General features: G+C 40.3%; 1 long non-coding RNA gene across 1 annotated transcript; it reads right to left on the bottom strand.

The window, feature by feature from the left end:
* Window positions 1–13,357: 13,357 nt before the first annotated feature.
* Window positions 13,358–36,229, bottom strand: LOC135178267 (uncharacterized). The gene is made up of 2 exons (XR_010303445.1): window positions 36,061–36,229; window positions 13,358–14,175 (listed from the first exon to the last, which is right to left on the bottom strand). It is a non-coding gene; the product is annotated as an uncharacterized LOC135178267 (long non-coding RNA).
* Window positions 36,230–72,089: the final 35,860 nt, after the last annotated feature.

A 72,089-nucleotide genomic window follows, 5' to 3' on the forward strand; every position in this document is an offset into this window, starting at 1 on the left:
TTTTCCATCAGAGAGAAAACAAATTAATTACAAGACATTTGAAACACACATGTCTCCAGAAATCAGGCATCTCAAAGAGAGGGCTGTTGTTTTAGCTGAAGGTAAGGATCAAAATTAACTATGACCTCAAATTTCTTTAGTGTCTCTGGTGAAACCTCAAGCAGTATGTTGAAATCCCTTCAATGTCAATGGGTATTACTTGTTCTCTCCTCAAGGCTGAAGGAGATGCTTACACCTCACATTTCTGTGTTGGAGGAAAGGGAGCATCAAAATAATCATGTGAGGAAGGGAACAAAAGGACAAGGAAGTCACATTAGGCACAATGATACATGGCTTTCTGCCTCAAATATTTAAAGAGATGCCATGCAAGAATGAGAACAGAAAAAAGGAGTTTAGCAATACTGTGGTCAATGTTCACATATGTTACCAATCAGCAGAAAAGCTTTTTGAAGTGAAAGAGAAATGATGCCAAAACTTCAGAGTCAGTTAATTAAGACCTTATCATCTAGTCAAGTTATTGTATGGGCAATGCACAACACTAAAACTCTCCCAACAGTTAACTGTATTACTTTCAGTAGACTTGCTACGGGGATGGAGTTGGACTGTGTTGTTCTCACATCCCCAGTTTACAGTAACAGATGACACATTCAATTACTCCACATGGAGAACAAAAAGTCGTGCCACAGGATTCACATTCTGCATGCAGAGCCCTATATATTCTATAACCATTAAAGGAATAAAAGAGCTAAACACACTTGCATTATTTTAGGTCATATAACCATCAAGATTGCTACGAGTAGCAGAATGTTCTTCCTGTTATTATTTTTCTTTACATTTTGAAATCAAAATAAGCTGACTTGTTGTATTTCTGTAAATAAAACATCCATGAAGTTCTCTCAGGGCACTAAGGAAGATTTATTCAATTTGCTCCTAAGAAGCTTGTTTCTTTTCCCAAGACAGAAACACAATTTCTCTTCCAGGCATTTCCACACATTTTTGTTGTGGCCTTCATTCTTGGCCAGCTACTGCATCTCTTACAAATCCTTATGAGTGCCTTCCCTGACAAGGATTAGATAGTACTATTAACCCACAGTCAAGGGCGCTGTGTCACTTACTAGACTTTTTTTTTTTTAATCAAACACCTTTGATCTCAAGCAATACTTATCAACTGACATGTCACCAAGAGTGTAATGCATATTTAAAAAGCTCCAGAGTGGATAGTCTCCTCCAGTAAACACTGTCCAGAAAACTAGCTTACTCTGAGCAGTAATGGGTATGCAATCGAAAGGGGAGAAAGGGACAAAAAGGGAGGAAGTCAATAGAATGACAATACAGTGCCAATATCAAAGCATAAAATTAGACAGTTTACAAAAGGAAATGTACAAATGAAATATCTAAAAGATAACAGTTTAGGTCAGATGAAAAGAAAATGAGGTTTTCACTCTTTCTAGAAGAATTTCTTTTTCCAAGAAGCATAGGTTCCTTTCACAGCTTTGAAAATATTCATCCTCAGTTATAAGGCATATTCCATTACCATTCTTAAATGCAAACTGACCTAAGATCTTTAGCTTGTTTTAAAATATTTAAAATACAATACATAATTATTTGCTTAATTCCTGTGATTAAAAATGGGACTGGCAGTGCACATCAAAAATATATGTTACCTGCTATTCTACTTCTTGAATACAGACTATGAAAAAGTGCACATTTTTTGGGAGGAAGAGACCTCCTAGGGTTTTAGAAAATGCCTGTTCTTTTCTCCAATGATATTCCTGTAGCCAGGTGGGGGTTGATCTCTTCTCCCAGGCAATCAGCAACAGAAGAAGGGGACACAGTCTCAAGTTGTGCAGGGGGAGGTCTAGGCTGGATGTTAGGAGGAAGTTCTTCATAGAGAGTGATTTGGCATTGGAATGGGCTGCCTAGGGAGGTGGTGGAGTCACTGTCCCTGGAGATGTTCAAGAAAACACTGAATGAGGCACTTAGTGTCATAGTCTAGTTGACTGGACAGGGCTGGGTGATGGGCTGGACTGGATGACCTTGGAGGTCACTTCCAACCTGGTTGATTCTATGATTCCTAGCAGGTATGTCTTGCCCTAGTACTTCAGGTGTGACCTCACTATGTTCAATTCTGAGCTCTCCAGTTCAAGAGAGACAAGGACCTACTGGAAATGGTCCAGTGGCAGGATAAAAGATGATTAGGTGACCGAAGTATCACTCTTAAAAGAAAAGGATGAGAAATCTGGAGCTATTTAGCCTTAAGACAAGACCACCAAAAGCAGATCTTATTCTTATTTAAGAATACCTAAAGGTTAAGTAACAAGAAGATGGGGCTAACCTTTTTCAGTGGTGCCCAGTGCTAGGACAAAAGACAATGGGCACAAGTTAGAACACAAACATAAGATGAAAATTCTTTATTTTGGAAACAGATCTCCCACACATGTTGGAAAGTCTCCTTTTCTGGAGACTTTCAAAACTTGCTGGGACATGTTCCTGTGCAACCTGATTGAGACAAAACTGCTTTAGCCAGGGAGTTAGACTACATGATTCCCAAAGGTCCCCTCCAACCCCTTCCATTCTGTGATTCTGTGAATACAGTAAGCTGTTTTGAAGTTCTGTCTTATCAAGAATGACTTTGATCTACCACTCTGATTGAAAAACTTGACATTTTCAGAAATAATATGTATTAATATCCACGAATAATGTAGTTGTTCCAGTGCCAACACTATCACTTATATAAAAGTTTTTCTTCAGCTTTCTTGCTTCTCAAATCCTATGTATTATATGCCTGTGTGTGGATAGAAAAATCACTTCTCATCACCTGCCTTTATTTTAGTTTAATGCAGCTCTTCAGTGTCTTTCTTTATGGTGTGCTCTCCATTTTGTCCCAGTAGTCTTTTTCTCACCCATGCCAGTTTTAATCCATCTTTAACACAAATGTGTTCCTCTTATTCTCCCTTCCTGAATATAGTATTTGTGTATATACAAACAACCAAGAGAAGCTACTATATTGTCATCCCCTATAATACTAAGCACTGATTTCTGAACAGTGAATGAGCTTCCTTCCAAATCTCAAAAGAAGCTGTTTGCCTTCCCTGCTACACTCTACATCGCACACAGTGAAATAATCTCAGAAATTTTTCCAATCCCATGGCCACCAGTACTCACTTGTCACTAGAGCAGCCCTATTTCCTGCATATCCTGCATTATGTGAGTCTCTTTTTATGCAAATTATCAAACCCTTCAAACAGTCAAACAATTTTACAGAGGCTTTAACATCAAATGTGCAAAAGTATGGACCCTGTCCATTTCACCTTAATGAAGTGTCAATGAAAACACAACATGCAACTGTAGTCAAAGAATTTTATCCAGCTGCTGGGGACCTCTTAAAGCAAATTTCTTTGGCATCAGTTTTCAGCAGCATAACCTTTAATGAATTTTTACTATCTACCTTTCAAGCTCCATATGATAGGTGTTGTTCAGGCAAACCTGGTATGCTGGTAGATCAGAAATGGGGATGGTGAGGGAACGAGGGACTTTACGCTGCTCATTCTGAGAGGTTGGACTGGAATGCATTATAATGGAGGCAGAAGAAGCAACAAGTAAATATTATTGCCTATGTTATGCACAGAATCTAAATAAGAACAAGGAAATAACAAAATGCATGAGATGCTGAAATACTTAGAGATCTGTTGTCACACATCCACACAGAAGCTTCTCAGCTGGCTGAGAAGAGCAAGGTACCTTGCTGCTGGAGGATCACGGTTTCATATCAGGATCATCTGCTGAAACTTTCTATCATCCATTTTATGACAGTGTGTCATGCTTAGAGGAGCTTGGCTTGCTAGAAAGCATTAAGGTGGAATAAACTGAGCTAAGAAAAGAGTTGTCACAGCCCACTACTGCTCTGGTAAAGCGAACTGCATGAAGGTTCAGAGAGATCTAACTAGATCCTCAGCAGCTGAGCTGTAATACCTTCGCTTTGCAAGAGAATACTTTAAACTGTCATCATCATTTCCAGGTATTTCTCTGTGTAATGGAGCATATGCATTGAACAGGCAGCTTTGCAAAACCACAACCACATCACAGGATTAGAAGCTTGCATGCCTCTGGTACTACTTTATGTGCTGTTCATGGCTGGCACTGGTAAATCTCTGTGGTCTTTCACTCCAGTATCAACAATGTTATGGGATTTACTTAGCGTTTCTTCTAGGGAATCAAGTAAACCTTTTGCTAAGTCTCCACATTCCAGAAGAATGGTGTTTTCTACAAGCCCAAGCCTGTACAACTCTCTGGACCTTTTCTTTTGACTGAAAGAGTAATTAACAACAGACTATGGAAGCTGCATATTTGATTTGGGCAGAACCATCAAACCAGTGATTGCACTGCATTTTGTAGGTGAAAAATTACAGCAAGACACCAGCAGAGCATATCCGGTATGACTGTAGCTATGCCAGGAAAGCCATGATTTCTACCACAAAACAAACCCCACATATCTGTGGAATTAACTCATTTCCTTTGTTGTAACAGTTCCAGATGACCTCAGGGATTACATGATTTCAGGCTCCTAGTTGACATGCTTGTGTCATGTTTACTGTAAACACATTTTGAGATACACAGACTCTTATCTAGCATAAAAAGATAAATGAGAGTACAATATGGAATAACCCAGACAAGAAGAAACAACAAACGTAGAGAATACATTGCCTAACACAACAATGCTAGCTGAGGTTCTAGTTTCGCAAGGTTCTGGACCCTACTTTGGAGAGCTGAGTCTTAAATGTCTCAAATTATCTAAGTCAAGGAATCCAACATCTTGAAATATTATACCTGTAAATTTAGAAATCTTACCTCAGAAGAAAATATGTCATTATCATTACAATAATTTCCTTGTCTAACATGGATTTCTCATCAATAACTACTTAAGCGTTCTGGAGAAGGAAATCATGAATGCTGACTGAACTGTCTGACTGTAAAAACTGTTCTAAAAGTGTGAATGCCAACTGTTCGTTTACTGGTTTTGACATAAAAAATAATCAGGCTGAGCACTGAAGCACATGAGGGATCAAAGCAATATAATGACAGGCTATCAAAACAGTCACAGCCTTCCAAAGCTGTCTCCTAGACTGGAATACAGAAGCCAAAAGAATGGATAAAAGTAAGTGGGTTTAATCATTGTTCAGTGCTTTAATCCAAACAGAAGCTCCTTGCTTACAAGGGAATTGGCCGTGGTGATGAAGATTTACAGTAGCTAAGAAGGTTTTTGTGTATGAGGAGCAATCACCACAGGTGAATCCAATTAGTTTATGTGCAGATAATAATGGTGCAGAAGTCAAAAGTAAATGACATGAAAAAGGAAAGGCCAAAACTAAGGAACGTCATCCTTACTAAAATGTTACTTAGAAAATGTACCTCAAGAAGATGCCCTTAGGGCTGACATGATTCACAGATACTTAGGCAGATGTCTCTTAAAATAAATTATAGAGGAGAAAAACATGATGACTACACCACCTTGATGAACAAAATATACGAAGATTGTTATCTGAGTGGACTCTACTCTGCCAGACCGAAACAACAGTGCTAGAAATGAGGTGAAAAAGTCACGTTTGCATTCCTAAATATTTTGAGGAGTCTTTTTACTTCACCATTGCTCCTTTCTTGCCTGTAACCTGACAACCCTGCATTGAAATGATCTGAAGGATTTGTCTTCAATAGCAATTAGATGAAGAGAAAGTAGCAAGTATTTACTGATATCAGATCACATCATCCTCAGTTTAAAACTTCATTTGATAAATTAACTCATATCCCATCAGAGATTGTGTATATCTACCAAATAATTAATGATTCATAATTAAGCAAGAAGTCAAATGCCTGCCAAATCTAGAAAATATGATTATTAGATTAGATAATTGCTAATTTATCAGGAAAACAGACTGATTAATATAGTAACTAAGGAAGACAGAAACAGAAATTATTTAAATTGAGGTAGGAAGTAGTGGTGAAATAAGATATATCGAGAGGTAGAATATTACCAATAGAATTCTCAAGAGTATCACTCCTATTTTTATATTTTCACTAACAAACTTCATACAAAAACAGGTAAGAGAGATATGTGCCAGTGAAATTTGGTGACATGTTAGCAAAAACCTTTCTTATGCAAAAAGATATCAGAATGGGGTAAAAGAGGAACTGGATGATATTGAACTTTGCAGCAGAACTATGCAATGAAGTGTGATAGGAAAATGGGCAAACTCACCTATTTCAAGGCCAATAAGAATTATTTCTCATTAGAAGTTGGCACATCTTATGTTTGAAGCTACATAAGAAGAAAAATATCTGAGTATATTATGTAATCACTGGAGAGCTGTTAGTCAATATCATTAATTGGATATAACAGCAGAAAAACATGAAATGTGTAAAGAAAGGCATTTCCAAAACAGTACAGGGTAAAAAAATTAAGATGCGCACTGCTGTGGCAGGACCAACCCATGGTGAAACTGCAGATTAAGCTCAGGGAAGGGGCAGCAGAACGATCAGGGAAAGGCAGCATCCTTTTACCTTTAAGGAGTGAGCTGACAGTTCAAGTTCCTAATGCAGAAAGTGAGATTAAGCAAAATCACTTTAATTCAGGTACAGTTAGATTCTATTACTGTTGAAGTGGCAGAGGATTAGATTTAATGACTTGAAGATGCATACAATTCCTGTGTTTCTAATCAGGTTGGTGACAGCATTACATATGGTTAAAGTTCAAGTATAAAAATCCACTGAAATAGTTCTGTGGACCTGCAGCAAAATATTCCAGAGTTTGCCACCATATGGGAGCTGCTCCACTGAGGAAAGATACCAAACAATATTTTGTATTTCTGTATAACTATCAAGATACACAGAATCATATTTTACTAATTATCCAACTACAGGTTGTCAAACCTATCTCCTGTGCTATTCTCACGATCTCCTGATAAACTGCTTCACGTGAAGGGAACCACCTTTTTGTATTTTCTAGCCTAACAAATCATTTATATGTGATTGCAACTACAAATAAAACTATGGTAATACAATTACAGCATAATTGCAGCCAAATTTCAGGTTGGGAAAACTATTTTCTTCACTAGGCACTACAGCAGTAGATTTCAGGGTCAGTTGGGGGGAGTTTAAGAGGGGCAGGGATCTGCTGGAGAGGGTCCAGTGGAGGGCTACAAGGATGATTAGGGGACTGGAGGGCATGGCTTATGAGGAGAAGCTGAGGGACCTGAAGCTTTTTAGTCTGGAGAAGAGAAGACTTAGAAGGGATTTGATAAATGTTTCTAAGTATCTGAAGGCTGGCTAGGAGCAGGGGGCAGGCTCTGCTCACTTGCTCCCTGTGATAGGACAAGGAGCAATGGGCATAAGTTGCAGCTAAAGAGGTTCTGCCTCAACACAAGGGGGAACTTCTTTACTGTGAGGGTCACAGAGCACTAGAATAGGCTTCCCAGAGAGGTTGTGGAGTCTCCTTCTGTGGAGACTTTCAAGGCCTGTCTGGATACGTTAGATAGTATTGTCCTGCCCTGGCAGGGGGGTTGGACTCAGTGATCTCCTTGGGTCCCTTCCAACCTGTAATGTCCTGTAGTTACACTACTGCCTCAAAACTAAAGTTACTTTTATTACAAACACAAAACGTTCCAATGCATGCTTTGAGTATTCTCATTTTCTTGTCCCATTCTGATAACTGCTCTTATATTTATTAGACAGCAAATGAAGAGTAAATATGAAAGTAGCCTGCAACCCATGAGGAAGCAAAGAGACAACAGCCTTTCACTCTTCAGCATAAGAGAAGTGACAGAGGACTGAATGACAAACAAATAAACAGAAACACATCTTTCTCAACCAACATCCACATCTAATACTGAACTTCACTGACACAGAACTTTGTGGAAGATTGATGTTGATATATAGCCCATAAAGACAGAACATCTTCATGAATATTAGGTCTGCTGGTGACTATTCAAAGGAATGGTGTAGCTGACATCTCTACTTGCCAGAGACACAGGCCCGAGGAAGTGACAATTCACAGTTGTCTTGCTTCTCATAGTTTTCCCCTAAGCATCCACTACTCACTACACCCACTGACAAGATACTGGGCTTTTAGAGTTATTAGAGATGTAAGTACAAAAATTGCTGCTTTTCCTTTTATAAAAGAGATACATGTTTAAGATAACAGTGTCAGAATTTGTTTTTGATATCTCAGAGTAACTGTTTTGTAGGAATTGAAAGCTAATTCAATAAAAATTCAGAAAATACTTTTACTGGCAGGAAATCACCTGTTGTGCTGGTTTGAGGATAACTGGAATATTTTAGTGAGAGAAATTAAATCCTTAGCTGTGGGAAAGAAGGAAAAAAAAAATAACAACAGCACCCTATATCATCCATTCTTCTGCTGAGAAATGCAGCTAGTCAAAACATAGACACTCACTTCTCACACACTGCTCAGTCAGCTCTCACTTCTATTCCTTCCTTCTGGTGGCCTGGTCTCTGTGGCTGTATCTGCCTTAATCCCGCCTAACTTTTTTTCCCCCTCTAACCTCCTTGTCATCTTTTTGATATCTCACCAGATTTATCATGTGAGACATACAGGGATTGATCTGTTTATTTCTCAAGGGAGGGGAAAGTGGGAGGGGGGAGGTTCAGGTCAGGGGCCCTCCTGGGGACTCTGATGTTTCTGTGTTTCTGTATTACTTTTAACTCGTATGTAAATATAAATATGTGTGTATATATGCTTGTATATTGTGATAAGATGTAAATATAGCTTCATTCTTTAACTTCCAGCTCAGCTGAGTCTAGTCTGGGTTATTTTCCTAAGTATCAGGGGGCAGGTAACTCCCAAAACCATCACACCTGTCCAAGAAGTACATTAGGAGGCAATATTCATGTCCACCTACTTTTATACTAAAAATGCACAATCCATGCTATTGAAATCATTTCACCACACAGCTTATACACCTTATCTAGAGCTGATTTCTAACAGATTCCCACTTGCTCTATGAATCTAAGTTTCCAGGCTCTCACTTGCTTACTCAAAGAGGAATTTCTTAACTGAACTAAAATCGGTTTAGCCTTGAGCTCTGTGGTAAAGGGTTGGACTTGATGATCTGTGAGGTCTCTTCCAATCCTAATAATACTGTGATAAAATTGATACAGACCAACCATGAGGTCTAATGCAGGTTGTTTACAACGTGTTGCACTTCTTTGCACATCTATGCAGAATATATCACCACTTCCTTCTTAAGGAGAAAAATATAGTTTAAGATCCAAAGTTTGTAAACTATTTCTTTCCTCAACAAGGCACAAGTGAAAAAATCTCGGAACTGTAACGCACTGGCATTTAGTACGCAGCTTTGGTATTTCTAAAACCAAGCAAGCTACTTCAACAGCCACACACATGTCATCTCCAAAAATAATTATGTATCATCTACTATCAAGAACTGCAAAGTGCTGAAGAAGAAATTGTGCCTGCCCTGCTGCAGTATTGCCATGATTAGAAAAGCCTGTGAAATTGAGTCCCAGAGCTTCCTGGGTTTCTCCAGCACAGAGAACTTTGGCCAAGCATACTGAAAAGATGGCAAGCCTGGCCTAACCTCTCTTCACACAAAAGTAGTAGAGAGATGGAGAACTGCAAACAGCATGAACTACTGTTTTTCAGTTGTTTTACCACCACAAAATGCTTCTGCTGCAGGATCCAGTATATTTTTTTACACAAGGAAATAACTTCCTATCTATTGCTAACTCAAAAATGAGATCCACTGGGCTTGAAAAGCTCACTAGGTCACAGGATGTCAGGGAGTGGGAGGGACCCAAACAGATCACTGAGTCCAAACCCTCTGCCTGAGCAGGACCACACAATCTAGCTCAGGTCAGAGAATGCATCCAGACAGGCCTTGAAAGTCTTCAGAGAAGGAGGTTCCACAGCCTCTCTGGGGAGCCTGTTCCAGTGTTCTGTGACCCTTACAGTAAAGTTGCCCCTTTGTCTTGAGGTGGAACCTCCTGTGCTGCAACTGGCTCCTTGACCTACCATAGGGAGCAAGTGAGCAGAGCCTGTCCCGCCTCTCCTGACACCCTGCCTTCAGATATCTGTAGCCATTTATTAAATCCCCTCTCAGTCTTCTCTTGAAGGTCAAAATGAATCTCAGACACCATTATTCCTAAATTGAAAGCATTTAGTATTCCTACACCAAATATTAGCATAGATGTTTCTATCAGCAATCATCTGGTAATGTTTTATGCCTACATTTACATTTCTCAGATTTCAAATTGTGTGCTTAGCAATTTCATAGTCAAACAAGGTACAAATACAGGGCATTTTTTTCTTAAGAGATATGTGATCTATCACACAAGACATCTATGCTGCAGAGTGTATCTGGAAATGCTCAGTACCCAACCATTCCAATTAGAGTGGATGTTTTTAGCAGACATTTGAAAACCAAGGCCAATGACTCTAAGACCATAAACATGGATTAAGGAGCATGACTTTCACCCCCTAGTGAGAGGTTATCTTTGCAGTCCAAAAACTGAAAGCATTTTTAATTTGTTTCTTCTTTTTTTCCACAACTTTTCTTGGAATCTTTTTGGAACTTGTAGCAAATTACTTCAGGGTTCATCTTGCAGGCAGCACATTCACACCTGGGGCTCATTCATTCAGACTATAGTTAACATTCAGTCAAAATCAAAAAGTTTGTCTCTAGATATGAACTGAAGCTTGTAAAGAGACACCTTGGACAGGCAATGCTGGCAGTACATCTACACCTTGAAATAGCACAGTGATCCCTAAACTAGCAGAGATCCAATACGTAAGTTCACAGGATCACAGGATGTTAGGGGTTGGATGAGACCTCCAGAGATCGTTGGGTCCAACCCCTTGCCAGAGCAGGACCATAATCTAGCACAGGTCACACAGGAATGCATCCATACAGGCCTTGAAAGTCTCCAGAGAAAGACTCCACAGCCTCTCTGGGGAGTCTGTTCCACTGCTCTGTGACCCTTACAGAACTTCTTCTTTATGTTGAGGTGGAACTTGCTATGTTGCAGTTTATACCCATTGCCCCTTGCCCTGTCACAGAGCACAAGTGAGAAGAGCCTTTCCTTCTTGACACCCAGCCCTCATATATTTATAAATATTTATTAAATCCCCTCTCAGACTTCTCTTCTCCAGACTAAAAAGCCCCAGGCCTCTCAGCACCTGCTCTAATACCTTAATCACCCCTGTAGGCCTCCTGTGGACTCTTTCAAGTAGATCCTTGTCCCTTCTGAACTGGGGTGCCCAAAACTGGATGCAAAATTCCAGCTCAGGTCTCACTAGGACAGAGTAGAAGGGAAAGAGAACCTCCCTCCATCTGCTGGATGCACTCTTCTTAACTCACCCCAGGACACTTGTGCTGCTTTGAGACTAATTGCACTATTTTACTTTATTTACCCTACCCTTCATGTCATCTTTTTGACATCCCAACAGATTTATCATGAGATATACAGGGATTGAGCTGGTTACCTCAGAGGGAAAGAGAGGGGAGGAGGGGAGGAGGTTTGGGTCAGGAGCCTCCTGGCAATCTGATTGTTTTGGGGAGGGATTCTGTGTTTCTGTATTACTTTTAACTTGTATATAACTGTAAATATTTGTGTGTATATACACATGCTTATAAATTGTGCTAAGCTGTAAATACAGCTTCATTCCTTCACTTCCAGACAGATGAATCTAGTCTGGGTGATTGCATTGGGGGGGGGGGGCAGGTAACTCCCAAGCCATCACAACACCATCAGTCTTCTGGGCCACAAGGGCACACTGCTGTCCCACGAATAACTTCTTGTCCACCAGGATTCCTAGATCCTTCTCTATGGGGCTGGTCATATTCACGGAGAAGGGGAAAGCACAGCACAGAAGTAGCTCAAGCAGCAGAATTACTTCTGTTATAGCTCTAACATTGCCAGGAGGAAAGTTGCCACACCAGGTCACTCAGCATTTTCCCATTCAGAATTAACAAGAGCTAATTTTGCACCCACATATGTAAACATGCTTGCAGTTCAGGTGTCTACTGCCAGCATTATACCCCTAGATTTCTAAACAACTCTACTTCTGTCTGGTGCTTTTAAAGAATTCCTCCTATCTCTAAAAATCTGTGTAGAGATGTAGTACCAACCAACACTCCAGCGGCCCTTTTACAACATTGAACTAGACTAGAAACAGCTCTCTCAAAAAAAAAAAATAGCCTGAACTTGTCAGCATGCTCCAAACACATTTAGACCTTAGTATTTACTATTGGCCTCACCAAAAGAAGTGTGGAGCTGGGACACCATTTAGGAAACACAGGATGCCAACCACACAAATCACAGCCAAAAGTTAGAGAAATTCATGGTGAGTTAACAGAGATACTCAAGAGAAAGAAACAGAAAATTTGGGTCTCTAGGCCATGGGCTACTAAAAAAAGGAGACATGCTTTAGAAGGTTAACTTCAAGAGGGACAGCCTTCCATTCTACTCATTAGTGGCTCTTTCAGTATCACACTGTGGTATCTAGCTCTTCCCATGTGCTGTATGAAGACTCAAGATGTTTAATTTACAGCCACACATTTGGTGCTCTACCAGATGTTTCACTGATCCCAGAGCTGTGTCCAAAGAGACAGGTATTTCTCAGAGGGCATGGAAGCATGTTTCAAGCTTTTCCCAGACTCCAGAAAGTACAGTCACAATAGCACTGAGTTACTACTATCCAAGCTATCAAACCCTGCCTCTCAGCATGTATCATGAAGCTGATATAGCTGAATAGTGTCCAGCTGCCCTACTGCTGCTCACAGCTATGCCATGTACTTCAGTATTTCACATTATTCCAAGCTGCCCAATTCAGCTGGGCCAAACTCTTCTCTAAAGACTTTCAAAACCTGCCTGGACACATTCCTGTGCAACCTCACCTGGGTGAATCTGCTTTAGCAGGGAGGTTGGACTAGATGCTCCACAGAGATCCCTTCCAACCTCTGCCTTTCTGCTTGGATTGCAGAGTTGTACAGTTTCCACTTTTTCCTTACCAGCAGATTAGCAAAAGACAGTTAGCTACACAGAGGCAGTCTGAAAGAGAAGCTGGAGAGCAAGAGCAAGGAAGTGGAGTAAAAAAAGAGAGAGCATCTTAAGCAAGCTTTGCCATTAAAGAAAATAAGGAGGTTAGCTACATTGTAAGATTTGCCTTTGCAAAACTTTGGCCACAGAGTGCCTTTGAACAGACTGTAACTAAACAGCCTTGAAGGCAAGCTTTCAGAAATTTTCAACATTGGAATTCTGCAGTTAGTTTCTGTAACAATGTAATAAAATGTATTAAAATTAAAATGCAATTATATAGCAAAGCCTCTGCCCTCACTATGTCAATTTTAATGAAATTAAGATGACAAATTATGAATAAACAGCACAACTTAAGACCGATTGAAATGTTAAAGATTAGGAGTGATAATACGTAATTAGTCATGATTAAATCACTTAAGACTAACTGTTGGTGCACAGAATCTCAGAGGAATGGGTTGTAATTTTGTAGCTTATTGGTATTTATCTCACTAAATCATTCCCTGAAATTCAGTCTTCACTTAGAGGTTTTAGCAGTAGTTAGTGTTTCTGCAATAACACAGTTCATTTGCATCACTGTGCTTGGTCCCACACCCACAAATAAATGCTCCCCTTTCAGGTAATGAAACTGAGAGTTCATATTAAAATGTATCTTCTGGAGTCTTCAAAATGTATCTAGGATCTGATTACGTACAAATAACTATTAATTAGGGGCAAAAAATACCCAACAGTTATATATGCTTATATTCAGCATCTGTGATGTTATAGACCTTCCCTTAGCAAAACTTGAGCATGTAGTGATTTTGTTTGGCTCAAAGGCCAGCAGTAAAATGCAGCATTATGTTTATTCATGTCACAGTCTCCTGCCATTTTTTATGCTAATTTGAAAGCATATACATGAAATCACTTACAGATCCATGTTCAGCAATGGTGAGCAGAAGAAGCCTTTTTTGCCTGGCATTCCCAGGCTTAGAAACATGCAGCTATTCATTGGATCTGAGGACTGGCTTTTGCTGTTCACTACTGTTAGCTGTGTATATAAACATATTTCCAGCAGATTGTCCATTCTTGTTTTTGTCTCTGCTTCAGACTGCTACACTTCTGCTGTGCCTATAATAAACAAAAAGAGAGATAAAGTCAATGTTTTTCCTTGGTACACATGGCATTTCAGAAAATAAATTGTAGCACTGAATATTATTAGATGAGCAGGTAATGATGTATTCCCCCTGCCAAAATCTTCACAGATAATAAAAACTACATGCTTGTTGCAGACACACTAATTATGTGCAGTTCTGGACACACACAAAAGCTGAATGCCTTGGTGCCTCAGGCAAGGCATTTGTGAATTTTACTTTAATTTTCTTAGCAGCAAATTAGAAATATATTTGAAAACCATTACATTGGAAACACAGCCAGTGAAGCTGACGAATTAAACTGATAGTGAAGCTTCTCCACTATCTATTCCTGATTGAAAGGAAGGAAATTATTTATTTGGCTCACATAACATGAGCTCAGTGCTTCATACAAGAAAAATATCTATAGATGACAGACTAGACCAGGACTGTGCCAGAAGCATATGTTAACTACAGTTTCTTTTTAACAGCTCAATAAAAGAGTGAATTTGTATATCCTGTTACCTTTGCTGTTAAAAGCAAAGGAACATCCAAGGGGTAAACCAGCCACAGCAAGAACAAGGATAGACCTCTGTCAAGCTGAAATTTCTAAGCCCTAAAAGATGTAGGCACATAGTCACAGTTGTGAGCCAGCTCCTGCTTGGCCTTAGCATTGTGGAGAACATTATATTGCTGATTTCTACAGGTAGCCTGCTTGCTGCAAAAGCCTGAGTTTCCAGGCTTCCACCATTGCACCAAATTTATCCAGTTGACAAAAGATAAGTGTTTCTAATTGGTTTGGCCTAGATTTACGATGCGCCGTGGCACTGACAAAAAAAAAAATCAGTCATAACCTTTCAGAAAAATCTTTTTCAAGCTATAAAAAAAGATCAGAAAATACATCAAAGCACTAGGAACTTCCCTACCTTTTAAAAAGAAAGAGCTTTGCTGTACATCTCAAAAATGCACAGATTAATTAGGAGAAAAAATGCTTTTAGTTCAAGGGAATGTCCTTTGTGAGTATACCTATTAGCATCTGTAGCTACAAGAAACATAAAACAAAAGCAGAAGTAGTACTAGAAGACAAAAAAAAAAAACTTGTCATCTATCCAGTTCTAGAAGATTCATACCATGAAAAAGGGGAAAGATTTGCAGCCACACAAATTCATCAAGTATTTCTAAACTCTGTCACTTTTGTACAATTGCTCTCTCTCCATGACAGAGCACCATTCTCCAGACATTACTCCTTGCAAAAGATGTTTAACAGATTAATATTGAAGAGCCAGCACATGGAATCCACATAAAGGGCACTAAACCTCCAGCCAGTTAAGGAGGAGAAGCAGACGGAGCAGGATAGAAGTGACTGCCAAAGCTGCATCTTCATCTGGTGATAAGTTCTGTGCATACAGTGTGGCTGTATCAGGAGCAGTGTGGCCAGTAGGACAAGGGAGGTTATTCTTCCCCTGTACTCAACACTGGTCAGGCCACACTTTGAGTACTGTGTCCAGTTCTGGGCCACTCAATTCAACAGAGATGTTGAAGTGCTGCAACGTGTCCAGAGAAGGGCGACAAAGCTGGTGAAGAGCCTGGAACACAAACCCTATGAGGAGAGGCTGAGGGAGCTGGGGGTGTTTAGCCTGGAGAAGAGGAAGCTCAGGGGTTACCTCATTGCTGTCTACAACTACCTGAAGGGAGGTTGTAGCCAGGTGGGGGTTGGCCTCTTCTCCCAGACAACCAGCAACAGAACAAGGGGACAGTCTCAAGTTGTGCCAGGGGAGGTATAGGCTGCATGTTAGGAGGAAGTTCTTGACAGTGAGTGTGATTTGGCATTGGAATGGGCTGCCCAGGGAGGTGGTGGAGTCACTGTCCCTGAAAATGTTCAAGAAAAGCTTGGAGGAGGCATTTAGTGCCATGGTCATAGTTGAGTGGATAGGGCTGGGAGCTAGGTTGGACAGGATGATCTTGGAGGTCTCTTCCAACCTGTTTGATTCTATGATTGTAAGTTGTTAAAGATCCTATAGATAATTCTGTGGCTCAGTGGGACACCATTCGGCCCTAGCAGCTCGCACTCAGGATCAAAAGAGATACTAAGACACTTCCATCTACATCTACTCTCCTCAAAAAGTAGAGATTAATTGTTGGAAACCAGGTCTGACAACAGCACTATGAAGAAATATCTTGGTTTCCTCCTTCCTGTTTTCAAGCAGAGTACTATCAACAGCCACACTCTGCTAGAGCAGTCAGCAGAGAAAACATTTGTCCTTGTGTTGGCCCACCCAGTTTAAAGAAAAAGAAACATCTGTTGCTCCTTTCTTTCTCTTGTGCATTTAAGCAGGTTCACTATTTATTTTTTTCAGTTATTACAACTTCCTTCTCTCCATAAAAACAACTCTTGGCAATGTGTTACCTGCACTGATCCTGCTTTGGCAGAACTTGATCTCTGGAGGTTCTTACCAACCCCTATCATTGTATTCTATGATTCAGTGCCCATAAGGCAGATCAGGCCATACTCAGACCAAACACCAACAAACCCCTGAAAGATATATTCATTGTGAATTGTTCTGTAAACAGATTTTCATTTGGCACATGTAATTTAGATTACAAGAAAAAGAACAATGAGAAACCATTACACAGTCAATAAACAAAAGGTAATCTTTAGGCTATATTACCTCCAAACACAAATTAAACTTAGACATCACAAAGTATTTCTAGGAGAGAGCACAGTTATGTTTACTACAAGACTTTTCCACCTTTCTGGTCTGAACTCCCCTGTTGCTTTGAACACTTTTCTTCACAGGTCTCAAGCACAACTGGACAGAAAGAACAACGTCATGATTACAGTGAAAGCACTTCCAAAACACACAAGGATAAAGTTGTTACAATATAAAAACAAATAATTTCTTCCCTATTCCTTACTTCAGCTAGCCTAAGGGTATGCTAAAAAAATCTGTTGCCAAGAACCTTTTGTAGTAGTTCATACCACTACATCTACCTTTCACAGTAGTTTTGTCAGTGTGAATCTCCCATGAGCTGAATTCAAGTACTACAATATTATTGATACAGTCAACACAACAAAAGCAAACACTGTATTTTAAGAAATCTGGTTTGGATAAATATTTTCTAGGTCTTGGCTAGTACATAAGTTAAAATTGTCCAGGGTTAACCAGGCACAGAAATCTCACATTTATAAGAATGTGAGACTGAGCAGTATTTTTTTCTATCATTTGGTTCAGTTTTGCTTTTTAGGCATCTGAATTGTCCAGCTTCACCTTCAATTTAATAAGCTGCCTAAACAGCATTTGTTTGGTCAGATATCCTTCCATTCCAGCCTTCTCTGTTTACTTGAAACACAAGATAACTACTCTTATCAGGAAAGTACTAATGAGAACACATATTAACTTAAATCTCTTTAAAACTGGAAGAGAGTAAATCGAAAGAGATTTGCAGCCTGAATCTAGAAGCTAAAATGAACGGGAAGTAGAAAACTGATAATAAACGAGATGCATTTACAAACCCCTTAAAAGATGAATAGAATTAAGCCAAGGGATGTAGTTTTGTTTCCCCACTACTCTGAGGCAAAAGGAGGAAGTCCACATAAAAGAGCTGTAGCAAGCTACCATGATTTGCCACATATTTATGAACTACTAAAAAAGCAGATGATAAAGGTGATTAATTCCTGATTTTCATATTCTACTAATGAAGTGGCAAGGTCTTATGGAACAAACACAACAGCTGCAAATTATGTAATTACATATCTGTATGCAAATTTGCAGACATCTCATAAATGTTGGAATACTATTTGCAATGCTAATTAAGTGTCTGTTATTGCCGCTGCATAATTCCTACATGTGATCCTCTGCCAGATGTCACTGTAGCCTGCAAAACCTTTATTGTCAGGTTAGCTGAGCTAGCACACATTAGTACTGCTCATAAAAATCCTATTTTTAATTAAATTACCTGCAGTGTCTCACCAATTTCTCTTTGTCTTCCTGTCCAAATTAGCTGGTTGATTTCTCCTCACAAATTGCTTGACTGAACCACAACTTCCAAAAGCATGGATGTCTTTCTGCCTTACCTCAGCAAGATTAAACTTTTTTATTATTATTAAATAAAGACAGAGATAAAAATTAACACTTGCAGAAGCCAGTATCAGTTCCTAATGGAAATTCAACAGGGAACAGTGTCAAGAGAAAGACAGACACAGGACGTTGACAAGTTCAGAAGTGTCTCAGAGTAGAAAGAGGATACATGGAGATTGCAATCAACTAGTGGCATCAGTGAATCTCTCCCTTGGACTGTAACTATTAAGTGCAAATCAGAATTGTCTTAAGTTATTCTTATGAAAGGCCCAGTTTGAACGTCTTCCACATGCATTTCTTGATCTTAGATCTTGAACTGAGCAGAGAGGCCAAAAACAATGGTGACAAGAAACAAATAACAAAATTAACTATTTCTTCCTCTGAAAAAACAGCTCTCAATCTGATGCTTGTAGCTGGACAAGATCCAATAAAGTACAAATAGAGCAACAAAATAAGTACTTCACTTCTAACAACGTCTTGTTATAACAAACTTAGTAAAAACTTTATGATCCCTTTGATTTAGAACACTCTCCCACAACATTTTAAACCATGCAGCAACAGCACATCTTTCCCAGGCAGTTCTAGGAGTGCAATTGCTTTTTAATGGCTAAGCTAGTCAATCTTTTTTGACTGTGTTAAGCTGGACTTCTGCAGCAGCAGGACACTCTCTCACATGTTTTCCCATCCTTGCCAGGCTTCTCAACAACTCAAAGACCGCGGCATTGAATGAGCAGTAATCTACAGAAGGAATGTTACCCACAGTTCAGTGTGAACTGTGGAATCAGACCTCTCAATAAAATAAATATCAGTATAAGCTTGCCACAAAGCTGAACCTTCTAAAATACCTGGTTAATATGGACACAGTGGAGGAAGCACTTTTAGACAAAGAATACAAAACTGCATTTGGCACAAACTATCTGGCTCAGCTCAGAATAAATCTGGGACTGTGGATCCAGTTCCAGACTTTTTTTTTTTGGTCAGTCTTTCACTTCATAGTATTCTTCATCAAAATGACTACTCATGAGATTTATCACTACCAATTTCAAATTAGAAGGGTTGCTGGGGTCAAATCCAACCCTAAATTATAAAATCATTCAATTGTACTTCACCTTGACTGTGGGCTGGAGGCCGGTAAAACCCAAGCTGAAAAAGGATGAAGTCAATAGAAATTTCTTTTTGAAGGAGCTGGTAGAGAAAAGAATCTGTAATAAATTCTGCCAGATAAAAAGTTGCAGTAAATTAGGGCTGGCCAACATGATCTAAGTTATCCACTCAGAACATTATGGAAACATTGCTTACTTTCATCTGACAGAGCAATAATTTTACAGACAAGTATTATCTGACAATGCATTGCAAACTGGCTATAAGTTTGATATCTCAACTGGAAAACAGAGGGAGCACTCTAGAATTTATACTGTATGCATGTCAGCTGTCCACAAGATTGGTCCTTCAGATGAATTCAAGTCTCTCTTTGGCTTGCATTTGGGAACATTATCCACATTTCATGGGACTTGTGTGAGGATTAAAACACTCAAGATTCACATGGGCACTACTGCTCTCTATGCTTCTATTTCTTCCTATTTCCCTGGCAATCAGGTTGTATTTTGGAAGATTATGAAAATGTAGGTTCTGTACATCAGTAGAGTATATGAATAAACATTCAAGAGCACTCTATCTACTAATTAATTTCTTGGTATATGCAGTTAACCAAGAGGTAGCCACAGCCTCAACTCTTCTAGACTTCTCAAGGGGGGATGACCCCCAGAAGACAGGGGAAAAGAATTCCTCTAGAATGATTCCAACTCTGAAGGAAAAAAGTAGAAGAGAAAGCCCAATCACAGAATATCAGGGGCTGGAAAGGAACTCAAAAGATCATCTGATCTAGCCCCCCTGCCAGAGCAGGATCACCTAGAGCAGATCACACAGGAATGCGTCCAGATGGTTCTTGAATATCTCCAGAGAGGAAGATTCCACAACCTCCCTGGGCAGCCTGTTCCAGTGCCTTGTCACCCTCACAGCAAAAAAATTCCTCCTCAGGTTCACATGGAACCTCCTGTGCCTCAACTTCCACCCACTGCCCCTTGTCCTGTCACTGGGCATCAATGAGAAGAGGCTGGCTCCATCCTTCTGGCACTCACCCTTTATTTTTATAAACATGAAGCCACCCCATAGTCATCTCCTCCACAAGCTCAAAAGCCCCAGCTCCCTCAGTCTCTCCTCAAAAAAAGAGATGTTCAACATCCTTAATAATTTTTGTGGCTCTGTGCTGGACACCTCCAGCAGCAACCTGTTCTTAAACTGTGGGGCCCAGAACTGGACACTACTCCAGATGAGGCCTCAGAAGGTCAGAGGGGAAAGAGACCATCCCTCGACCTACTAACCAGAGCCCTTCTAATAGACCCCAGAACGGCAGGGGGAATTGGCAGGGAAGGTTGCAAAACTGTGAATTTTAAAAGATAAGTTTAAGAGGAATTGGGATATGAGCCAAGTTTTTTGATATTTTTCAAAAGGAGGTACCACTTGACCATTTTTTATCTCCCACAATGAGCAGATAGGAATAGGAACATAGATATTTTAATATGGAAGTCACTTCAGGCCAAAAAGAGCCCTGGGACTTTTTTCAACTTTAAGACACGCAAAAGAAGCTGCAGTATACAACTAAAAGTGAAAGATACTCCCCAGTTGTTTTTTAAAAGCTTCCAAAAATAAACCTGAGACTCAGTCTGTGTTAATAGGGTCAGCATTTCCATGCCAGACAGCAGTACCAAGGAGAACAAAGAACAGAGATGTAGTTCTAATATACTAAAAATGACCTGTCTCCTTAGATTTTTATAAGATGTCAGGTATCCAGATCTTCAGCCTTTGTGCCTGAGTTCTCTACTACTAGCAGCAGAACTTGTACAGCAGAACCATGAGTAACAGTGGCACATATTAACTCTATGATACCATCTTATTTGCCAGCCATCCAGCTGGTCCATTTCAACTGCAGAGCACCTGAAGCTGCTGAACTGACAGCCATGTGCTGTAAGGCTTTGGAAAAAGGCATACTTAGAAAGTACAGGGGAAATTTGGCATAGTCTTCCCATTTTATTGTCACTTATTCACATTTTTTTCATAAATCCAGTGCACAACTCTGTCTTTCTCTAAGTGTTCACACTTCTTGTCTCCTATTTTCCTTTCAAATTCTAGTGTGCTGAATCTTGAAGTCTGACAGTAGTTTCCTGAATATGTCAAGGTAATTTTAAGGTGCTTTTGTTCACATAAGAGAACTAAGATGAAAGGCACATACAAGAATTATCTCCAAGCTGAAAATACTGCTCAAATAATTCCTTAACTATTCTTCTGCTTCATTCATTCATTCTATAAAGCAATTTTCTTTGGTTTGTTACAAAAGCATGGAATACAAGAACAGGCCTTGCATTCACATGTCTAATGGTTTCCGAGGTGATGTGACCTGCCCTTTTTACAGCTCAAGGTCAGATTTATTTGGTCTCAATGTCTTCTGGCTCTTTAATTTGTTATTATGTTGAAGTCAAATTTATTACAGGATACAGGCAGAGGTGCTGCTTCTGATATAACTTTCAGCTTTCTCTTTGCTTGTTTCAATCTTGCGAGGAGAGGGCACTTCTGAACTAGATCTCTGCATCAATAGGAATCCCAGTCAATCAAAATAAGATTTGGGCTTTTGCAAATGTGGTTACCCCTATGTTGAATGAGTTTATTAACACTGACATACCTCTACAATAATTACAAAAGAAAAAGAGACTCAGAATACAAAGCAGTTGATTATGTCCCGCTCTGCAGTAGAGGTGACCTTAATTTTGTTATGCATGTGTCATGAAGGGAACGGGAGAGAATTTGCTGGTAAATCTGAGCCTCTTTGTGCACCCATGTGCACCACCTGCAAACACTCATCATCGCTCTGTTAATGTACTAAAAATCACCTTCTGCTTTTCTTTCTCAAACAAAATAGCACACCAGTAATGAAAGTCAAAGTTAGTAGGTCCCCAAAGGTTATGATGGCAAAGTAACATTCCTCCTGCCACCAAGCATTACCTTAATAGGATTAACACCATTTCTTGCTTCACCTGTACTGGTCCCACCCCTGCGCACGGATTCTGATGCGGAGGACAGTTAAGCAAAGGAAGGTCACTGTGTTAATTTTCATCCCCTTTGAATGAACCCTTTGAGGTTCAGACAGAGTAGGCAATGTGTGCATTCTTGAGAATCCTGAAACGTTAAATCTCTCCCCAGACACCGTAACTCAACTCTTGCAAATTTCCAAAAGCTGCTCTGTGTCTTAATGCAATTAGAGCAATCTTGGTATCCTGGCTTCCTACAGCTGTTCTTGAGCCCTGCAAGTAACCTGTCTGAAAAGTCAGTTCCTTGGTAGAAAGAGAAGACTGACAGATGGTGAATAAATTCAAGGCTAGTTTGTTTTTATAACTGGAAAATAACTTTCAGACATCCTGGTGGTCTGCAGATTGTTTCCAGGTCTTTTCTATTTTAATGAAAGATAAAATATTACTTGGGTTCATGATCAGGCAATTCAATATTAGCCAAATTGCAGAGAAAAGTAAATGCCAGCTCTCATTCTAAACTCTAACCTTCTGAGCCACTGAGAAATTTATCATATGGGGGGAAATATTGCAGCAATAATAATAATATTTTCTGGTTTACAACTGATTTACCAGGAAATTAATATTTGGGTTTATGAACACATTAAGCAGATGGTACCTATTGTTAAAATTATCCTATAAAAGTACATGTATTTGGGCTTGGTTACAGTGTAATACATTAGACTCTTTTAAGAGATTGGTGTGGTGATTTTTTTCTAGCAAGCCATTTTAAGTCTGTATCTTGCGGCCTTAGAGTTAACTGTGGGGACTCCATAGCTGCAAGTTAAAAATGATTGACTTAATCACTTGCTTTCAGAAGGAGGAATATCTATATAGCTTATACAGTTGTTAGAATTCTTGTCTGTCAATAGTTTCATCAAAATCACTGAGAAAATTAATAGCTGTTATGAAACTTAAAGGATGAAGTAGAAACTTCTGAGCCCACTAAGTTAACACTAAACTTCCCTTTACTTTCTGCAAAGCTTCAATGTCCTGTAAATAACAACCTTGTTATACAACTACAATACTTGGTAGCAGCTTGGAAAGTTGCTGACATCCTTCTATAGTTTAAACATCCCCTTCCACAAAGTCCCACTAAAAGAGACAAATAAGATGCCCATGATGAGCAAGAGTGGAATACGGACAGCATGTGTACCTCAGACTGGTTTTAAGACAGACTTGTCCATACTCTTTCATTACTTCAGACTCAGTATCACTGAAATTTGGTGCAGTTAAATCAATACAAAACCCCTCATCAGCTTTAGGGATTTCAAATAAATCCTATATTCCATAACTTAACATTTTATACAAGCCCTAACATCAGTCCCATTGTCAACTTCGTTCTATTTCCAAATTAACAGATACAGAAACCACATCAGATACTCGTAAGATAACCTTCACAGGTGAACAAAGACTAGAGAAATCACTCATGTATTAGAAATGTCTACAAGCCATCTTTTTCATTTCCATCATGTAAAGTCAAGCAAAAGGTGGAAATAAATTTTAAGAACAACTTCACACTTCATTGAAGGAAATCCTACCACTGAGAGAAATGGTTAAGGAAACTATTGCTCAGCTGGATGTGATTGTAACACACCTGTATGTAATCTGATCTCTTTACACATACTAACTGAAACTTTATCAGAGATTTTCTAAGCAATGTGACTGAAACTAAGGTTCTAAAATCATTTAAATAGAGGTCAGGAGCCTGATCTTCAAAAGTAGTGGTTCTGCCGTCCATTCTTCACAGCTTTTCTAGAGAAATGTCAGAGCAACTAAATGAAAATGTTTGTCCAATTTCATCAGAACAGAAAAATAAGACCCCTATGAACCACTGAGAGCTCAGCAGAGTGAAAGATCAAACTAACAAATTGGTTATCTAAATTCAAACACAAGAACTTGATTTTAGACACAGACCTAACTTTTGTCACTCAATCTCATTCCAAGCCTTCCATCTGCTACATGGAAAGAGATTCAGGTGCAGAAGTCAATTCATATGTTATCTGAACTATATCTATACTAACCAGAAAAGCAGCATAAGATAGGTAGATGCTCCTTAATTAGGTGGCTCAATTAGCTGCCTAATGTTAAGTTGGATGCATTCAAACCAAGTTTGGAAATTCTTAGACACACTCTCTAAACTAGACAAATAAATTCACATGGGCTGCCCAGGGAGGTGGTGGAGGCACCATCCCTGGAGGTCTTCAAGAAAAGACTGGATAAGGCACTCAGTGCCATGGTCTAGTTGACTGGATAGGGCTGGGTGCTAGGTTGGACTGGATGATCTTGGAGGTCTCTTCCAACCTGGTTGATTCTATGATACATAAAGGTGCTGCACTTAGATGAATGTAGAAAGGTGTCCAGCAGAATTCTAAAAGCCAATCTTAATTATCATCAAATACAACAAAAAAAAACCATAACTTTCACTCTGCTTACTATATATGTACGAAGCAGAAAATCCCAATTAAGCCAGTCTATAAAATTGTGGTAATTTATTACAATCTCTTGATACAAAAGCAATGGATAAACCACTAATAATCATTGACCTGAAAGCCTGGATTCCTCCACTGTAAAGTGGTGACAAGGAGACTGCTGAGGAGGTCAAGCAGGAGAACTGACAGGAGTCCCAGCAGGTTTGTGATTAAAACATTCAGCTGGAATAGCATCAATAACTGAGCCACCCACACAGAAACAACCACTGGGAAGTTCTTCAGTGTGTTGTTGATTTTCTATTTATATGACTCTACATTGCTTCTAGCTTACTGAAAATAGCCTGCTACTTCAGTCAGGCTGTATCACAAACCACAAGTAATCTATCAGATGAGTTTTTTAATTAACTTGGCCTTTCTGCAGAATAATTATTTACACACACATTCAGTCACAAACAGCATTCTAGACAGGTGCACAGAGGGCGACTTCACTGGATGCAATGGTATCTCCAAGTTTTCTAGCAGTTTTTGGTTTCTTACCAGTTAATGACAAATACTCCTGGATAGTGGGGACCAAAAAGGAAACATTTTGTCACCAAGTATCCATCTGACTCTGAACTGAATCTTCTACAGCGCCTAGTGGCTCCCTCTCTGAGCACAGATGTAACAAAAGACTTGTTTAATTTAAAGGTTAAATTGTCTGTGCGTCCTCTGCAGTATCTGAGGACATACAATACATGAGTCCTCCTTTAATAAGCACCTCCATTTTATCCCAAGTGTGAGACTGGCTTTCAGTGAGGCTCTAGAATATTATCAAGCACTGTACAGTTTGTAATTCTCACTTTCCCAGGATGTTTATGTCTACACACTTATCACAGTTAAGAATTTTTTATCTTTTAAAAGTGACTTAGAGAACAAAGCAGCAAAGGAACCTACCTATGCCCAGATTTCATCAGTGTGTTTGTTTCCTAGCAGCTCACACTTAAAACACAAACTCCACTTACACTGAGATTGTGATTCTAGGCACTTCACAGCATGAAAAACATGCATTTTCTTATCATTAAAGCTTGACTGTCAGGAATTCCACTTTCTTGTTTGTTCCTGAGGAAAAGAAGCTTGTTTGTCACTCACAATCAGAAACATCTTTGAAGACTCAGAATGATTGTTGCACTATATCACAGAAGACAGCTGAAGCATCGTTAGTACATCACAGAAAGCTTTGTCACTGGCTTAGAATTTTCTGTCTGATCACTTCATTTCTTCTCTTACTTTGTACACAGTAGTAAATCACACAAACCTCTGAGTGAATGAATGTCCACTAAAGCCATCATTGACGCTCTCAGTTATTACACAGTAGCATGACTTTGACACTTTAAGGAACCACACGAAGCAGAGACGCAGTCTTTCCTAGCCCCTGGTGAGCTAAGCCTGGACTTGAACAAGAAATGCACCATAAAGTTGTATTCTCCGTGAAGTCCTGGAGGTAAGGCCCTTCAGCAAAGGTAATTTAGCACTGAAATTACATTGTATTTTCTTGGAAATCTCTGTGATCTTCACCATCTGTTTCATGCAATAAAGTTGTTGATTTGATGCCCTATCCTCTATGTCAGAATAAAGGCCAGTTCCAATTCAAATTAGGCAGGAAAGGGGGGGGGGGGGGGAGAAAAAAGGAAAAAGAAGGAAAAATGCTTTTAATGAAGCAAAGGTAACTGCAGTGATTTACAGCTCCAATCAAATTCAGATCATGTTAGTTGGATTTTTCAGTTTCAGGTGAATAAGACTTCAGCAAGCAGGTATACTAAGAGCTCTAATGAGTTTTCTCACCACAAAAATTACCCAGCAAGCAGTACAAAGATCACTCATATGAAAACAAATACTCAGAAAGCAGATAATTGCAATCTTAGTTAATAAGATGGCCTCAAATTGCCCTAAAAGAAAAAAAAATAGAAAGCCAAAGCAACTGAATATAAATGTTTATTTTTGTTAACACAGGAAGAAAAACTTCTGTGTTGTGCTGGAAAACTACAGAGTTTTATGGGAGTCAGAATACCTTAAAAATAATTATTTTATGTTCCAGTTTCTGGTTTGAAATTTTATCACAGTATCAACAAAGTTGGAAGAGACCTCACAGATCATCAAGTCCAACCCTTTACCACAGAGCTCAAGGCTAGACCATGGCACCAAGTGCCACATCCAATCTTGCCTTGAACAGCCCCAGGGACGGCGACTCCACCACCTCCCCGGGCAGGCCATTCCAGTGTCCAATGACTCTCTCAGTGAAGAACTTTCTCCTCACCTCGAGCCTAAATTTCCCCTGGCGCAGCCTGAGGCTGTGTCCTCTCGTTCTGGTGCTGGCCACCTGAGAGAAGAGAGCAACCTCCCTCTGGCCACAACCACCCCTCAGGTAGTGGTAGACAGCAATAAGGTCACCCCTGAGCCTCCTCTTCTCCAGGCTAAACAATCCCAGCTCCCTCAGCTTTGAACCAGAGTCCTTGCTATCCTCTGAAGCTGCTAGCATCAGATTTTATTTTCACTGCCAAAAGAGAAACTAAAACAGGAGACTGATCACAAACTTCTGTTTTTCAAAAAGGTCTAGTAATTATTAGCTGAGGATATCCTCACCTAGATTCACAAACATACATGTACGTACACACATATGCACAACCATAGTCTAATGACAAGACAGCAGATTTCACGTTTTGGGTCTTTTTTTCATCATTATTGATGTACCCCAGATCCTCAGATTAATGATCATGGAAAGAATCATTCGATCAAGATTCCAAGAGTCTCTCTTTAGCCTAACAAATATTTTTTTCTGAGAACTAATCAATATAACTCAAAAGTTCTTTCAACAGTGTTGTTTTAGTATCACTCGCCATGGAAAGATCTAGAATGGCACACAGAAAATTGAAATCCTCTGACCAGTAAGGTACTGCACATCCTGGTGTGAAACCAGTCAATTCACAGAATCACAGAATGCTAGGAGCTGAAAGGAACCTCTGTGGATCATCTCATCCAACCTCCCTGCTAGAGCAGGTTTGTCTAGATAGGGTTGCACAGAAGTGTGTCCAGGCAGATTGTCTTTATCTGCTCATCTCTTTTTATCAATGTAGCCCGAGACTAATGGTTCTGTGGCCACAGATTAGCCAATCAGAATGGCAGTTTGCCAAACAACCATATTTGGACAAGTCAGGGCTTGCTTTTACCTTTTAGGGCAGAACACAAACAAGTGTATCATTACATGAGATACCCTGTTTACAAGTTTTGAAGGGGCAAGAAGGAGACTGAAAGGCACTGGGGCCTTTGTTTTCCTTTCCCGCCCTTGCTTTGCACAGTGACAGAATAGAGAGAGAGAGAGAGAGAGCAAGAAACATGTTGGGGCAAGCCAGAACCTGTTTAGCCTATTTTGGCCTTCCACAACATCTTTCCATAGCATTAACCCTTGAGATTAAGCATTTTCCTTGACCAAAACCGAAACGGTTGAGTCCTTGATCCTCTCGGTTTAGAACGTACAGCACAGGGAGTATCCACTGTACATTGCAGAGCAAGTTGTGGAAGCTGGTTATAAAGGACAGCCTATTTAGCAAATTTCTTATGCCCATCTTACATTACATCCTTCTGTCAAGTCCACCAATACACGTGCTAAGTTAACAACTGTTCTCTTGAATTGCTTTGTTCAAACTATGCCAGCTCACAAATCCATGTAGAGTTAGTTCCTAATAGATAGTTTTGTATATTACAGAAAGTAAAATATTGCAAAGAAAGAGTGCCAGATTGAATTTTCTTTCTTAAAAATACTTTATAGGGTTAAGCATTGCTGTATTTGTTAACATAACTTCTATCTGTACCAAGGGAAGTTCCTAGAAAGGGATTTAGGCAGATGCTAACAGATGAACTGCCAGTGAACTCTCAGCAGATTCAGCAATTTGGATAAGTATATTAACTTTCATCCATATCTGAACTTTGTGCTTCTTTCTTCCTTATCCCATCAACAAACTTAGAGTTCTCTTTTCCTCACCGTTACAATTCCCTTTTACTCTTACCCTACCACAGATTGACCTAACTCCTTTCTAGATCTGCCATCTAAAGGGAAAAGACAAGGAAGAAGTTGTGGGGCAGCCTGATTCACCGATTTCAGCATGTTTTCCACCCTCAAAGGAAGTGTTTCAGTGGATTACTCACACATTTCACTCTCCCTTCACCTGATTTTGATAAGATATTATAAACTCAATGCTACATCTCCCTAGTCTCTCATATCTGGATTTGAGAATTGAACTTCAACATTTCAAGCAGAAAACAATCCTTGAAATGGAAAAAGACATGTCAGACCTTCCAATCAGAACAGAACCACAAGTAGGGAATAAAGAAAGAAAAATCAACCACCAAGGCTTACCAAGACCTTCCTCTGAAGTCTTCTGTCACAGGAAAAGGAACACACTCTTTCAAATCACAGTTCAAGCCAACTTCTCTTGCAAAGCTAAAATCCACAGATTCATCCTGATAGTAGCTGTGAACAGTTAATTTGTTACATATGGTATGCCTGTCATTGCTAAACATCTAGAAAACAATCATCTTCTAAAATAACATTTTCACACATTTGGAGCAGAAGGTAATCCATCAATATAATAGCAATGAAAAATACATGAGTGTAACTTCCTTATTTCTGGCAATTTGAACTGCAACAACTTCCAAGCATGACCCTCATGCATCTTCCAGCTCTTTCTGAAGGAATGACAAGGAGAAACAAGACATAGCAAAATATGCAGACAAACTCACAAACAGACACTCATATCAGAAACCTACAATTTCTCCATCAATACAAAATATCCTTAAAATTAAGAGAATTTTCTTGCACTGGTTCAAGGTGTGCATTCCAGTTCCTTTCTTCTTTCTCTCACAGAAGCAGTAAGGCTGTAATTACATCCACGCATCACAAATTTACAACATTTCATTTTCACTGTATGGCAGATTTCCACTGTCAGAAATCCTAGTAACATTGAGCCAGATCCCTGTATTAGATGACACCTGCATTCAATTCTTGTCAGTGATTTATTTTGTCATCTTGAAGAAATCAGTTAAATGCTCTCTGCCTCAATTCCTCCTTCTGAGAAATTGAGAAGCTAATGCCTAACTCCAGGTAAGGTCTTTCACCAGCTGTTGCAAAAAAGTGCTATGTAATTAGCTGATATTACTAACAGATCACACTAATTATTTTATATTGTGTGTCTTTTCATCATTTCAGATGGATTTTGGCAACTGTGACAAAAAAAGGGGGGGGGAGGAAGAAGGGGCATTTCCTTGACTAAGTTCAGCCTTGGAGGAATCAATTTATGCTTAACACGTATTTCTAGAGTTTAATATCAACATTCAGAGATGAATTTGTGTAACAATTGCACTTGCTACATTAATAAGTGACATCAGCAAATACACAGGGAAAAGAAGTTTTTTTAGAGATAAATCTGTCATGTTTCCAGTAAGTTTTCCTATAGATACATAAAAGTATCTCTGGAATCGTCATTAATAAGTTATATCAGCAAATACATTGGAAAAAGAACTGTATCACTTTAGACATAAGGGTGTCATGTTTCTAGTAAGATTTCCTATGATCAGAAACAAGGAAGATGTAAAAACAGGACAAACATTAACAGCTGTGAACTCACTTCCCAAATCTGAACTCTATGCCAGTGCAGAGAGTGGGCAAATTCTTGAGCCAAGGATTTTTGTAGTCTGCTCAGCTATCTGTTTTCTTAGGGTGGAACAAGAACTCAACAAACTGTGAAAGCAGATATGCTCAATTTCCCCCAGGTATTTCTGCTAACAAGTAGTCTTCATCTGCGTCACTCATAATGTTTCAACTAGGGCACAGATGGGATCTACTGGCATCTACAAAAGCACACCTATTGAGAAGAGAATTAAAATAGCAAGAGATCTAGAAGCCGTTTGGAGTGCTGCTGGTCTACCCTGCAGTACTGGAAAGAAAACTGAAAAAAACCATTCATTTGTAGAGGAATATGATACAGAGCCACTTAAAAAAAAGGACAAAAAGCAAGAGCACATGATATTCCAAAGGAAGTTATATGAAACCAAATGCCCAGCTGTGATAATGTTAGTACAGTGATGCATAACTACATACCCAGCACACTGGATGCTGTGGTCCTAATGATTATATAGGAAGAGGTGCTGATTCATTTAAAAAAAAAAAAAAAAAGGACAAAGGGAGATGAAGTACTTCAAAGGAAATCAAAATACAGTATCTATCAGCTCACTTAATATTTGTTCTGGTCAGACCTGTCAGTCAGTGCCTTTAGGTGAACAACCAAAAGCAATAGCCTATGTATCTGCTAGGGGAAACCACGAAATTATTATTCCAGAAAGCAGAATCTTATGGGCAGGAGAGAATGTAGGGAAATGCTGTTGCTGTGATCAGAAAATGGAAATAAATAGGATGATTTTTAGTTACTGTGCATGCAATCTTCATAGCAAGAATGTTTAAAGCTGTGGAATACTTTAAATGAGACACACTAAAGGAAGCAAAAAGTAGCCCAAAGTTGGTGAAAATCTTACACACCTTTTGGAAACTAATTTACATACATCACTATCATTTCCATCAGTTATTGAAGACATGCTCAGTGCAAGGGAAATATAACTTCAAATAGCTGTGCACTTCTATGCCATCTCCTCTGCCTCTTGTGTAACTTATAGCAGCTTCAATAAATGATCTAAATTTTGCTTCCTGTAGCTCCCTATCAAGCAGAACAGTTCCATGCCACAACATATTAAAATAGGTGCCATTATATCAGCACAGGGAAGCAAGACCAGTGTGTAATCGTTTTGCCAACTTTCTCAGTGCAATATTACATAGCAAAATATTTCTCAGGGACCTAGTACACCTCACCAGTAAATCAATTAAAGAAGTGTTATTTCTATTCTCAGTACACACTAGTCATCTTTTCACTTCACTACACAAAAAAGATACAACAGCAATACCTGACTTGCATTTCTACACATAAGCTAAGACAGGCGCATTCCCACAAGTCACTTTCAATGTATCAAGGCACTGCAGATAGTAGGTATTTGGGTACTGACTTTCTTAATCTAAATAACTGGGGAAAAAATGTGCATAACAGAAACCTGACATGATATAAAGAACACTGTAAAATTAGGTTTATGCTTCCTACCCTTTGCCCTTCCCCTGCTCCCAGGCTTAAGGAAAGTTTCTTCCTCTCCCCATGTATATATGCACAGAAATCCTGGTTCCTTAAAATCTTTGCCAGAACCATTCAATTCCACAGACTTGGCTTTTACACTAGAAAGTCTGCTCTAGTCCCACTGGGAGGGTTTGAGTACTATGATTTATAAATTAAAAATAAGAAGTTTCATTTACACATATCTGTTCTGTTGAACACTAATCAAATATTGAATCTAAGCACAGTAAAACAAACTTGTTATTTGTGGATACTATATCCATCCTTTATCTAATGTATTGTGCTCTGAACAGGAACAAATTTCTGCTCTCAGAGAAGTCCTGATAAAAGCATTATTTACAACTACAAACTACATTATCATATAATGGGTTATTTATATCCTCAAATCTCTCCTGAAGGCACCCTTTCCTAAAGGGAAAGTTGCCAAGGGGAGCTGCTCCAGAGACAGCCCAGCCAGAAGACCAGCAGATCCTGGTTCACAGATGGTTTTCCTGAGGCAAGGAAATGTCAGGGCAGCCCAGAGACCTACCAGAAGCCAGCAGCTCTCACAGGAGCCAGTGATGAGACTTGGGCACTGCCAGAGCAATCACAGCCACTTCCATTCCTAAGGAGCATCAGCAACCAAAGCACATAAAATAGCCTGGCATGTCAGCTGGGGCATGGTACAGCAGCTCAGCAGAAAGGGTGCAGAAGCTCTGCCCAGGAGAAATAGTATCCACCCAGCAGAAAGCCATGACCTCCCCAGGTTCTGTATCTGCCACAACTGTCACAGCTGCCCAATCTCCAGTAGGAGCATATAGCCACTCGTGTGTCATGTTGAAAGCTACAGAGGCAGGATGGCACCAGTGAGCACACCTGTGTGACATGCCCAGCTAGAGCAATTTCTCTGCTCACTGACTGAGCTTCAGGTTAAAGGTTAAGGGGTAGCAGAAAGTCCAAGAAAGAAACAGACTACTGGAACAGCATCCTACCTTTGCTGAAACAGGCCCAACAGGCACAAGGGATGCATGATATGGAGGATTCCCAAGAGGAGACAATTAATCACCTGCTGCATCACTTCCAGAATTCTAAGGGGCCAGATGCCACGCACCTGAGGGTATTGAGTGAGGTGGAGGAAGTTCTTACCAAGGGACTTTTCATCAATTACCAGCAGTCCTGGTTAACTGGAGATTAGCAAATGTAACATCCTGTTCTGGAGCACTCCACATTCTGTCCTTATCCTCCCTTTGCAGGTTTGAATGGGGAGGAGAAAAAGGCACAAAACCTGCTTTACCTCCACCCTGCTGGCTTGAAGGGTGAACAGCAAAAGGTGCCTCTTCTGCACATGTACTGACCCATGTGGAAGCCCACACTGGGAATCAGGCTGGTGGTTGGCTGGGGTTTTGTGCCCAGTATAAAATGGCAAAGAGACACTTTGTTGAGGCACAAGGTTCCAACCTTAAAAGAGTTCCCACCTCGACAGAACTCCTGACAGGACAGGTCCCCATCCTAATAGAGCTCTTGATGTGACTGAGTTCCTGTTTTGGGCCATCCCTGCTTTTGGACAGCTCCTATGTTTTCGCATGGCTCTTGGTTTTTGCATCATCAGTGACTTTTGGATGGTTCTCCCCACTTCTGCACCATTTTGAGCAAATTTGCAAGCTTGCCAAGTCCTGGGTTCCATTTAAGAGATCTGCCAGCAGCACCTGGACCCAACTACTCTCAGACCATACTGCAGTTGATTTCTTGGCTTCCATTCCAAACTGGGGAGATGCTAGCAGTTTGGCTTGCCCCTGCCACTGTTGAAGCAGCGTTGTTTCCACAAGTCTGTCTTGAGGAATCCGTGTCTTGAGGCACTTCTGAGTTTGGCAGTTTTTCTACCCACCTTGGACTTCTGCCACATGGATCTAGACTATTGGATTGCTTGCAGTGTCAGAAGGCAGCCAAGCTGCAGAGAAATCCAGCAACAGATCATCGCTGAATACCTATCTCACCTCCATCAGTAAAGCCTGCTGTTCCCTTTATTCTCTGCTCAGCCTGATTGATAGTGGGGTACAGCTGTGTTTGCAGCTTGGCTTAATCCATTTTTTTACTTCCTGAATCTCTAAATTTGCCCAGAACATCCTTTGAAGAATTCCCAATCAAATTAGAACCTGTAAATAGACCTAAATTTGCATATAGTTTGGGGGTAGTGTTTTCAGGAAAATAAAATAATTCTGCTTTTGTATTTCCTGACTCTGCCACATTAATCCCCTGCCTCCGTGATACATCCAACTACAAGACTGGTTGGAAAGAGGATCCTGTCTGACCTCAGTAGCAGGAAAGGTTATGGAGCAGGTAATACTGAGTGTCATTATGCAGCACACAGAGGACAACAAAGTGATCAAGCAGAGTCGGTATGGCAAGTCATGCTTGACTAACCTGATCTCTTTCTATGCTAAGGTGACACAGTTAGTGAATGAGGGGAAGGCTATAGATGGTGTGTGTCAAAGGCTGCTAGTAAAGCATCTGACATGGTTTCCTACAGCACCCTCCTGGAGAAACTGGCTGCTTATGGCTTGGATAAACATACACTTTCTGAATAAAAACCTGCCTGTATGGCTGTTCCCAAAGAGTGGTGGTGAACGGAATTCAACACAGTTGGTGATCACTCACAAATAGTGTTTCTCAGGGCTCAGTACCGAAGCCTAATTCCTTTTAATATCCTTATAAATAATTTGGACAGGATTGGCATCAGACAAGACCTCTGTGATGGCCTGCTCTGAGCTCCTGTATTACACAATCATAAGACTAACCTGAATTCCTGCATAAAACACAGCATACAATATAGCGGAAATCAAAAACAACCTTGCTGCTGAAAAAAATGTTTGACCACGAGCAAAACATATATAATGCAGCTCTGGCAAAAAATACATTTATCTTAACTGTTTCACACTTCTTTGCTGATTAGCATCTGGGTCAAGTGTGTTTATTTTTAATATATGCTCACAAGACAGAAGTAATTTTAATGCTTTTGAAATTATTCACAAGAAGGACTAAAGGTATCTTGTAGAGGTAATTAACACTGTTAGAACCAAGTGACAATGCTTGAGGGTGCAATACATTGAGGAAACAATGTAAATAACTGCCACAATGCACAGCCAAAACAAAGCTACTCTATGCAATATGGTTTCTTCAAAACCATGCAAAAGAACTAATTTAATGTGCAGCCCATAGTAGGGAATAAAGAAGCAGGAAAGAAAACACAACTCCACTACTCTTCTACCTTTTGAATATGCCACCTGCTAACAAATATTTTTACTGTTTCATAATTATTCCTACCCAATTGCTTAATCAAAATGCATTTTTCATCACACTGAAGAGAGTCTCTAGGCCACTTACTGGTCTGCACCAAATCAAAGTTTGGAACCTCTACAGTTGTTTAATTGGCAACTGCATAAAATAAATCAAATGAAACAACACTATTAGCATTTAAAGTACATGCAAGTAAAAAAAAAATAAATTGGTTTCCTCAAGGAATGATTTTGGCCTCCCTTTTGGCACTGCATTACTTTTAGTCAAGCTTTGTATCAGTTCAAGTTAAGAGAAAACTGTAGAAAAATGGTAAGTGATACATTTTACTAATAAATGTATAATCTTTTCCTTGGGTTACAGTTCTTGTATATGCCCCTGCAATTCACTTGCCAGAGGCTGTCCTCAAAGAAGCCATGTTACTGATAGAAAATTTTGGTGCCCCTTCATCCAGTCAAAGAAGAACAGGAGCAGTATTCATACAACAGACTATGCGTTAAAATGTCAGAAGTGAAATGTAAACTATTACTTTAAGTAATTATGTACCATCTCAGGATTTTTAGAGAAACTTTTGATCACTTGTTGCCACCATTAAGAAGAATAAGCCCTTCTTTGAAAGCTGGAGATCAAAGAATGATGGTCTGATTCTGGTAAGTTGACTGGGAAAACAAGCAACAAAAAAAGAAAGCCAATGCTTGAATCCTATTCATAAAAGCCCCACCAGAACCAGTAGGCACTAATTCACATATATATTCCCTCATGGTCCAAGACAAGCATCTCACCTTCATAGACATCTTTCTCCCAGTCTTCTATCACACACTTGAAACAGACAGTCTGGTCCAGTGATATAAAAGAGAAACAGCAAGGCTAGAGATTTCTGGAGACACCAACGAGGGAACTGCAGCATCTGGCACAGCATCACTGCAGAATGATATGCCAAAAGAGCATGCTCTGTCAATACAGAAAGGGACAACCACTCAGAAAATCCAGATTTCCTTTTGAGTTGTGTAACAGATCTCCAGTGAAACCATGAACAATTATCAAATATGTCCCTACTCCTCAGGCTCTCATCAGTAAGATGAGAATAACACTCACCTACACCTTGTTCTCTATAGGGAAAAACACGTATTAGCATGTTTGCTACACAGCTGGCAATCAGGTCACATCTTATTTCAGAATGTCTTTGTACTACAGTAATCAAAGACAAAAGATGTGTGAAGTTTCAAAACTAAATAGGCTCTCACAGAGGATAACTGAAATAGCAGCAGCTATAAGGCAGAATAGGCTCCTTTATTAATTTGATTTTCTGGGTAACAGCTTATGTTGTCCGAAACCATGCCATCATTTTTCAAGTAGAATTGCAGTGCCACACAGATTGCAAATACATAGTAATATTCATGCTCTACAAACTCAAGCTGTCCACATGAAGACAGTATTCCAGTTGTTTCTGCAAATTCAGCAATCAGACCAAATGCATATGTAAGAAGCAAGGCCTGCTGAATCTCTGCTGTGCCTGAATTAATTTTCCAACGCACTGATTAGCTGGCTGAGTGCATAGTACTATAAAATTGATGAAGAATAGACTTCACTATTTTACTACTTTTGTCACAGACTCTGGGGAGGGAAGGGAAGAAAAATAGCAAAAAAATATTTTACATTAAGTTATTTGGTTAAACAGGACTCCCTGAATACTGCATGCATATAAAAAGAGCTCTTTTTCCTTCTCTTGTGTAGGTTTGCAGTGGCTATTTGATAGGATAACCAGCTGAAGAACTGTTTCTTTCCAAAAGCAAAACAAAACCACAAACTCTTAAGACTACTTGTGGAGATCTCACAGCCAAGCAGTAAAACTAATGCTACTGGGGCTTATAGAACTTTAGCAAAATACATGCTGTTGCAGTGAAATGTTTTCAGGTCACACTGTGACTCAGGATTCTGCCTAGCTGAAGAGTAAATCAATTGAGGAGTAAATGGGTTTCTACCACTCTGGGCACTTAGTTACCTACACATGGAGGTGATATCAATCTATGCTCCCAAAGGAACAAATTCTCTTCAGCATCTTATGAAATGAAGCAAATGTCTCTGAAAATATACAAGCAAAGTCATGTCTACACCTGGAGTTCTGGAATGCTCATTTCTTATCACTACGATGACATGAAAGCCTAAACTCTGTGCTGGATCAAGAAGTGGCTGGATGGCAGAGCCCAGTGGTGTTCCCCAAGGATCAGTGCTGGGCCCAGTCCTGTTCAATATCTTTATTGATGATTTGACTGGGGGATTGAGTCCAGCATCAGTAAGTTTGCAGATGACACCAAGCTGGGAGCAGGTGTTGATCTGTTGGAGGGTAGGAGAGCCCTGCAGAGGGACCTGGACAGGCTGGATGGGTGGGCAGAGGCCAATGAGATGAGATTTAACATGGCCAAGTGCAGGGTTCTACACTTTGGCCACAACAACCCCAAGCAGCGCTATAGGCTGGAGACTGAGTGGCTGGAGAGCAGCCAGGAGGAAAGGGACCTGGGGGTACTGATAGATAGTAAGCTGAAGATGAGCCAGCAGTGTGCCCAGGTGGCCAAGAGAGCCAATGGCATCCTGGCCTGCATCAGGAACAGTGTGGCCAGTAGGACAAGGGAGGTTATTCTTCCCCTGTACTCAGCACTGGTCAGACCACACCTTGAGTACTGTGTCCAGTTCTGGGCCCCTCAATTCAAGAAAGATGTTGAGGTGCTGGAACGTGTCCAGAGAAGGGCAACAAAGCTGGTGAGGGGCCTGGAGCACAAATCCTATGAGGAGAGGCTGAGGGAGCTGGGCCTATTTAGCCTGGAGAAGAGGAGGCTCAGGGGTGATCTTATTACTGTCTACAACTACCTGAAGGGACATTGTAGCCAGGTGGGGGGTGGCCTCTACTCCCAGGTAACCAGCAATAGAATAAGGGGACAGAGTCACAAGTTGTGCTAGGGTAGGTATAGGCTGGATATTAGGAGGAAGTTCTTCCCAGAGAGAGTGATTGGCATTGGAATGGGCTGCCCGGGGAGGTGGTGGAGGCACCGTCCCTGGAGGTGTTCAAGAAGAGACTGGATGAGGCACTTAGTGCCATGGTCTAGTTGATTGGATAGGGCTGGGTGATAGGTTGGACTGGATGATCTTGGAGGTCTCTTCCAACCTGGTTGATTCTATGGTTCTATGCAGTGGCTCTCTGTTGCAGCTGGTGCCTGTACTTTTCTCCCTACCCTGCTTTCTGTGTAACTAATTCTGTGTAAAGGATGACAGCCACATAACTAGATCAGCCTTCTTTAAAAAAAAAAATCTGTTTTAAAGTAGTTTAAATAACATTAAGTACAAGATTGCTGACTGAGATTAGAAACTCAAGTCAAGCCCAGGTACTAGTAAACTTTCAGTGAATTAAGAGATTTTTTTGTTTGGAACAGAGAGATTGTTTGGTTTGGTGTTTTTTTTGTTTGTTTTTACCTTGTCTTCTTAAGAATAACCTAAAACTAAGAACATCAGCTTCCAACAGATTAGACTTTGTTTGCTTAACACATCTCATTCTATATAGACACATTGGTGCCACATCAGAAAGTCAACAGGCTTATAAAAGGAAGGAAGCCAGGTGGTTTTTGTTTGCAGCTATCTCCCATAAGAATAAGGAGCAGTTGGCTGACAGGGGACTTTGGTAACAACCTTTCAAGTCTAAGTTAAAGGGACTGAATTAATCCCTTCTGATTTCCCTCTGCTGTGTGAAATTATGCAGTGGTAAGGAGATTCCAAATTTTACAATGCCCAGGATGTTAGTTAGCATTATACTCTTGTTACATTACATGCTAGGTTGAAAAAAGTGCCTTAATAAATGTATTTTTTTATAAAAACTAATTTACTTTCCAGGAATTGTATAGTAAATTCTGCCTGCTTCACAGAATATTTACTGTTTCCTCCTCTTCTGTTACAAAATTATTTCCTACATGCAATAGCTGAGATTTTAATGCAACTATTTTTCCTCTATAACCACCAAAGATTCACTAATGTAAAAACAACACAGATCTTCCTTTTCACTAGGCAGTGGGTGGATTTTTCTTTTTTTTTTTTTTTTTTTTTTTTTTTTTAGTACTTGCTCATCATTTCCAGTTCTAGGTTAACTAAATCATGAAGACTATGGAAAATGCATCTCTTATCTTGACCTCGGATTCCTTCCACTAAAAGCCACTATTACGGTGTCTGCTAGATATACAAGGCATGTTTCTACCATGGAAAATACAAAGGATTGAGAAAGATCACTCCATTGGTTGATTAATAAGTGTTTGGAAGAAAATGCCTTCACACATGTAGAGCAAGGTTTCTGTCTTTCTGCTGGAGAAGAAAGGACAGAAGGAGAAAAAACAAAGATGTCACCACCCCTTTGAATTTCATCATTCTCCAGTTTAACAGGCTTTCCTCCTCTCCTCGTCCTTTCACTTCCGATTTTTAATAACTTGACTTGCCAGGAGGCCTTCTGGAAGCTGAGAACTCAAGAGATATTTCCTATTCTTCTTGTGCATGGAACTCAGACCTTCTGCATTGTCCAAGGGAATATAGCCCAGATGCAAACAGGACAGTCAGGATATTTGCCAAAATGCATAGAACAAGGTTCATTGCTGATCTGGCATAGACAAGGTGAGGACTCAAGCCACTGGAATACTACACTTACCAATTGTTGGAGCTTTTCTTTCTTGGTTTGGTTTTTTTTTTTTTCCTTTTCTTCTAAGAAAACATCTTTTTTTTTTTTCAAAATTTGTATGATCTTGTAAAATAGCAACACATTTTCAACCAGAAGTCATCTCATCAATCACCATAGAATTCCCCCTTGTATGCCAGAAAAAAGTTTGCTTCTGCTTGCTAAGAATGCCTTCACGCAAGAATGCATAGTGTTTTTACATTAGTTCCTTCTCTCTTTGCGGTACTTAACGAAAGGATACAGGGTTAGAGGACAAAGAATGGGAAAACTATACATTTAAATAGGGAAACCAGTGCTTAAATTAACTACTTTAGATTTTTAACTGAACTCTTACTGAGGATGCATCAAAGTCTGTGCATCTACCTAGCCTATTTGATCATACTTTTTTAGTTTTGGGTTATCATGAACATACTGAGACTCTCCCATTCATGCCAACGTCAGCCTTATATTAGATCAATTCTCCTGTCTCAAACTGAAACCATGACTGACTTAAAGAGAATGTGATTGTAAGCAGATATTTAAATCACATAATTACAGGTAGATATTATGACTTTTTTTTATTTTAACTGATTTTTATACTTCCAGCAGAATGTTCTAATTATTCCAGGAGTTATTATATTGTTTTAATATTCTACTACACATGCAATGTATCATTCTGATGTAATTCAACACTCAGAACACAGTGCACTTGGAATATTTTCTCAGTTCTCCTAAGTCATATTTGAGGCAGAGGTAATATAGCTGTGATCCTTGTGTCTGCCATATTGCAAATTAGAACTTAAAAACTTCCTTTAAAATAGACAATTCTTAAATATATAGAAGTAGGGATAACAGCTGTATCTCACCTTGAATTCAGTAAAAAATTAACTTATAAACCCTGTTTCACTGTGGACATTATTTACTCAAATAAAAATGTCAAAGAGGAAAAATAAAGAATCTCTAATGTCTGTTTGGAAGTTGACAGTAAAGGAGATGCTGTGATTACAACATATCTGTCAATAGCAACAGATTCATTGAAGCTGTAGGATTCGATGACATCAAAAAGCAATTCACTGGCACCAACATGCTTATCTATCATTTACAGTTTCAGGTAACAAAACCCAAATTATAATAGAATTATTATGAAGAGATTTCCAATCACATATGATTTTTTTAAATCAAGTTTTAACTATTTTAAATCTCAACTCTACCTATCATTCTCACTAACTACTGATTAACTCATCATTTCACTGGTGATTTTAGTGTGCAGCATTTGAATTTTAATAATTCATACTTTCCCAACTAGAAGTCTTACATAAAGATAATAAAATGAATAAATTCTGTGGCCTTATCAAAACACACGTAAATTAAATAAAATTTACAATCAAAACAGTCTTGCTAGTTTAAATCCTTGATTTAAACTAAATAAAATAATTGGCCAACTGTTGAACACTCTGGGGCTTTGTTATTCCAAAACATGTTTTAGAATGGGGGAAAAAAAAATCTGAATGTGACTGTTGCAAACTTTGAAGAATACACAACAGGCATAATGGCAGCAGCACATGAGAGGCCTGGAACACAACCCCAATGAGAAGCTGAGGGAGCTGGGGTTGTTTAGCCTGCAGAAGAGGAGGCTCAGGGCAGACCTCACTGCTGTCTACAACTACCTGAAGGGAGGCTGTAGCCAGGTGGGGGTTGGTCTCTTCTCCCAGGCAACCAGCAACAGAACAAGATAACATAGTCTCAAGTTGTGCCAAGGAAGGTATAGGCTTGATATTGGGAAGAATTTTTCCCAGAGAGAGTGATTTGCCACTGGAATGCGCTGTGGAGTCACCATCCCTGGAGATGTTCAAGAAAAGCCTGGATGAGGCACTTAGTGCCATGGTCTAGTTGATTGGATAAGACTGGGTGATCGGTTGGCCTGTAAGTCTCTTCCAACCTGGCTGATTCTATGATCTGTCACAAGTTTGCAGTATTTACTACATATACTGTGCACCAATTTTTAGCATTCTCAAAAACTCTGAAGATATCTGTAATTATGTCCACTTCATAGATTCAGGCAGAAATAAGGCATACAAATATCCAAGACAATAAATCAATATTCATCCTTTAGACATCTTGACCAAAAAGCTACAACTTAAAAAAAGGTAATCAAATGTGAAGTGAACATAATTATCTTTACATAGGCACTATCAGGACTTTTTAAACTGGAAGAAAAAAAATACTTCATGTATCTCAGCTAACAAGTGCTCCTGTAGATTAAAAATAAACAGAAGTCTATCAAGTTTTAACACTTTCAAATCTAGACTCTTCCTATCTCTCTGGCATTCCAACTAATAAATAACTCAATTGCTTCACTGAAGATTTTACAAAATGTAGGACTTATATTTTAGACATTCATATTTTCCTGAGTACAATATTTATCACTCTACCTTATGACTGCCACTGGAGAGGTAACATTTGTTAGCACACCTACTTTATCCTTCTATTGTTGTGCTGTCTTATATCTACATGGTACATTTTGCTGTTTGCTAGGAAAGCAGCATTAACATTCGGTGTCATCCAAGTCAGAAAGTTATCTTCTTTATGGCATCCTGTACAATACAGCCCTTGGGGGATTTTTAATGCATGCATGTCCTTGATGTTTGCAAGCACTAGACAATACTTAAAGACCATGTGACTTCCAAATACATCGAACCGATGAATGAGAACATTTAGCAACAACTCTTGCTACTTAATCAAGAAGGGATTTCTCTTTTAATAGAGACTTCTCTTTCAATAGAGACTTCTCTGCTTTTTGGTCTCAGTTTTCTCCTCTAAAATGCAGATGATGATTCTTGCCTGCAGCTACTGAGAGTATAATGGAATACTTCTGAAGCCCTTAATAAGAAAGGTCACCACTAGCTTCTGTAAAACTACTTGAATAAATAAAGCCTTGAAAGCAGGTAGCTATCAGAATAAATGTCGTTCATCAAGACTGCTGCAGATCAGGCCTCACAGGCAGCCAAGCCCCCTCCCCACCTCCCAGTGGGAAGGGAATGAGGATGGGGAGAAAAAGGCAAAGCCCCAGAGGCTGAAATAAGGTGAGTTTAGTAGAATGGCACCAAGAAATAACATCAGGGAGAACAGTAACACTAATGCAATGGCATATATAGGGAATGATAAAAATCCCAGCACTGACTCTGATTACCTGGTTCAGGTTATCTGCCTGATACTGCACCTGTTACACCATTGTCACAGTCACCTTCACAAACAGCACCAGCCCTTCCCTCCTATATCAGGCATGATGTCAGTATGGCTGGTTTCAGCTGCCTGTCCTGGCTGTAGCCTCTCCCAGCTTCTTGGGAAGGGAGGAGGGGAAAAAAAAAGGGGGGGGGGGGGGGGGGGGGGAATAAATCCAAAATACTGAAAACATAACCCAGGACAACTTACAAAAGACCAAGTCAACTAAGTTGCATGTCATCACATGCATACACACTGTAACAGAATTCTGTTGTCCACAGATGTATCTGAAACATTACAATGCTTTTCACATTAACCAAATTAAACCCTAGGCTAAGCAAAATTTCTCTTCTAGAATCAATGAAACTGCATTCTTTCATTTTGGTAGGAAACTTACCCTGTAGTACAAAATAGTGCTGGGCATGTATTATTCTGATAAAACTTGATAAATCAAGTTTTAATTAATTTCACCTTAATTTACCTAAATTAAGACAATCCACAAGAGCCCTAAATCTAATATGATAATGGTACAAATCAGAATGTATTCTGCTCACATCAGGGAGCTATTGCAAACCCAGAATAGGTTAGATTAGAATCAGGACCACCAGATGTTTTTCATAGCAGAAGATGAAGCCAAAAACCCCAATGTAAATTAAATTTCCATGTTTAACAAAACAACTAATGACCATTTTCGGTTGTTTGGTTGGATTTTCCTGGGCCTGTGCTGGAGCAATGGACCAGGCTGGCCATAGAGACTGTGGAGTCTGCTTCCCTGGTGACTTTCAAACTTCACCTGCACATATCCAGTCAAGTAACAGTTCAAAATAGGCAAATACTGAATGCACCAAATAAGTGTTTTGGTATCAGGAAGATGCTTTTCATGTGTATCTCCCATTTTCCCTATATGCCACCTTACTTTATACAACACAGTGGTCTCAGAGAACACTTGGATCCTTTCCAGTAAACTAAACGAGTAGAAAGAAGCCTAAGAGCATATCTAGTGCACTCTCAACCACAGAACATGGACAAATTAACTCCATTTAAGATTGATAAAATGTGTATAGCATAAGTCAGGTACTCAGGATAATTATTCTGCCCCACAGACCTGCTCCTACTGCATTGCTTTATTTATTGGTGTGGATCACCCCGAAGCCACTCCAGACAGAACTACAGGCAGACAGTGGACCTCAATTTGTATAAAGAAAACTTTCTGTGAGGACAGGAAAGAGATCTTGTCAATGATCCATTGTCATAAGCACCTCTGCAAAGAGCAGAGTTTACTTGAAACACATTGAGCATTCCCTTCAACCATTCACAGAAGTTCACAAGGGCTCTTTCACTGAATGCAATGTATTTTGGATAGAGGCTTTAAAAGCAAAGAGCACACAAGCATCCCCTTGTGCATACAAAGTTCTCGGCAGGCCTGATAATTCAGCCATACAATCACACCAGTGACTTCTCTGACAGATGTGATGCTTTCACTATAAACTGGTTTTGATTAGTGGGACTAGATATTACAGTCCACAGACATAGGGATCTATTACAATTAGGTAAGGGTAAATTATTAGCATTTCATATTCTGAAAGCAATCTTCATACAGTGCTGTTTTAGCTCTCACTACAATCTTACCCACAGGCATGACATATTGGAATTGTAATGCCCTATAAATTCTGTGAAATACAGCTGTGCTTTGCACTATGCAAGCATTAGACAGACAGTATATTTAAACTGGCTGGCCACTTCCACCTATTTCCCACCTGTGCAGCTGATCACAGGAGAGGAATACCAACCAACCCAGATACCCAAAGATACCTGGAGTCTTACAACACTGCTGAATGCTCAGAATACCTTCATGGTTTGATTGGTCTGCTTTACATGGCTCATGACAAAAGAATGCAGTAGCAAGCTCAGGCAGCCAGTAGAGTATGAACCCACTGTCAAAGCAAGGATAATTATGTCAGCTCCTCAAGCATAAAGACATGCTCACTGTAGAATGCTGTGTTCTTTGGATACTGCTGCTAGAATTCTGCACCATCATGGATGTAAGCAGAGTTATCTCAGATGCAAATAAATTTAGCTTCTGGTCTTAGTCACCTTATTTTCTTTCAAATAATTTATCTTTCATATGTGTACTTAAATTACAAGTAAGATTATTTTTTTAAATGTAATTTGAATTCACAAACAATCATACCTTAAGGTCTGAGAATTGCAGAACCTTTTCTAACTTACTCTAACTGCAGTTTAATGTTATAACCAGACTGATGCTGCACACCTCCATGCAAAACAGGAACATCAGACAAATAGGCAAAAATGTTCACATGTGTAAAATGCAGTGTTTTTACGCAATTTCTAGCCATCACCAATTTTTTTTCCTTAAGTTCCCAGTAATATGGAATGTGAAGCCTTTTCTTGATGTTACTGCAGATATTTTCCCATATAAACTTATCATCTGTCAGTGGTGAAAAAATGCACAGGCAGGAAAAGATAATGCAAATACTAAAATGCTGTCAGTTAAAATGTTTAAAGTGCATGCTTCCAGATGATAAAAAAGCCCCTTTTGTATTGTAACCTAAGTGGTAATGTTCTAACTGGAGCAAGAACAGTATTTTTAATCTGTGCTTGAAAGAGCAAATTAAATCTGCTGCAGCCAGCCTTGGTAAGGCTGTATCTATCAGAGACAATTTTTTTTGAATGAGAAAGCTACATGTCCTAAACTACTGGATACTCATTTGTCTGGTTTTCTGTAGACATTTGGGGAGCTAGGGCAATCATTTCTAACTCAAAAGAACATCCAAAAGCACTAGAAGATCAAGAGAAAAGAAAAAAGATCTCTTGATATATATTCTGTTATTTTCTTGAATAGTGTCAGATTTCAACAACAGAATTTCAAACACGAGCCAGGCACAAGTTCACATTGCTTTTTCAATAATGTATCAGTGCATTATCTTACATCTTTCACTTACAGTTGTACCAGCAACATTACTGCCGTGTTTCTGGTGCCAGGATTGTTTCCCCTACAAACTCCCTATTTTACAGACATCGAAACTCAAGCATTTGGAATCTCATACGCTTGAAACTTTTCCTACAAGCTGTTAACTCGAATGCAATACATATTGGGGGGGGAGTAATTTACATTGGTTCCACCATTTTTCTTCATAGAATACAGAGAAGGGCATGAAATGAACATCTGACAGCAACTAAAAAAAAATACATGTTCTCAGAGAAGCCAAAGATATCCCAGCACCTAATTCACCAGCTGCTAGCTGTTTACTGCAATCTGCTTTTAAATACACAAGCAAAAAATCACAAAATATGTAAAAAGAGGTATTTGAATTCTAATATCTTTATGTGTCTTCAATATATGTCAAGTACCTATTAAATACAAAGACAAATACACTGATAATTCTAAAAAGTTAAGTGCAAAAAACCCAAATGCTGACCTAAAGCACACATCATGAATTGAGATGCTCACAGAAGCCCAGTGTCCAAACTCCTATGAATCTAAAACCCAGTTCCCTTAAAAGTTTCAGCTAACAGTGTTGGGGAAGGTCATGTGAAAACACAAGGGCCATAAAAAGAAAGGCAAAAAGTGAAAAAGAGAATGAACCAGGTAGATATAATCAGACAGCAGGACGAGCTCACTGAAAAAGACTGAGCTAGCCCCGTTCTTGTTACTCTGGAAATTATATTTCCTTCATTGGCTCCAAGGGACAAGGATTATTCATGCTGTGGAGAGACTTTTTTAATGGAACTGAGGAAAATGCCTGATTAATTGACAACATAAATCAATATGAAGACTTCCATTTGAGGTCCAAAGCAGCTTGCTTACCGAGCTTGCTACTTTGGATATGCAAGATTAATTTTGTCATATCTAGACAACTGACTTTTCAGATTACAACTATCACATATCAACCTTACCAGCTGCAATAGAGAAAACCTGAACAGTCTCCTAACAGATACATGCTATTTCTTTACCTCTTTTCATCCCTCCAGTTGTTCAAATATAGCCATCCACATGTTCTTACCATACCCAGTACATGACTAAAGGGATTTAAGAACAACAACAACCCAAAAAAAAAAGAGTTTAGTAGAGGTAAGTATCTTAACTCTTGGTATAGCCAAGTTACTCTCACTCTTTTGAAGATAAATGCTATGACACCAGTTGCAACACCATCAGGGAAACCTGCCACTTCAATCTTAACTCACTGTGACATGTGTAGAGCATCAAACAATGGAACACACTGCATTTATAAACAGCATTAGGCATCTGTACCTCTGATTATTGGTTGTTGGGTTGTTTTTTTCCCAGCAAAATCTTTTTAACACAGAAGCTATCCCTCAGATCACTTGGAAAATCAAACAACTGAAATTCCCTTTCAAAATTCAAGTCTCATTACATCTATATGGAATATTTGTCTTTTCAGACCATTTCTAAATCAAACATCATCAACACTGCAAACTGATCACTAGAATACATAAAAACAGGTAAGGAGTTATTTTTGAGCTTAAACTATATAGCTGCATTTTAGTAAAACCAGCAAGCATTTCACTGAAATACTGTTTGTCATCATCAAAAGATGAAACATCATAGACTGTGCTACATTTAAAGTGCAGAGCAAAAACACTGCTCTGAAAAATCAAAGTGAAACAGATTGTTTTATTTCTAATCAGAAACCACACCTGACTAGAACAGGAAGGTTTCCCTGAAGAGCTGGTCACAGTAACATAACCTTGGAGGCATAGAACGCAGCTTGTCTGAGCTAGCCATTTATGTCTTACTTTCTATGGCATAATTCATCAGACCTAACCTAGTCATCCTAGGACACAGATGAGATGTGTGACACGCCAACCTCTAAAGCAGATAGCTAAAATGTAAACGTATTCACCAATAGGCAGATATTAGCACCATCCACGGTGTCCACAGAAAACAAAATTGCATCACTCCACCTGCTGCCAAGGCTTTCTCTACTGTTTTGTTGTTGTTTGTTGGGGGTTGTTTGTTTTCATTTGTTGGTGGTGGGGTTTTTTTTTTCAAACAGCCTTGTACAGTTTAGCCATAGTAAGGAACCCATAGTTCCTTATGTCATAGAATCAACCAGGTTGGAAGAGACCTCCAAGATCATCCAGTCCAACCTAGCACCCAGCCCTAGCCAATCAACTAGACCATGGCACTAAAGGCCTCAGCCAGTCTTTTCTTGAACACCTCCAGGGACCGTGACTCCACCTCCCTGGACAGCCCATTCCAATGCCAATCACTCTCTCTGGGAAGAACTTTCTCCTAACATCCATCCTATACCTCCCCCAGCACAACTTGAGACTGTGCCCCCTTGTTCTGTTGCTGCTTGCCTGGCAGAAAAGACCTATCCCCACCTGGCTACAGCCTCCCTTCAGGTAGTTGTAGACAGCAATGAGGTCACCCCTGAGACCCCTCTTCTCTAGACTAAACAACCCCAGCTCTCTCAGCCTCTCCTCACAGGGCTGTGTTCCAGGCAACTCATCAGCTTTGTCACACTTCTCTGGACACATTCCAGTATCTCAGCTACTTGAATTTAGGAGCCCAGAACTGGACACAGTACTCAAAGTGTGGCATGACCAGTGTTGAGCACAAGGACAGAATAACCTCCCTTGTCCTACTGTCCACACTGCTCCTGATACAGGCCAGGATGCCATTTGTTGTACACTGAAGGCCTGAAAGAACAGCCAATGGACGTTGGTGAAAATCTCCCATTGGATGGGATACAGCTCTTAATCATCAGTTTTAGTGCATGATGAAGGAGAAGGAACTGCACACAGAGATGTGACAGCTATCAGCTAGCATCTTCAGTAGAGAAAGAAACCTGGTTTTGTTTATCTAGTTTTTCCAAGGATATCAATGCATGAATTTACAAAGGACAAGTAAACTACAGAACTAAGATATAGGTACCTAGCAAATGAATAGCAGAGTCAGAAATCTAACTCAAGAGAAGTATCTCATTTCCTTTTCCAAGGCCAGTGATTTATAACAGTAGAGGTAGTTGCAGAATAGTTTCTGAAACTACATGAAAATATGTGTTGTGAGGGATGACTGTCAAACTCACAGAATCTAGATACATTAATCAAAAAACCCTATGCTTGTCTTCCTACTTCCACCACTAACTATGGGTTACATTATATTCCCCATCTGCAGGATGGTTACTTCCTTCCTCCACCACTGCTTAATTTACAGCTGTGAAGTGCTTTGAGACTCTTACATGAAAGTATAGGGAAATATAAAATACTCTTGTTTCTAAGCTTATCATTGCTATGAAACAAAATAGCTTTTCCGAAGCCATGCTGGGAACATAGTGTTTTAATTTTGACTGTTTTGACATTGTGTTGTGTTTCCATTTCAGAGTCTTTATGGGATTTATCATATTCTCTATAAGGTTATGCTTTCAGGTTAGTATCAACATGAGATAACAGATTTATTACCATTATTGTGGAGAAAGGAGAGGATTAAATCTGGTTGGTCACTTTACATTTCAGCAAGGATGGAGAACGTGAAGAAAAAAATTGCAAAGTTCTTCCATTCTTTTTATTGAGAGGTGCCTTTTACAGAAAAGTGTTTTGGTGCTCACCTTTGCTAAACTGAAACCATACCACTGTCTCCATTTTAATTCCTAAGACGGGCAAACTAAGATAGAGGTTAGCAAAATGAGAACTTAAACTTACTCAAATATTTCCCTTGGTTTCAAGGCCAAGAAGTTTCTGAAGTTTATTTCTCTTTCTTTCACAGGAGAGAATTTAAGAGTTCACACTGACTGGAATGGAAGAGTAATCAGTCAGAAAGAACAAATAAATTTTGTGTCTGCCCCTGTTAGTGGGGAAAATAATTGAAAGCATGACTGCTTATGCAGTTCCTCTACAACTTCAAAAGTGTACAAAATCACAGAAAAAGGAATGCCATCTGTTTGTTGTTAGAGTCATGTCTTTTATTTTTCTACTTATACTCCCACTGAAAGCAATGAGAAGTTTTCAATCCTCAGTAATGAAAATAACATAACTTTATTTTCTCTCCTACATTCAGGTTACCGTAGACTTTACTATGCATCTTACTCTCCTCCTGAATAAGTTAAAGTCTTAAGTAGCACCTTTGAACATAACCTATAAACCAGAACCAAAGTGGCAAAAAAAAAAATGGTCACCACCTTGTAAGAGAAGGAATGTGACCATAAGAAGAAAAAGTGGACCTCCCTCAGGTCTGAATGCTTGTATCAAGAAGATTATTAAAAGCAAAGCCGCTGCAATAACACAGAATGTGCCCTTGGCATAATGAAATCAAGATGTATAAATGTGTTGGTGAGAAGGGCAGCTTTGAAGCAGCTGCAAACCAAGCTCTATAATAATATCTGAAGGAGGATATGCTGGTAATGGAAGTGTGCCTTGTCTAACTTCAACTATTCATCTCAAGGGGCGATTTACAAGGTGATAAAAGGTTCCAAGCTGCAAAAGGTACTTTAGGCAGTTAAAAAGCAGCTTTTTGTGATCATTTCTCCTGTACAGTACATGTTGTTTCATTAATCAAATGGTTATTCTATTAAAACACCAACTCTTTTAGCTGGTGGGACAACAAATTTTACTACCATGAAATGGCATTAAAAGCCACAGACTTCCCAGTTAAGCCTTTGTAATGATTCTAACACAGCCCAAGTGTGGCTGTCTCCAGTGGGATACCTGAATGGCATGTCTGCTCTGCTTTGCTCTTTGGCAAAGTTTCTTGGTGTGCTTTGGTTCTCAAGGCTATGTCACCTTTTCAAAGAAAGAAAGCATACAGAGCACACGTGCACTCCCTAAATGAGAGTAAAACAGGCAACTCACAGCAGATCTGATCCTGTCAGCATTAAATTGATCATTAAACAGGCATTAAAAGCCAGGCATGCAAAAGGGAAAGCTTCCACTCACAAAGATAACTGCAATGCTTTAAAAATACCACATTTTTCATCTCTCAGAAGCTCAAAATCCAACACTCCAAAAGAAAAGTGCAGATCTAGGGATTTGGCTTGTGAATGAAAATAAGTAAATAAATGTTTTTTTAAAAATTCCTTCAGCTGTCTTTTTAGTTCTTGAAAGAGTCTTCCCAAATCAAGGGAGCCACAAACCACTGACTAGGACACCCCTTTGGTTTTCTACTCAGATCACTAAAGCAACTCTTTTGCAAATCCAGCCCTAGAAATGAAAACATTTAAATTCCTACATGCTCTTCCACCCATGAAATCATCAATTGCAACTCAAACAAGCAGACTAAACTGCAGTACAGTCTCCCAATCATGCTCATAAACTTCTCAGTCAATTTAAGCATGGAAAATATCATCTATGTTAAGCAGGCAAGTAGAATGAAACAACAGGTACTTGGAAACCACATAGCTGGACCTGGAGAGTGGCAAGGAGACAAGGAAGGGATGGGCAAATGACTTGGATGTTTATTTGAAGGTCAACTAGTGACAAGCAATTTCAGCTTGCATTTTAATGAGATAAAAATATTAAAATATTAAGATTACTACTAAAGAAGAAAAAATAATCATGGTAATACAGCAGCTGCCAGAGGCCTGTAAAAGTCTAAATACACATGGAACTGGCTTTAAACAGTGTCATTGTTTATAAAATGCACTCTGGTCATTTAAATAGACCAATTACCCACTGCATGTTTCACAGGTACTGCTGAAGTTCAGTCTGTTTTGCTAAAAATGCATAACCAAAATCCTGTAAAGGCTTATGCAGGTTAAAAGTAAGTCAAAATAAATGTTTCTGAAAACATAATAATAGCATTATTAAAATGTAAATGAATTCATGTCAGATATTTAAACACTCCATTAGGTAAACTAACAAATCAACATCCTAATACAGGAAAAGCATTTTTTCTATTTGGATAAACAAAATTAGTGACAAACATTTTCTTGTTATTCTGTGAAGAGATAATTTCAGTACAAGTGTAGCGCAACCAGATCTTACAACATTTTCAAATTCACCCACAGTAAGTGGACTAACAACATTTCAAGCCAAACTATTGTGGGAAAGCTACACTTCGTTAACTTGGTTTTAGAGAATCTTTCTGAAGTTGGTAAATTACTATTTTGCACTGTTGTCTGACAACATAGCAGAAGACTCACATTAAAACATGACATTCATCACTCTGTGTAACTTGTTTAATTTGTGTGTGAAAGCAATCTGTGTCACAGTAAGGTCTAAGCTGTCATAACTGCTACTGTTTGGAATTCAAAAACGTTGACTTATACCACAGAGAGGTGGTTACAAGGGAATTCTTTCAAAGGCATGGCAGTGGCTGAACAAAAGGCTATGCTGTTTTTATATGAACTGATACAACTCCAGAAGTAATTGGTCAGATACATGCTGCAGAGCCTAAGCTAAATAAGCCTTGACAAAACAAAGTGGCTCTGCATTATAGTACTCACCAAAATGGCTTGCCCACACAACACACCTAATCTCATTTAGGCAATGAGCAGTGAAACCATTATAGGAGGAAGCATTCTTCCCTCAACACATAAGTTATCCCTAAGGTAGTAGTCTTTCACTCCTTCCTGACTCCTCTACAGCATAGTACAGTAAAAATTGTCACCATCTCTCATAGCCAGGTACACAACTTTGGGCATCAGAGATACAGCATAAACCTTTCCACACATTCTCCTTGAGACTCAAAAAATAACAGATACACTCTGGAGCACAGAAAGAAGTTGTTCCTTCACTGGCCATGTTTCAAACCATTGAGTCACTCACTTTTCTGGAAAGCCAAAAACAGCAGTAAGATCACTTGCACCTCATTGAACATTAACTGCTATCTTAGGCAGGCTCTTACTACTCACAGTTCTCGCAAAGCACACCAGAAGATTACCAAACTCCATGCACTGTGATTATTCAATTGACTGACAAATGTTCTAGCTAGACTTCTCCTGGACAAGGGTCATTATACATTAAGCAACACAAAGCGAATTTGAAGGTTTGTCCTGATCTCTCAGGTCACTAGCCACAGGTGTGTCTACTTTCCAAGTCATATCTGTAGAGGTATAACTGAAGCAGTAAGCAGTCATTCGGACTTTTAGCAGAAGTCCTCTCAAATTAAGCCCCAGAACCAGAGCAAAGCTAACTCATCTCCCATGGCTTTGGGGAATCATTGAGTACTTGAAAGAATTGCCATCATTTTCACAGTATCACAGTATCACCAAGGTTGGAAGAGACCTCACAGATCATCAAGTCCAACCCTTTACCACAGTGCCCAAGGCTAGACCATGGCACCAAGTGCCACATCCAACCTTGTAGGAGGAAGAATAGAGAACATTAAAACAAATACCAGCAATATATACTTTGCAAGGGCAAGAGCAACAATTTAAATTGCTGTGTACAGAACCTTTAGACATGTTGGTCATATAGTGCTTTCAGAAAGTTTGAACACTACAGCTGCTCTCGAGACCTTAGATTTCTTAAGGCAAATGCCCATTTTGGAAATTGTATAGGGTTAACACTCCTGGGGGAGTGACCCTGAACCTGACCCTAGGGGTCTTGGCCCCTCCTCAGGGGTGGGCCACACTCCAGGTGATGGTTAGCCCACTCCCCCCACTTCCTGTGGTATAAAAGACAGGAGTTCTCCTGTCTCTTGCTCTTTTCGCCCTCTTTTCTCCCTACCTGCGTTCATGACCGCACACACACACTGATACTGCATACCAGCCACGAGGCAGAGACACCATCACACTACTCGGGTTGTATCCATCCCTGTTTTGTATTTTGCTGTTTTCCCTTCCTTATCCTTTGTAAACTCCCCTACCTCCAATCCCTTTTTCTAAGTTATTGTTAAACTTTTCCTTTTTAACTTCCAAATCGAGTGAGATTGATTTATTGGGGTGTCCCTACCTTTTATCTCTCTCCCTGTCTTTTGGGGAAAGGAGGGGGAGGAGGGGAGGGCACTCTATAAACTCTATAAATTCTATAAATTGTCATTGGGTCTACCAAATTTATAAGAGTCTCTGGGAACTTGCATTTGAACCCGAGACAATTTATTTGGCGTCTCAACGTGGGGCTAGGTAGAAAGAATTCTTTCAGAGAAGATTTGGAAGTTAAAAAAAATGGATATTCTGAAAGTCTTAATCATTAACGCATTTGCATGGCTGTTGTGGGGCTGGCTGTTAAAGTTTATAAGTTACCATGTCTTCTGGATTGTCATTGATATGCTCTGGGAATATTCTAAGCATTTGCCTGCCCGAGTCTATGCCTATTTCCTGAATTCTGTTAGTAATATCACTGTGTTTAGAAATGTTTCTGGAACATGGAATCAATCTGAGTATATGCATTGGAGCACAGAAGCTCCAGATATTTTGGGGGAGAAATGGTACTGGATAGCTGTTATTTCACTGTGTGTAAATGTGGGTTTGGGGATTAATAAGATAGCGGTGAACTGGGACACGTGGAAATATCGAGTGGGCGCCGCCATTAGGGTGCTTAGGGGGAGGGGTGGCCCTCACTGCCCCAGCTGCAACTGCGGGGGTTGGGCGACAGGGCAGACCGCCCCTAGCGCGGCTCCGCCCCGAACTCCGCCTCCGGTCCCGCCCAGGGCAGCCCCCCGGACCCTGCCCCCTCAGCCCAGCCCCCTTCACCTAGCGCCAATTACGACGCGGCCAGCAAGATCAAATCAAAACCCTCCCGCAGATACCGATCCAGGGCAAGGGACCTCTTCGGGAACCAGCACCCCCCAGCAACAGCAACCAGCTGGAAATGGACCTGATAATGGAGTGATCCTTATCAGCTCCACGCCCAGAAAGGAAATCAGGCACATAAGGCAGGAGTATGCAAGGGCAAACGGACAGTCCCTTTTAGCCTGGCTTTTGAAATGCTGGGATGCAGGAGCAGAAACAGTGGACCTAGATCACAGGGAGGCGAAGCAGCTGGGATCCTTGTCGAGGGATGGAGGTGTGGATAAGGAGCTGGGAAGGCTCGATGGTACCCACTCACTTTGGGCCAGGCTTCTGATAGCTGTGAGGTACAGGTACCCGACTAAGGATGACATGATTTTCCATCCCCTTAGATGGACAGATATGGAACAGGGGATCTCATACCTGAGGCAAATGGCGGTTCAAGAGATAATTTATGGAGCCGACCAGAGGCCCTCGGACCCTGATGATGTCCGCATGAAGCCAGCCCTCTTAAAGAAACTGACTCAGTGTGCCCCTTCCACATATGCCCCCACATTGGGAGCACTGCTGCTGGGCAGAGACCCCAACAACCTTCCCACAATCAGGGAGTTTGTGAATGACCTGAGACAGTTTGAAGACAGTTTGTCGAGGAAAACCTTAATTGCCACTGTAGAGACCCTCACCCAAGAAATGAACGAGCTAAAAGCCTCTTTCTCTGAAATGCAGAAGGCAGAGGATGACTGCTCTTCACCTTCAGAATGGGTGCAAGTCTCAGCTATAAGGAACACACGCCGCCGTGCTCCTCCTCCTCCCCGCAGGAGACCAGCCCAGAGCAGACAGGGTACACACAGGGGGTCACTCTGGAGAACACTCTGTGACCATGGGGAAAACATGGATAGATGGCATGGCCAGCCCACCTCAGCTCTATGGGCCAGGGTAAGGGAACTGCAGGGGACAAACACAGGGAATAACTCCTCCAGAAGAGGGGTTGCCCCAGTGTCCCGCAGGCAGCGCTCTCGCTCAAGGGGTGGTGAAGCCAGTACCTCAGGTCCATGTGCCTCATGCAGTCACACTGCTCAGAATTAGAGATGCCCTGTCTCCAGCCAGGCGGAGGCCAGGGATAACAGAGTATATTGGGACGTGTTTGTGAAATGGCCTGGCACTTCTGAAGCCGAGAAGTACAGAGCGTTGGTAGACACCGGTGCCCAATGCACTCTGATCCCCTCCAGCCACAGGGGGACAGATACTGTTACAATTGCAGGAGTCACAGGGGGGTCTCAGGAGTTGACTGTGCTGCAGGCTGAGATAAGCCTCACCGGGAATGTGTGGGAGAAGCACTCCATAGTAACTGGCCCTGATGCACCTTGCATCCTGGGGATCGACTTTCTCCGGGAAGGGTACTTTAAAGATCCGAAGGGAAACAAGTGGGCTTTTGGCATAGCAGCTGTAGAGACTGCAGACAAAGAGCAGCTGTCTATCATGCCTGGCTTGTCAGATGACCCTTCCGTGGTTGGTACCCACAAGGTGGAAGATGTCAAGTTACCTATTGCTTCTCGTGTAGTTCATCGCAGGCAATACCGCACCAACAGAGACTCCCTGCTACCCATACAGCAGCTGATTCGCCGCCTGGAGCAGCAGCTTGTCATCAGCAAGAGCCACTCGCCCTTCAACAGCCCGATATGGCCAGTGCGAAAGGAGACAGGGGAGTGGAGACTCACGGTGGATTTCCGAGGCCTGAACGAAGTGACTCCTCCAATCAGCGCAGCCGTGCCTGATATGTTGGAGCTGCAGTATGAACTGGAAACAAAGGAGGCCAAATGGTATGCCACAATTGACATTGCTAATGCTTTCTTCTCCATCCCCATTGCAGAAGAATGTAGGCCGCAGTTTGCCTTCACCTGGAGAGGAGTCCAGTACCACTGGAACAGACTGCTTCAAGGGTGGAAGCACAGCCCTACAATCTGCCACAGCATCATCCAGACTGCACTGGAGAAGGGTGGAGCTCCGGAACATCTGCAGTACATCGATGACATCATTGTATGGGGTGAGACAGCAGAGGAGGTCTTCCAGAAGGGTGAGAAGATCATTAATATCCTGTTGGATGCAGGTTTTGCCATTAAGAGAAGCAAAGTGAAAGGGCCTGCCAGAGAGATCCAGTTCCTGGGAGTTCGATGGCAGGATGGCCGACGCCACATCCCTATGGATGTGGTGAATAAAGTGGCCACTATGGTGGAACCCACTAACCGGAAGGAGACACAATCCTTCCTGGGGTTTGTGGGCTTTTGGAAGATGCACATTCCCGGGTACAGTCAAATTGTGAAACCCCTCTTTGACGTTACAAGAAAGAGAAATAACTTTGAGTGGGGACCTGAGCAGCAAGTGGCATTTGACCAGATCAAACGAGAGGTGGTCCATGCCATGGCCTTGGGACCAGTTCGAACCGGCCCAGAGATTAAGAACATTCTCTACACTGCAGCCGGTGAGAATGGTCCTAGCTGGAGCCTATGGCAGAAAGCTCCTGATGAGACAAGAGGCCGCCCACTCGGGTTCTGGAGCAAGGCGTACAAAGGCTCCGAGACCAAGTATACCCCCACAGAGAAAGAAATCCTAGCTGCCTATGAGGGAGTCAGAGCTGCCTCTGAGGTGATTGGGACGGAGTCACCACTCCTTTTAGCTCCAAGGCTTCCAGTCCTGACTTGGATGTTTAAAGGGAAGGGTTCGACTCCGCACCATGCCACAGATGCCACTTGGAGTAAGTGGATGGCTCTGATAACTCAGAGGGCTAGGATGGGGACTCTCGAGCGTCCAGGCATTGTAGAGGTCATCACCAACTGGCCAGAGGGCACTGACTTTGGAAAGCCAGCAGAAGAGAAGACAGTGACCCGTGCCGAGGAAGCCCCCCCATACAGTGACCTCCCTGAGGAGGAAAAGGCATATGCTCTCTTCACAGATGGATCCTGCCGCCTGGTAGGCAGCAAGCGGAGATGGAAGGCTGCCGTCTGGAACCCCACACGCAGGGTTGCAGAGGCAAGAGATGGAGAAGGCGAATCCAGCCAGTATGCTGAGGTGAAAGCCATCCAGCTGGCCCTGGACATTGCAGAACGAGAGCAGTGGCCAATGCTATACATCTACACCGACTCATGGATGGTAGCAAATGCCTTATGGGGGTGGCTGAAGGAGTGGAAGAGAAATGATTGGCAGAGAAAAGGGAAGCCTATTTGGGCTGCTGATCTCTGGCAAGACATTTCTGCACGCCTGGACAAACTGCCAGTTAAAATCCGACACATCAGTGCTCACATCCCAAAGAGCAGAGCCACTGAAGAGCAGCAGCATAACCACCAAGCTGACCAGGCTGCCCACATCTGCCAGATTGACCTGGACTGGAAGCACAAAGGTGAACTGTTCTTAGCTCGGTGGGCACATGACTCTTCTGGTCACCAAGGAAGAGATGCCACATACCAATGGGCCCGAGACAGGTCCGTGGACATATCCATGGAGGCCATAACTCAGGTTATCCATGAATGTGACATCTGTGCCACCATAAAGCAAGCCAAGCGCATGAAGCCTTTGTGGTATGGGGGAAGGTGGTCAAAGTACAGGTATGGGGAGGCCTGGCAGATTGATTACATCACTCTGCCTCGGTCTCGCAGTGGCAAGCAGTATGTGTTAACCATGGTGGAGGGAAGCACGGGGTGGCTGGAAACCTACCCAGTACCTCATGCTACTGCCCGTAACACCATTCTGGGCCTGCAGAGCCACATCCTGTGGAGACACGGTACCCCAGAGAGAATAGAGTCAGACAATGGGACCCATTTCAAGAACCACCTTGTAAGCAACTGGGCAAAAGAGCATGGGATAGAATGGGTTTACCACATCCCATACTACCCACAGGCTGCAGGAAAGATTGAGCGACACAATGGTCTGCTGAAAACCACCCTGAAGGCTATGGGAGGTGGAACTCTCAGAAACTGGGAGAAGCACCTTGCAGAAGCCACTTGGCTGGTGAACAGCAGGGGATCAGTTAACAGAGCTGGTCCTGCTCAGTCTGCCCTACTGCCCACAGTTGAGGGAGATGGAGTTCCTGTAGTCTGTGAAAGGAATCTACTGGGAAAGACTGTGTGGGTTGCTCCTGCCTCTGGTGGGGGAAAACCTATCAAAGGGGTGGTATCTGCAGAGGGTCCTGGTCACACATACTGGGTGATGATGGAAACTGGTGTTATCGAGTGTGTCCCTCAGAGAAATCTCTCTTTAGCTGAAAAGGTTTTGAAATCTCAGAGTTGATTCCATGTGTTCCAGATACTTCAGGTTATCTTGTATTATAGTTGTATAATAGTTGTATCATAGTTGTGCAATACTTGTATCATAGTTGTGCAATACTTGTATTATAGTTCATAAGGGGTTACAAGTTGTTTTTGTAGTTATACCCTCACCACTACACGGCGTCCAACAGAACCTACATGACAGCAGCAGCTATCCAGAGTCCTACAGCATCGCATCACACCACGGCGTCCAACCAGAACCCTGCATCTGATTCGTCACTGATGCCCTGCAGTGAGAGACTGTTCCTGATTTCCCTCCAGAGGATGTCTACAGCCATCTCATCTACACCTGCTCCCCTGATGCCAGACATGAAGAGACTGTTCCTGATGTTTTCTTCACAGAGGGAAAAGACTCTTTTCCTGAGTTCCAACAAGAACTGTTCCTGCTTCACTGACTTTTCTTCCGTTCCTGCCCTGCTCACATCTCACCAACCTGCACCGGACCAGAGGAGCACATCGCCTTGGGATACAGCCGGGAACCAAGAAGGACTTTAAGAACTCTTAACCCATGGACAACTTTTTTCCCATCTTTGGAGAAGAAGACTGTTCTTAGGAAGGTGGAAGTGGTCTAACCAAGGGGTGGAATGTATAGGGTTAACACTCCTGGGGGAGTGACCCTGAACCTGACCCTAGGGGTCTTGGCCCCTCCTCAGGGGTGGGCCACACTCCAGGTGATGGTTAGCCCACTCCCCCCACTTCCTGTGGTATAAAAGACAGGAGTTCTCCTGTCTCTTGCTCTTTTCGCCCTCTTTCTCCCTACCTGCGTTCATGACCGCACACACACACTGATACTGCATACCAGCCACGAGGCAGAGACACCATCACACTACTCGGGTTGTATCCATCCCTGTTTTGTATTTTGCTGTTTTCCCTTCCTTATCCTTTGTAAACTCCCCTACCTCCAATCCCTTTTTCTAAGTTATTGTTAAACTTTTCCTTTTTAACTTCCAAATCGAGTGAGATTGATTTATTGGGGTGTCCCTACCTTTTATCTCTCTCCCTGTCTTTTGGGGAAAGGAGGGGGAGGAGGGGAGGGCACTCTATAAACTCTATAAATTCTATAAATTGTCATTGGGTCTACCAAATTTATAAGAGTCTCTGGGAACTTGCATTTGAACCCGAGACAGAAATGTCACCTGAAATACTCCCTTTATCTGATATGATTTATTCTTGGGAAGAGCTGCTATCTGAAAGCAACTGTTGTATATTATTTATAAAAATTTAAGAAAGTAAAAAAACCTCTTTCTTAAACAAAACTTTGTAGTTCCTTCTTTTACTGTCCTGCAAAATATTTCATAACTTCTTGACCAATTATTAGGAAAGACAAGAAGAGTGAAAAAGCACTCTTCAGCCCAGTTTCTTATAGACCCTACTGTATATGCCTTTGCCTGTACCAGATACAATGATCAGGAAGGACCTGACTGATTATATTCATGTTTAAAATCAATTTTAGCATGAAATTCATGAGATTACTGTTACGAAGGCGGCTAGTTGAAATCTGAGTTTGGGGTGAAATGCAATGAGGCCCATTCAAAGGTCATTAAATAATTTATTAATATACACAAAAAAATTCCCCCAAACTTATTTACAACAATCCACACAAATTCTTAGATGTAGTTAGCAGAACTAGTTTACAGAATGTCTACATGCAATGGAATTTTGAAAGGTTTTAGGAATGTCTTTAATAGAGAGTCTGGCAGCTTAATTCACCACTTGTGCGGTTAAATTCCTTTAGTAACTTGAATAAAGAATTCAGAATACTCACTAGTCCTAATGTCTGTGGCCCAAAACATAGGTAGGAAAATATTCAGTAGAAGTCCAGTGGTGAATTCCATGTGGGCTGCGATGTGGAATCGGCTGCTGGCTGAGGTGATGGGCAGGTGAGCGAGGAAGGAACGGGCACGCAAGCAACTTATTCACCTGTACACCCCCTTTTATAGGACAAGGGCTGAGGCTAATGGTCTCATTGGCCACACTATCACCCCATCACCTCTGGCAATCACCCAAATAGACCCAAAAACGGCAGAACTCACAGGCTATTCTCTTCCAAAAACAGGGGCGCATTCGCCTTGCACGCAACAGGGGCATGGGCCTTATGAAACCCCTCTCAGGCAACCGGATTAAACCGGACTGGGTTGTCTGGGCTTCTTTTGTCCTGTTTTCCCGCCTCTGGCTGCAATGCAGGCAGGTAAACGTCTGGACAAGACAGGACATGCTCAAGCCCATTTTGTGCCCTTGGGAACTCTCCACCACAATTATCCAAAGAAAGTCTTTAGTGGGATTAAAAAAACTCACATTTTGCCTATCTTTTAACTGCTGTACTAAATGCTTTTAAAAGCCTCATTTCCTCAGAGTCAACAACAGGTTACCTTGTTTTTACCCAAATGCCAAAAGCTTCATCATCGTTTCCTCTTCTACTCTTACACTGCTAGTAACTCAGGCAGCACAGTAAAACACAAGCCTATCTTGGAACTTCAAATATGGTCAGAAATTCAAATTCATAGTAAACTGAAATAATCCAACTGAATCACTCTGACTTAGACATAATATAAAGAGAAATTATTAGATCAGACTGGTTTTACTACAGTTCCTGAGTGGTTCAGGTAAAGTTAACAAACTAACAAAATGCAATAGATGGAACTACCTCCTTCATACCCAGTCTTAGCAGAAGCTGAAAGGACTAGCTGAGAACAATTCCAAATCCATTCAAGGTTTTGTGTATGCATGACCTTCTGCTCAAACTGGGAAGTTCAGTAAACCACAACTTAAGTTGCACAGCTGGCAATCCAGCAGTCATTGTTTTGGTTTCTTCATTAATCAGCAGGCTGGACTCCTTCTGACTCACCCCACTAACCCCCTGAAACTTTTTTATTTGTAAAAGGACAATTCTTAAAATATTTCTCAATGGGGGTAATTATCTCCACTTTCCACATGTAATTAAACCAAGGTACAGAGAAGCTAAGTGGCTGCCAGGGGTCACACAGAAAGCCAAGAAGAAAACACAGTGGCTTTCCTCTGAAGGAGCTGATTAAATGTTTAAAAATATATGAGCTGAGAAAAGGAGCAAAACATTTTCAACAAAAAAAAAAGGACCAAACAATGAGCAGAGCCATGAATTGTGATTGTGCCTTAGTCCATGTCAGAACCCTTGTCTCTTTCACCCTCGTAGTTCTTGGGATAAAGGACAAAATAATTCAGTGCCAGTCTCCTTGATAAATCATACACTAGAAAAACCCTGAATGTAGTATTACCTAGCAGATGACAAATCTACTATAGGTACAATAGCATTAAAAATCAGAAGTCCTGGGAACAAGAAGTTCAGCTTTTGTCCCTACACCTAAGCTTCTATGAATTTTCATCAAAATTTCTTAATGTGGCATTAATATGCAATTAGGTTCTGCTTTTCATTGTAGGAGATTCTCAAAAGCACAACATGCTGCTCTGGGTAGCTCAAAGTCAGTTGCTTATATCTTGTGGCAAGACTGCATTTCTTCTGAAAGATAGCTAAAATAAACTTTCAGATTCAATACTATTTTTTACTGTATGCCCTTGAATTTGAAAGATATTGGGACATATATAGGCTAGCTGGCATGCATGCTACAGTATCCACAGATATTTCATCATATGCATTCCTAGGAAGTAAATGGCTAGCCTGACATTATGCCTAAAAGCGCTTTTCATATTTTAGGACGCAATTCACACCTGGCTTTAACTTTTATCTTATGCCAGATAACACCAAAAATGTGTCAGAAGTAATGCCATATGACTAGCTATATTGCTCCTGCTAAGTTAGTAACTTGACAAAATTCATTGGTAGGACAAGCTAAGGGGAGACTGTAGGCATTTGCTACCTGCACGTTTTGGAAGTAAAAAATAAACTGGCTTACTTGTGAGGAAAGTGACCATAAGTTATCACAGGACAGTACCATAAGAAGTTAATAAAAAGCAAAGTGCTATCTCTACAAATACCCACCAAGAGATGAAATAGCAGTTTGGGGAAACAGTTTAATTTTGCAGGAAAGAAAATACATCGGCACACAACACAACTGAGGACAGACCTTGCTGTAGCTAACCCCAAGTCTCCAACCTCCTCTCTCATCACTACTAGCAATCATGCACTACAACTCCTTTTCAGTTGAGGTCCCCAAGTTCCCTCCCTATGGGACTGAGGGGCATGAAGGAGGAGGAGGTGATGATGTCCTCAGTCACCTTCGCTCCAACCTTCATATAACAAGTCTGCACCATCTTTCTAAGATAGTACTGGGAAATGCCTCCAATGTTGTGGGAGACTGAGGCAGATTGGCACTCCTGGCACTCCAAGCTGCCTTCTCCATTGCTCACCCAGCTCCTCAGCTTCCCAGCATTCTAGCACCTAAAATTCCCTACCAGCCAGCCTTGTTATCTCTTCCAAGTCACATTGTTCACAGCAAATTTCAGAAGCTGCAGCTTTAATTCTGTATCAGAATTTTAAAAAGATTTCAAGTAGCAAAACTGCCCAAAACAGAAAAGCCTTTTCTCTCCTTTACTGCACTTGAGATTCAAGAAAAGGTTCCTTTCAGAGAAGGCTAAAGAAGATAGGATCATTCCTATGCTCTAGTCACACTGTAAAAGAGATTCAGACTGTCACTAACTGTTCAGCTGTCCCAGAAGTGAGAACACTGGAGTTAGCTGGAGGCTAAGACTGCCCATTCATACAAAATTAATCAGACCATCCAACAAGAAGATTTTGGAGGAGCTTTAAGATGACTAAGAAGTTCTTTTCAGTGGAAAGTATAATAGTGTAACAATCCTAAGAAGGAAACAGTACAGACACTATGTTCAAATTATACATCCATGTGTTATTCTTAACGGTCAAGGTTGCCCAAGTGGGAGAGAATTTCTTGTTGCTATCTCCACCTGCATCACTGTGGCATACTCAAAAGGGAAATGCATGCTAATTATATTAAATAACTGCCAAGTACTTAAAGAGTTGTACTTGAGGTGGAGCTTTCTGTGAATTTAAGGAAGTTAAAATACCAGGCAAAGAAAGTACCAATGCTATGCTTTCACTGGCAAGTACACTCTTATCCTTATAATGCACACCCTGCTTACACACTAAGTCTCACAATAATGGACACTTTCACTCTGCCTATAAGGGTATTGACTAAACTCATGAAGGAAAAAAAGGGGTCAATAACCAAATATATCTTTTCCCGCCCCCAGTGAGACAAATTCTGGGGTTTCGTAATGAACATGTTGCCTAAATGATTAGACTGTCACTTCTCCCAAAAGATTTGAGACATTTGTATTGAATTTATTTCTCTAAGTTTGAAAAAGCATTGTAAAATTACTTTCTGGCTCATCAAGTTGTTTTGATAATGGCCAAAGTATTGACCTGAGTTAAAATAGCTTGTGTCTACACAATGATGAAGAGAATGGCAGAGTGCAGAAGAGCTATAGGAGTGTGACTACTGTCAGAAAGGATGTAATTCTAGCCTCAGGTCTCATCTCTGACAGTGTCTAGACTTGGATACATCTTTGATTTTTCTCTAAAACTCCAGCACAGACAGACACATGGGGAACTCCTGCAAACAGAAATCTCACCCTAGATTGAAACTGACTTAAAACTTTGAACAGGAATCATTTCCAAACATTGCTGTTCTAAAGCTTACCTATCATGTTATGTATTCTTATCCATGAAAACTCATCCTCCTGCAAACTTATGAGAACTCTTTTTTATTTAAGAGTTGTTTTACACTTTTCTTCCAAGAAAGCAATCATTTTCTCCACTTCTTTCCCCCCAAAATGGAAACATTTCACTTAAAGCGTTCTTTTTAATTTCTTTCCTAGGAAAACCTTTATTATTCCATTGTGTGAGCTGACACAAATGTGAAGCTATCACAAGTTCATTTACACATTTGTTGTATTATTGCACCTTTGTTTGGGCTATACAGACTCTGTCTTGTTTTCATAAGAAGTCTGCCTTTTAACAAGTCCACAACTGTAACAAGCTTGCTTGTCTGTCAAAGGAAATTGCAGCAACACACTGTGTGTGATTCAAGACTCAGTCTGTGTGAAAACAAGTTATGAACACATCTCTCAACTGCGGCATACGGTGTTATGTGAAAAGAAAAATCAGCAGAAATCAGCAATTACAGCAACACTTCAGAAAGCCTGTTAAAAGATTGTGCACCTACACAAGGAAACCAAACAACTCATAATCTGATGAGGTTCAAGTTACTTCCCAGAGTCAAACTGAAGGGTAATCATCTAGCACTGGCTCATTTCACAGTCAGAATGAGCAACAGACATTTCCCTCCTGCATGACGAGAGTGTAGCATAGTACTTGCAGAAAGCTTTAAGATTCAATTTCAGAGGTGGATCAGTTCATAGTGAATCATGCTCTCATGTAGGAAACCTGAAACAGGAGCTGTCAAACATCAGGGCATTCACAGCCTGTTGCAAGTGTTAAGTCGAGTCTTATTTAGCAGAAAGATGTCTCTGTGTCACGCAAGAAGAGCTCAAGCTAACCTTAAGGGGTTGTTGTTTCCCTAATTCTACCTATCAAATTCTTTCTCATGCCATCTTTCTATATGGATCATTTCAACAATAGAATAGAAAGAAGAAAGGAATAGATGGTGTTCCAAACACTGCAAGAAGAAAGCAGCAAGAGCAATGCTCTATATGATCAATGTCTAATATTACCTGTATAAGACAAAGAGGTAGGTTTCAATAAGCCAGAAAAACAAGTAAAGGGAAAACCAAACATCAAATGGGTTTGTGCAGTCCAGTGAAACAGTAACAAAACAGAAATCCTGACACATTTCTAGGATGCTAACAACCACCCCTTACAAACACTGTGTCCACTAGGATCTTGGTATTTGGCTGCATTTTTGGTTTTTTCCAGGATTTGTTTGGAGAGGTATAAAAAGTTAAGGAGTTAACAATCTTCTTTGTTAAAATTTTAAGTCTTAGCATTTTTCTGTGTACCTTAAACACTGCTCCAAATTAGCGATGCCCTCAGCTCACCATCTTCTCTAACATACATTTGTCAACAGTAGTTTTTCTATCAATGCACTGATGAATTGGCCATTCCCAAAGGGAACGTGAAAAAGCACTCATACTAAGTGAATTCTCTCTCATAGGGACATTGTTTCTGCACAATTAAATGCCACAGTGCAGACAGTGTCATTCTATCCAGTACAGATAAGAAAGAAGTTCATTCCTTGTATCTTTCAACATTATCAGAAGGGTGTAGGCAATTTAATCATGCGAGTTGTCCAAGTACTCACTGGTATGTCCTATACTTTCCATGCAGGGTGCACATTACTGTTCCAAAAACATAATTCCATTGTATTGTAGCTGAGAATAACTATGTTTAGAGTGATGTTTGAAGATAGACTGCAAAGTAGAATAATTTGTATTTTGGACTTTTAGATCAATTAACTCTGGAAACCAAGGCCCAAAATGCTGAGTAAAGCACTTCTCTGTCGCCTTAAGATAGTCTGCTGAAAGTGTTTCTTATCCTACTCGATCCAAATAAACCCAGGAGCTAAAAGTTATTTTCATAAACAGGAGGGGGAAAACTTACTTTAGGGCTTCCCAAATATCATAGCATGGTATGAATGTGACTTCCAGTTGGAACAGCCACTTTTGGAATTTCACTTACAAAGTGTAATAGAGACACTTGCAGCACTTTGCATTCTTGTGTAACACTGTTCAAGAGAAAACACTGAAATCAAGTTGTCCAGCAACTGTAATTTAAATGACTGAATATATAACAGACCACTGTGACATTGCTAACTTTAAACCAGGAATCAAAAAATGTCCAGCGTTACCAAAGCTTTGCATCTCCTCACCAATACACACCACACAACAACTGAAACTAAATAGGCAGAAGCAAAGTCCTATCTAGATTCAGCACAGAACAACCCCTTAGAATCTATATGAACTTCCCAATCCACTCCCCACAGTCCCATAAAGCCCACACGGTGAACACATAAACCCTGTAAGGAAATGAACAAGTTTAGATGATAGCAGAGAACAAGATTACTCCTGATACAAAATATCTTGTAGCAATGAAATTAAGGACAAAAATCGTATTTCAAGCAGCCTGCTGGAAAGCAAAAATGTTCTGCATTGCAAGTTCTTCAACATCCAATTAAATTAAACTTAGATATTTTATTCCTGAGTTTTTAAGTCACCAAGAATCAAGGAAGTAGTTGATGAGACCTTAACACAGCTATGTAAACAAAGAAATGTAGTTAGACCTCTCTTATTCTTAATGTACTAAAAAAGACTGATATCACTACATATCAACGGCTGAGAAACTTACAGAATCCTATCTACACAATATCAACGTTTTCAGTGCTTTTACTTGATTTGAGAGTTTGTATTTTAGCAGAATAAGTAAAATAAGTTATTTGGTCTTTCTACCGTCTTCTGTAGGTTCATGACTAAGCATCAACCAATATGATCAAGAATTTACATATAGCTGGAAGGTACTGAGACTTCGTCTAAAATAACTTCACATAAAAGTCATTCATTAGGTGTTTGAGTTCTTCTAACCAAGAAAATCATAATAAATTAATATATCTAATAGAACTAACCTCAGTGAGATTACATTAAAAACTCATTTTGTTCTATTAAAAAATGCAATGAAACTGTGCCAATTAAATCAGGCAATTGGTAAGAAAAAGTAAATTTTATTGATGTTTTATCTGCTTAGTTTGCCTATTAGATGTTTGTTGTCAATGCTGCTCTCCTGACAGCATTGCAGGTAATATCAGATGTCAGCCTTCAATCCTGCTTCGACAAATCATCCTTAATCGCCATTTAGCACACTTGCCTCTGCAGGTAACTGAGCTCTCCTAGGAAGCCCAGAACTTCAGTAGTGTGGGAGATGACAATATAAAGGGTAGAAAATGTAAAACAAAGAGAATACTGAATTTCAAATTAAACTGATACAGAGCATGAGCCTTTAAAAATGTAGTTAGAGAAACAATCTGTTGTAGAAGCTACACAGTATGTTTGTAGGTGAGCTCAGGATAAATAAGTGGCTTACATCAGTAAGCATTATTTCATTGTGTGCAAGTCTGAAGGGTGGTTTACTCTTGGCATCTACTACATTTTAATGCCTGTTGGCACTGCTTTCCCATATTGATTTTCAACAGAAATAGAACTAGCCATAGTGAGCATGAAAAAACTACTAGGCAATTTCCATCAGCTCTTGCTCAGCACAATGTGTCATTCAATATGGACTGTAAGGAACTAGCATAAATGCAAATTACAAACTGCTGTTACAGACATCTTTCTGTTCTACCTGCCCAGCTTCTGGAGGTGTCAGCTTGTTACTTATGCCATCAGAAACGCCCTGTCTTGAAGGCTGGTCTCAAACACAGAATCCATATATCCATTAGTGGACTGATAACAAGTGACAGAACTGATCAAGCTGCCACATTGTAAGAAAACTCTGATAAAAAAAAATCAGTTCTAATATCAGAAAAGAAACAACTTTCAGCTCTACATACAAAAATCAAATTGCTTTTGTCTCAAAATACATGTTTTGGTGCATTACATCACATCCTTCAGAAGAAAAATAATTATTCCTTTAACTCATCCACTTTTCTCCAAGAAACCACAGAAAATTACTCAGTCCCTGTACTGTTTGAACCCACTCAACCACTCTGGAGAATTTGTAGAACAGGCTCTGCAAGCCTGTTCGAGCAGAGGGGGTTGTATACCTTCATGTCCTACTATACAGCGCCAAAAGCCTTCCATTTCCTGTGTTGAGGTTCTCAGCCACATGATAGCTTAGGTGAGAGCCCAAAGTTCTTATGCCTTAAAATAGGTCAACTTTTCCAAAATAGGCTAAAAAAACACCTAATTTTCAACAGCTGATTACCAATGCAATTTCTGCTCAAACATGACTCCATCTTGAACACTGAACCATTTCTGCTATGCATGAAGGCTTTGACAAAACAACACATTGAGCATCTCTATTTAAACTAATTCAAAGACTGAAGATTGATTTAGGAATGGTCTTCAAGATATGAAATAGCAAGGTAATTCCATCTTTCACACTTTCCTGGCCAAGCCGCTCTCCAGGTTACCTGGTTCCCCAAGTGATCTGTGTGCATTCTCCTTTCTGCAGAAGGAGGCATAAGCGACATCTAATCATAAACAAATGCTACTGTAACAATGTTAAAACATCCAACCTTCACCTTTTAGGAACAAGCACTACAAATGTCCTATGTCATAGCACCTATTTGAAATTACTTTGTAGAATATGTACAATGACAGTTTCGAAGAGGTGAAATTGAAATTAACTCAACACGAAATTATTTGGTCTGTACTCACTACACCGAAGTTTTACAATTCTTTATCCTAACTGCAATGAAAAGGAACCTAAAAATTGTTTCTCCCCATTTACAGGATTGACTCTGTGAGCTGAACAGAGTGGAAAGGAGGCTGTTCTAAATGTTGTCACAGAATCATAGAATCAAAGAAACATTAAGGGTGGAAAAGAACTTGAAAATCATTGAGTCCAACTGGAACCCAACTGCCATGACCACTACAACCTTCACTTTGAAATGTAAGCCTGCTTTTTTGGAAAGGCAGTTGTTACTTTGCTTTCAAGCTATGGAGTATTACAGAGTGGCTCACTGTGATCACTATCTCCCACTCACTCCTGGGTGCTTTGCACTTGTCTTGTTCTTTGGTTTTTTGTGTTGTTTTTTTTTTTTCTTTTTTTGGTTTCCTTAATCTGAAACTCAGTCACTTGTACTGAGAACAGCAAGGTAGGAGAAAACACAATGCCTCTCAACTGTGCTTTAAAATTTAATGGTGCTTTAGTACTTTCCTTCAAAGTGTGAAGTACACTACAGGATTCTTAAAACCAAAACCTAAGAAGCTACCTCCTTTTTATTTGCCCAAAAGATCAGCAACCTTTAGGGAAGCAAGAGAAATAGGACTTGTGTCACAAACACGTATCGTACTACTTTAACAACACAGTATTTAACAGAGACATAAGCCATTCCTGTTCCATCTATCATTCTTGTGCACATGCTACATATTAATTCAGGACCTCTGGGACAGTGCCATAAATTTGTAGAGACTTGGAAACCTGGGTTGGGGGAAAGGTGTTTGGGTTTTGGAGAGTTTGATGGGGAGTGGTAGGAAGTAATCTGTATTTCGACATGCCATTGCACCTCCTTTGGCTCTTAACACACATAATACCATTTAAATATGCTATAACTGCATGATAAAGCCACTGTTGCAGCAGTTGTCATGCAGAACATTAATACTGCAGCTGGTTTACATTTTAAAAATTTAATTAAAGGGCTTTATCAACATTAAGGACCAGAGCAGCAAAAAACTCCCCCCTCCCCCCAACAAAAAGACTGGGAGAAGCAAAAAAATAAATTTGAAATATGCAGAGATGAACTCTGAAATTGTTAAAACATACATCAAAAGAGCTTCTCACTTTGTGGCCATCTCTGAGGAAACAAAATTGGTCCTGTTTGTAAATATGCAAGACACTGACTTAGTGAGCTCTTCGCATTTGTTTTATCTCAAAATGAAAGACATGGAAATGTATTTACTGCAGAAATATGTTGAAGGTGAATCAGAAACTCCAACTTTGGATAACCCTTAAACCCCTTCAACAAAAAATATTCGCAAAACTATCACTGAGCATATTTCCAGCAGTTAATCAGTGTATGGGGTGCAGAGTTTCCTTTTCCTAGACTTTTTTCTCTGTATATTGCATTCTGCCCTTGTGCAATTGTATATCATTTTCACTCAAACAAAACTGCTGTTTAATTTACAGTTCCACCATTAAAGGAAGCCTCACAAGGAGTGGGCATCATTACAATGCTCTCAAATGTTCCTGGAACAGATTCTGGGTACTAAAAAATGCTGTTGGCTGCTGTCCCTCAATTAGGTATACTTGTTACCAAACCAGCAGAACTCATGATGCCACATCTTCAGTAGATTTATGCTACGTTCTGTGGTATTTCAAGTTACTTATGCCAGGTACGAAGAATGATCTCACTCTCTTCTAGACATCAGAAAAACCACGTCAAAGGTACTGTTAAGAACATCATAACTGCAAAGGAATTTCCCACCTGATTTCACTTCAGTAAAACTGCCACACTCTGGCAAAACTGAGGAGAATACACAAGTTGGGAATGAACTTCTGGTGCCTGCTGAGGGATAAACACCGACAGTAATTTTTTGAAAAGCTGAGTCACTCATAAGTCACTGTCATATGTGAAGTTTCTGTCATCTAATAAGGACTGACCTCACACAGCAGGTTTTTTTCTCTCTAGAAATTCCATTAGTATCTCTTTTGTCCCATTTGTTATTGTGTTCATATATTAATTATTCTGGTTCTTGTGTTAATGTATTATTAATTATATTAATTATTAACTCTGCCACTTCAGCCATAAAGGGAAAAATCAATGATCAGACAGCCAGAAACACAGAAAATTCTTTTCATTTCCATGCCTAAATAATTTGAAGTTCTACTCTTCTCTGCTAAACTGAAATACCACTCAAAACAGCCTAGGTTTCAAACCCCACTGAAAGCTATAAAAAGGATATAGATTCTTCCCCTTTCAAAAGATCATTACTAAATTCCCTTGAAAACTATTAAAGCAGCCCTTAATTATCTGATGTATTACAATGATTCACTAATGGTATAGCAAAGGTTATCTCACTTTTTCAAGCCTGCAGTCCACAGGATATAAATTCACCTAGGCCAAATATATATTCACTTTTGATTATTAAAAAAAGGCATATATGCAGATGGATTGTGTTGTGCTTAGTCCATTACTTCAATTATTTCAGCAGGATTAGCTTTTGGTACTGGATAATAACCACATTAGGTTTTCTTGCCTGACAGATAACTAAAAGAAAAATTGTATCTTGATGACATTTTAAAGATTTGG

Source organism: Pogoniulus pusillus, chromosome 9 (genome assembly GCF_015220805.1).
Source record: "Pogoniulus pusillus isolate bPogPus1 chromosome 9, bPogPus1.pri, whole genome shotgun sequence".
Lineage (NCBI taxonomy): Eukaryota > Metazoa > Chordata > Aves > Piciformes > Lybiidae > Pogoniulus > Pogoniulus pusillus.